Below are 70669 nucleotides of genomic sequence, written 5' to 3'. Positions count from 1 at the left end.
TTTAGACTGCTGCTGAGTTCTTTGCAAATCTCTACCACAGGACTGTTTACTGAAAGCGAAAATGTTTTGTTTTGCTTTATAGAATGAGCCCATTGTTGTGTATGATAAATTTTTGCCTAATTGAACTGTTATTATAATAATTCTTTCTTTCAGTAATGGGTTCTTCTAAGCAAGGTGCTGGAGTGAGGGAGGAGTGTACCTTTGGCTCAGCCTGATAATTTAATTTTCTGTACTCGATTTCCATGTCTATTACAACGTTTGAACTTTTTCATTTTCAGCTATTTCTGTTTTTGGAAAACCTACTTTGCAAAGCAGCATTTATCAAGGCATTTACAGTGCAAGCTACGCTACTGACGGTAATCCAAATACGTTCCAATGTACAAGTGAGTATATAACAAAAGTAACAAGACTTGTACACTATTCCTTACTTAAGTTTAACAGCGTGAGGGGATTAAAGTTATCTCACTTTTTTTCAAACATAACAACTATATGCATGGTTTATAAGCAATGTATCAAGGTACAGAATAACATAAGAATGAGATACTGCGAGAGCATAACCTTGTAAAATTACATGTCTCAAAAATGGTAAAGGGTATTGTGCGACAACATGGTAAACCTGTGTAGGCGATGTGAGTACGTGTGCATGTGCCAAGCCACCACAGAATGATATCAACACCAGTCCATGAATCCCACAGCTTTTTCAGCCTGGCTTCCATATGGTGATTTGTAACGCAGACGGTCTGCAAGGCGTCAAGACGCAAGCGTCAAGATGCTATTAATAGGGGGGAAATGGACAAAATGAGTGGTACTAAGCGAGAGAAACATCGTTGTACGTCCGTCATGCCAGTGTGCGTGTTTGTATAGGACTACTCAGCGACTCAACGCAGACAGTCGGCAAGGTTGAACTGGGCTCAACTGTTTCGATTCGTCGAAGGCTAGTTTGAGTTAAGCCTAGTTTCCATATCGAAGTGAGAAACACAGTTAACGCAATCAAGACACAAACTGCTACGCGGACAAATGGAAATATGTCAAACAGAAGCGTCGCCACCTGACGCAAACCAGCCCCAAACGTATACCCAGCAAGAAATGAGACCGAGGGGTACGCCCCCCAACATGTCCAATCCCTATACACATTCCAGTCTATTGTTACTTAACACATATCCCCCTAAGATGTCAGAAAGGAATTCCCCAGATTCCTGCGAGACAATGACCAACACAAAGCAGGGGGGGTTCTCTCCGTCTCATACCTTGCTGCATATGCCAAACGGATCTGCAAAGGTGAGCCTGGTTCAACTTTTCCGACTGTCTTCGTCGAGTCGCTGAGTAGGCCTATACAGACACGCACGCTGGCATGACGGGCGTAAAACAATGTTTCTCTTGCTTAGTACCACTCATTTTGTCAATTTTCTCTTTATTGCTAGCATATGCAGCCGCAATCGTCAACAAAATTACTGACCATTGACAAATTACATCAAACTGGAGTATCAGTTTGGCTTCAAGAGGCAACATTACCACCTAAAAAGGCATTTTTGGGCAAAAGTCTTCCGAGCTTTGGGCGCCATTTTGTTTAAGTTTTTTGGTGGAATGACGTCGCACAGTGTCTCTTCCACGACTGTCTGCATCTTGACGTCTTCCGAACCGTCTGCGTTACAAACGACTATAGGCCTATAGAAACCGGGCTTTATTGGCGATACTTCCGTTTGACACGTTTCCATATGTTTGTGTTGCAGTTTGTGTCTTGATTGTGTTGCTTTCTGCGTTTCTTACGTCGATATGGAAACCAGGCTTACTTTGCTATATTGTGATCGGTCTTAAGGCGCATAGCATAAGTTGCTGTTGTCCATTTTTAAATACAGTTTTCATCCCGCTAACCCACTATTTCACACTTGTGCGTCTACTTTTGTAAAATTGCCGTCCCTTTGCGATTTCCTACTCCACAAACCCGGGCTTGGCTAATGTTTGTCTCCGAGTCAGGGTACCAGATCGCCCTAGTTTAACGTCAAAATTTTGTTGTTGAATATCTTCGTTATTTGTGAAAGACGCCAGATCACCCTTGAATAGCACAGTGACAGTGATTCCACTGCAAACCACCAATAAACCAATTTCCTTTTTCAAAGATAATGTCCAATAGAGGGATTTTACATTAGCGCCGTCTGCGCATATCTGCATCGAAACCGAGGCTCTCTGCGTTGAACTTTGTCGCGCGCGCCCGCGGAGTCCACACAGTACATGGAGTATCCGGTTCGTAAGTGTTACGCCACTTCAGTTTAAACCACGCCCACTGTACAAGATACACGACCATCGCAGGTACGTTAGTTCGCGGTCAATTGTCGCTATTTTTCTTTGGATTTTACGTGTCGAGTGTTCCTGAAAGACTCTTCTACAAACACTTTCAACCTGAAAAGTCTGAATTTAACATACCTTCATGTATTTTGCGTCTTGACTCCTTACTTTGAAGCGTCTGATCGTATTAAGAATTGAAGCTGACACATACAGCCTCGTTTTCAAACGCGGAAGTGCGCAGATCGACGCTAAAAGCGTCGTATTGGGATCCATGCATATTCCAAGTCATAATAACAAAATTAATGCCTTGCCCAATACCAGGCCAAAGCGATCAAAATCCGTGGTGGCGATTAGACTTGCAGGCCGAATACAACGTGGGACGAATCAGAGCCACAAACAGAAATGGTGCAGGTAATTTCCGGATTTCCTTCTCCAAAATGTAGGTTTCGCCTCCGTAAATGCAGCTTGAGCTCCATAAACACAATACCCCGGAAATAGATTCTTCTCTGCTCAGTGTAGCCCCATTTTTGGTCACAGAAGCACCCACCTGTTGTGTAAGTGCACGTATGTAAAAGGCTGAAGTATAAGACCAGTGTATTAATTTGATTTCAACATTAGTAAAAATGATTACAAGGTTATGGCGAAGCTGCACAGGAGCCAATGGGAAGAGGAGATTGAGATTGTTGGGTGCACATTACTCTGGAACTGCAATTGGAAAACAAACAAACAACAAAAAAAGAAACAGTCAGCGTCTGGCGTCCCAAATTTTTGTATTCAAGGAGTGACTTTGTTGCACCAGCTTCTCATGCTTTCTTTTCAATTTCAGCTTTGTGTATCAAGGTGTTAAAACCTATACGTACTTGTTTTATATTCACTCGAGGGTTGAAGTCTAGCCCACAGGTTGTACTCCTGCTGGTCGTGTGCCCAGTGCACCCAGGAGCCCGCAGTTAACGAATACCATTCTGGAATGCACGTAAACCTCCTTTCCCGCCTTCCATTTCAGGTGGAGTTTACTTTGAAGGTACAGAAGCTCAAACAGGCCTAACCAGTGACGTCTCCTTGCACCAACCTTGCGGCTCGACGGTAGACAGCAACGATTCCTATCCAGGGGCGGTGCACGTGTTCTTGTGTGATCCACCTCGGAAGGCAAGATACGTCTCACTGGTCAAGGACGTTTCTACCTATGGATATTTTGTGAATGTTGCTGAGGTGACGGTTGACATGTTTGAACCTAGGCAACCTGTGATAAAAGAATGCAGTAAGTCCTTTGTCAGTTGCGGCAGCTAAAAGTGATTTGGGTTTCCGTAAAGACCACAGAGCTATACATGTATATAGCTATAGTGAAGACAGAAACCCTAGTATTTTAATATTTCAACTGAGCATGCTAAAAGTGCAACGTGTATCTATAGCTCTGTGGTTGTTGGTCATTCGATAATGTCAACTTACGCTTGTGCAAACTGGGCGCTTTGACCACTCGAACCACTGAGAAACGCTTCGGCATCTTCCAATGGTTGGGCTTTCCGCAACTAGGGTGCTTACAAATACTTTGCACACGGATGTATACCACTAATGATATTATGCAAGGTATATGTCAATACTGGCGTTCGCATTGTGCCATGGAACACCTGCTTGATACACCTGTTTGACATCGATGTTTCGACCAAATGAGAATCAAAGGTTAGAGTGGGTTCATTGAAATTTAAAATGGAGGTAATTAAGCAAATAATTGCTAACAGTTGTTACTCAGAAAGTAATGTTCCCCTAAATACTTTCCTTCCAAATGTGAAAAGAGAGATAGACCCCGCCTTCCAACTTTTGTGTAGCCCCTAATAAATAAAACCATGCAATAAAAAACAGAACAACACCAAACCGCAGTCCCGAAAGTTAAAAGGTGATTTCACGTGCTCAAGAACCACGCCTTGGCAAACCTTTCCAAGTATTTTTCTCCGCCCTGTATTGCCCAAACGGGCTCGGGTGTCACCTCGTGAAAACAAAAATCAGTCTCTTTCGCGTTAGTTCCAAGATGTGCGTGCGTCAGGTTTCACAAGCTGACGCCCGCTTGCCGATGAGTGTCACTGTCAGTTTGTGGTGTCGGAGATTGCAACGTGGCTTCTTAATACGGGCGATTTCATTTAAGAGCACCCTTATTAAATACTGTGGTTCTCATTTCTTTTACCACTTCAGATAAGGTCGGTCGGTCCCCCCAAAAATCCTTCAAAATATTTCATGTTGCTGGTGTATAAATGACTGAATAAACCTCAATGTTCCGTGTACAGGGTCCCTTTCGTTCTCTCTGCATTTTTGATATACATAAGTATTAAACAAAGATAAATGTATTTTAAAAAATCGAAAAAAACACGTTTTGTGTGTATACTTGCATGCAAATGGGGTATACATGTTCTTATTGTTTACTCGAAGCCACAAAACATACCTCGCTGGACTGAGGAAGTCTAATGCTGTTGGTCGGTACCATGCTGCTCACATTAAACATCTCATTCTACGAGTCCGGGTCAAGACAAGTGTAAGGCTATTCACGAACCTCAGTGGGCCACGGAAAGGTGCTGTATACCGAATGTTCACGCGAACGCCGACCGTCGCTGTTTTCCCTTCATTATTTTTCGGTTTTTTTTTGGGGGGGGCGTAGGTCTTTTCAGCAGGGTCGCCGGGGGGAAAAGCACTTTTCCCGTGATGGGGAGCCCAAAATAGGGTCGGTCGGAAATAAGAATCATAGGATATAAAAAGGATGCCCTGATGGATAATCTATGGGCCTCCAAGAGTTTGCAACGTGCTGACCAATCACAAGGCGCTAAATCTGTCAACCCTTTCCAACCGCGTATTCGGCTGACAGATTTCGCGCACTGTGATTGGTCAACGCGTTGCAAACACTTGCAGGCGCACTCTTGTGGACCAGTCGTATTGAAAGAGTAGACTTCACTCTTTTAGAGTTATTTTTCAGTCATTTGGAGTGGTTTTTATGAGAAACTCATTCTTTTCGAGAGTAATTTTTAACAATTTTTCATTTAGAAAGTACGTAGACCGTGCGCAAACTCACACGCACCGAACGTGTTCGAATTAAGGCGCCTTTCCATATGTACGTATTTTGGTGCGTTGCGTATGATGCGTTCATGCATTTCACTTTTACCGACATAAAAATGGACTCCATTAACATAGCACACGTTTGCGTTGCGTTCGTCAAAATCTCCCCGTGAGCGATTTTGACGGATATACAGCGCTTGGCGCAAGTATTGACGTACACGCGGGAAGGCACCTTTACCGTGATGTCAGGTAATCTGACGTTTCCTTTTGGAAATAGAGACCTGACTCGCACTGCTTTTCCCATGTTAATCTTTCTATATCTTTCCACAAGGGAAGATATTTTTACATCTCTGAGTATACTCTGTCGCTCTCTAATGGTTTCTTGCCGAGCGGAAAGCGGAACCGCGGAACTGTAACTGCGCGTACTTACGGATGCCGCATGTCTCTTCTATGGGTATTAGCCTTTACTCAAGGCAACCGTTTAGATCACGAGGTACGCGCACAGCTTGGCCGAAGACTAGTACGTCACTGGAAAGTGCACTTTGCCAGTGGCACAGCCGTTTTAAAGGTTAAGCCTGTTGTTGAGGTTCTCATCCAGGCAAATTGGTAGGGTCCATCCGCCAAAATCGTTGCCAGGTCGATTTTGACGGCCGAACGCAACGCACACGTTTGATAATGTTATGTAAATGGAGTCGATTTTTGTGTCCGTACAGTTGAAACGCATGCACGCATCGTGTACGCAACGCAGCAAAAAAATGTATGCAATGAAAAAGCGCCTGAAGACAAATAAGCAGACGGATAAGTAAACAGACACCCCCGTCGTGTTACTTTAGTCGGAGCCAGTTGATTCGGACATGTAGCGTGCAAATTTGACAATTAATCCCGCAGTAGGGCTAGCTATCTCGATTTCTGGATCGTAGAAATGTCAAACTTGTATCAACAATGTCCCTATTTCGGATTAATCAACTTTTCAACATGGCCTCCACTCTGAGTAGGAATCAGGCTGACTCGATTAAAATACGATAAAATTCTTCTCCAGTGGTACTCCATTATGGGCGTTGTACATTGGAGGGAGGAGACTTTCTCTTCTCACCCGCTAGACAAATTGAAATGAAAAGGGGAAATGGAAGGAGCAAAAGAAATGAAAGAAAAGAAAGGATACAAAAGGGGTGAAAGCGATTAGGCTACGCAACGCTTGGCCCAAGTATTGACGCTCATATGGAAAGGCGCCATTGATCCAAACTTCCGCCATTTTGCATACGTGAAAGTCTCTGCTAACGAGATCTCGGGTCGGCATGTTCAGTTAATTAAAACTCCACGATGCCTTACAGCAACTACCATACTTTATTTTGAAGGTTTTTCTTCCATTATTCTATCAGGACCTGCGTGGAAACCAGCCACCTTCAGACTGCTACACCAAGATGGCTTGATCTCCAACCCGAGCCAGCTCCTAGCCACCGTGGCTGCAGGAACTCCGCAGTTCTGCGCGCTCCGATGCCTCAACAAGGCCGGCTGCTTGTCCTTCGACATAGCGCCTGGAAAACAGTGCCGGCTTTACAACATTCATTCTGCGGATATCAATGCTGTACAGAACAGCGACTCCGCAGTCTATGCTTGTCTGTTTTGCGGGTGATGTGTTTTTATTTTTTAACCAGTTGTGCTTTTACATAATTTTAATATATTTACTCTATGGCAAATTTAAGATGCACGTAGTATAACGAAATCAAAAAGTTGTCTGAAGATCAAAATTGTCACAGGGGATTGTATTCATTTGTATTATTGACTTCACACTATTGGCGTTTTAAATTTTCTCTCGTATTGGGATCTATTTTTAAAGTACACAAAAAACCAATCACGGAATTGAGAATACGTGCGCAAACTGGAACGTGTAGATTTGTAGAGTTTAAATAAGGGAAACAACCAGGAAAATGCAGACGAATGGACTGAATGCACAAGTACTTAGTCGTGAATGCAGAATTCTGCAGATAAGTTCACCGTTTTTACATAAAATGTGAGGTATGAGAATAAGAATTTATGATAATGACCGAAGATTTTTGCACATTTTTTTTAATTACAAGGACTGCTCATGTTAAATCATTTACATGTCCAAGATAACATGCTTAAGAGGAGGTTAAGGATATATGTACATAAAGATTGGTTTATTGTTGTTCCTAGTATTTGAACAGTTTTTGGCGGACATGTATCAAGTATTCTTCATTCCAGCTTACAGGCTCAACTAAGTAAATAGTTGAATATTTTTATGCATAGATTATTTGGGGACTAAAGTGCAAGTGATGTTACTTTGTTAGGTTATGAAGAACATTTGCTGCACACATAAATGTTGTATTCAGTGTACCTTTTCATGTCATTCAAGTTATTGTTATTAATCTTGATCTACATGCCATTAAAAGTCATTGAGCAAAGTTTCTGTAAAACGAAAGGTTCAAAGAAAATCTTCTTTTTTCATCTCAAAGCTCTAAACCTGGTTATAAATGTAACATGGGTTATCGTGGTGGAAAACTATGCGCATTTGGCAGCGACAAATGGTAAAACCTAAAGCTTTACTGATTTGGCATCGTAAAATTAAATTATTCTACAGTTGGAAGCAAACGAAATTTATTGTTATAACAAATACTGTAAATGTATTTCCATCAATAAAATTGGGAGGTGAGTGCCGCCCGACTGTCCTACCCCTGGATCTGTTACTGTTGAATCATCAATAATACTCGTTCACTAAACACCTCACAGCTTTCATACTGAGATCACTTACAGAAGAAATGGAACACGGTTAGGATCGGTTTCATGTAGGAAATTAAGATTACAAATAAACCTAAATCAGTATCAATCCCTTAGCTCACTGTATATAAACCTAGAAAATTGCCGCAGAATTGCCACAAAAACGCAGTGTGGGGAAAATCCAAAAGTTATGTGGTGTTAACCAAGCATTCCGGTGCACGGATTCCTGAAATTCGCAAGGAATCGCATTGAGCGGCTTCCATATGGGAATCTTCCGGGGTCTCGGGGTTCCCGGCCCACCGCACTTCCTCCCTTCCCATCCTTTTGGAGCGTTTTCTCTCGATTTCTTTACTAGCATAAAATGACAGCCGAACAAGGCTGCTAAATAAATAAGATATAGTGTTGTGGATCTGATCTGTGGAGTGTGGCTCTTCAGACACATTATCCTGTGAAGAGAACCTCTTTACAACAAATTCCTTCCCTATAAGATGTGGTTGAACAAAGACTTTTCCTGTCATATCATAATTCACTTTCAACATCTTAGACCTTACATTGTCGTATTTTCATTTGTACACCTGCGGATTTAGAGGCGGGCGTGCCAGACGCGCGGCCCGCTCCCCTTATATTTTCAAAGACTGAATCTCCCCCACCAAAAAATGCACGCCATATAGAACCGTTTAACTGACGCAAAGTCTCGACTATAGTAAAAGCATGGCCTCGGAACAATCACAGTGCGGTAATTAATCTTCTCATTAGTATCAGTGGTCAAGTGTCTTTTGGTGATATATTTCAAATTATTCGTTGTCTTGATCAAATTTGGATGGGCGAATAAAATGTAGTGAGAATATTCTCAACAATAAGGAAGGAAAAGGAAAAACTATCGAATTGATAACCGCCGCTTGTGTAAATCTTTGAGCTCTCTCGTTCGCCTGACAGATATTTACCCACAATGCTCTGCCCATCATCAGCTGTGACCCCATGTGACGTATATCCCTCACTAAAATTTGTGCACGGCCATCAGTCCTTCATAGCGACTTGCTCGGACACAGGCCGCGCATCAAACCGATTAACATTGAGAGGGGTCCGGGGCCCAACGAGATTTTGCCAGGATTCTAGTTTGTAAACTAAGGCAGCCTTCATCTTTGCTGCAAACTTTGAACACTTTGACCTGGTGGCATCAGGTGCGTGTTTTAGCTATAAATTGAAGCTGTACGGATCATTGAGCATCAGTCGTCTTATTACCTTGTTGCACTTCTTGGCAGCGAGACCGCTGGACCTTGAAGAGGGAACGACTACCGCCGTAGTTACTGAGGTGCATTAAAGTACTCTTTGCAAGCCTGGGTAGACTGGTTAGCTGCCAATATGAAGCCCTGTTGAAATGGGCTGCGACAGCTTGCGACTAGTTGGAGACACAAAGTTAAGAGAAATCCGCAAATCTAGCGAAATTTTTAACTTTGACTCGCCAAAATTACACAATTTCGGCCAGAACTCAACTGTTGTTCACATACATGTCGTGCGACTCTATAGCACTACATTTGTGCGATAAAATATTTTACACTCGTGCCTGTTTGCGCCTTGATTGTCAAATTCTCATTAAGTCTTCAACCTGTCACAGTTTTGTTTCATAGAACGCCAACCGATTTGTACCCGCAAATCCTTATCATATGTACTACATGTACTTCCACCATGCAGAGTTTTAAATCTTACTTAAATTAAAGAGACTGAATGAAATCACCAAAGGAAAAACAAACTATACAAGTACATTAAGACCGAAATACGCAGAGAACCCAAAATTTCGTGTAGCATAAGACGCCTGCAGTTCAATTGCATTTCTCTCTAACTGCGGAGTACTGTTATCTTGTATATCAATGTAATACCAGAGTTTGTTTTAATTTTTGTCTACCAAACAATTAAAGTCTGAGTCGGAAAGCGGTTTCCAATTAAAACTAGTGCTTGATCAAGTTTGTGACTACACCCATCCTTTGACATGATTATGATTGTTTTTCTTTTGCAATGAAATAGTTTCAAAATAGCACATTTTCTCACAGGTACACTCAAAACTTCAAATGGGTACCGTTAACATTTCGATTTTGATCTATTGTGAAGAACTGAGTATTTCAAGGAAATAATTGTGGAAAGTGTCCCGGTCTTTGCAAAACGATTCAGAAGAGAACGCACACTTAAGTCTGGGTTTGAAGGAGTCTTCTACAAAACATTTGGACGTCCTTGCACGTGGGCATGTGAGTGTTCAAACACCCATTTTGGTGAATCCACCTAGTCAGTCAAACCATAAAACTCTAGCTTATTTCAAACTACACTTTGTCATATTTCAAAACAACTGGGGGCGGAAGGAGGCATAATCCCTAGGTTCGACTAAATCACGACGCTGTTCACGCACGCGCAAAACAAGGCTTTGACTCATCACCCTGGGGCGTTCATAGCCAACTTTAGCTGAGCATATCCGGTTTAAGGGGCCTTTCCATAATGAGATGCCTTGTGTACACGATGCTTTCGTGGGTTTCGTGAACAAAACACACGTGTGCGTTGCGTTCGGCCGTCGGAATCGCTCCAAGAGCAATTTTGACGGATATTCAACGCTTGGCGCAAGTACGTGTTGACGTACATATGGAAAAGACGCCTTTCCAGTTGTCAAGCGTAATCTAATTTTATCGAGAACAATTTAAAGTTGTTGAGCCTCCCGTACTCTTGATTAAAGGATACCTCACTCCGGCAGCAACACCGACTGCTACAAATGATGAAGATTTACATGTACAGCCTACTGGTAGTTGCAATAATGGACTCCAATTTGAAGTCCAGTAAAGAGTGTGGGAAATTAGCCGTATCTTGAATATTACGCACCCCTCTTATCCTGAAAAGATATACGTAATTTACTACCTTCGGTCTTTTTTCTTTTCTCTCCAGCATCGGGGGAAGAGTGCTTATACGTCCTTTTCACCACCCATTTCTGTTATTGCCAAAACTAGTCTTCAACCGTGAATGTTTTAAGAGGTTGTCAAAACAAAATAGCCTAATGGTGGTTGATTTTTTAATGCAATAACCAAGCTATTCGACTCGTTCATGCCCTCAGTATACGATATCGGTGCCCCAGTGTTGTCCATTTATATGAATACTTAAACTATATGGAATTGTCTTGAAAGGGAAAATACTTTCGTTGATAGAACAATCCTGCCATTTTGAAGCAAACATAGACAGGCTAGGCTTCTCATTTGACTCTGTAGAGACAATGGTGTTCCAGTGGCTACTTGCTCTCATCCTTGCACACCGATGCCACTGCGTGCTCGGCGAATTTGCTGGTAGGTTTAGACTACGGTTAAATTCTCTGTACATCTCACTACCCTACAAGACTGTTTACTGAAAGCAATAAATGAGCCCATTGTTATGCAGGATAGTAATTTTTTAATTTGCCTGAATAAACTATTATTATATTTAAAAACCTGCCGATAAAGGGTTCTTTTAAGCAAGGTGCTCGAGTGAGGGAGGAGTGTACCTTTGGCTGATAATTTAACTTTCTGTACTCGATTTCCACGTCTATTACAGCGTTTGGACATTTTCATTTTCAGCTATTTCTGTTTCTGGAAAACCTACTTTGCAAAGTAGCACTTATCAAGGCGTATACGCTGCTAGCAACGCTGTCGACGGCAATCCAAGTACGTTCCAATGTACAAGTGAGTAACAAAAGTAACCTGCCCTTGGAGCATGTTATTCTGTATCTTGGCACATTGCTTATAACAAATTGTATGTTATTGTTACGTGTGAAAAAAAGGAAGATCCCGTCACGCTATTAAAATTTGTAAGGAATAATTCACAAGAATGCGATACTGCAAGAGCATAACCTTGTAAGATTGGAACAAATGTCGTAAAGGGTATTGCGCAACAACATGGTAAACCTGTGTAGGTGATGTGACTACGTACGTGTGCATGTGCTAAGCCACCACAGAATGCTATCAACGCCAGTCGACACAGCTTGTTACTTTGCTATATTGTGATGGGTCTCAAGGCGCATAGCATAGGTTGCTGTTGTCATACTGTTTTCATCCCGATTGACCCACTATTTCACACTTGTGCGTCTGCTTTTGTAAAATCGCCGTCCCTTTGCAATCTTTAACTCAGCAAACCCTTTCTTCGCTAATGTTTGTCAGGCTCCGAGTTAAGGCACCAGAACGCCCTAATTTGACGTCAAAGTTTGTTGGCCAATCTCTTCGTTATTTGTGAAAGCCCCCAGATCCCCCTTGAATAGCAGGTAAAAAGGGAACAGCACTGTAAACCACCAAACGACCAACAAACCGAATTCCTTTTAAAAAGATAAAGTCTAAAATAGGAAGTCACTTCGAATTTCCAGCTGAGTATACAGAGACATTTTTATTCCAAGTCATAACAACAAAAAGTCTATTTTTGCCTTAATGCCTCACCCAATACCAGGCGAAAGCGATAAATATCCGTGGTGGCAACTGGACTTGCTGGCCGCCCACAACTTGGGACAAATCACCGTCACAAACAGAAATGGCGCAGGTAATTTCCGGATTCCTTCTCCAAAATACATGCATAGGGCTCGCTTTCGTAAATCCAGCTGGAGTTCCATAAACGCAGTGCTCTAGACTGCTCTTTTCTGCTCAATGTATGCTCACTTCTGTCACAGAAACATCAACATGCGTAAGCACACGCGTCCGTGAGTAAACAGCTATAAAGATGATTACAAGGTGATGGCGACGCTGCACAGGGTCAGATCAAAAGGCCGCAACACTGTGCCCAAAGGCTAAACTTAATTACTAAACTGAAACATTCCCTTGGAAAGTAACTAACAGTTGTAGATTTTCACAGTGGCTTATTGGGCCTGGAGCCAACTGAATGTCAACTGCATTTTTGTCTGGTAAATCAGCATTGTTAAGAGGTAGTGGTAGACAGACAGACTTTGGCCCACTCGTCGGTGAAGGGTGCAAACTACTCTGGGATTGCAATTCGAAGAGAAACAAACAAAAAAACATACACACCAAAAAACAAAAAAATAACGGTCAGCATCTGGCGTCCCAAAATTGTTTTTTCAAGAATTGAGTTTGTTACTCCACCTTCTCAGGCTTTCTTTCAATTTAAGCTCGGCGTTACTCTTTATGCATTGTTAATGGTGTTATCCGTACTTGTTCTATATCTACTTGAGGGGGTAAGTCTAGCCCATAAGTCGTCCTCCTGCTGCGCCCAGGAGCCTGCAGTTAACACTCTGGGAGGCACTTAAACCTCCTTTCCCGCCTTCCATTTCAGGTGGAGTTTACTTTGAAGGTACAGAAGCTCAAACAGGCCTAACCAGTGACGTCTCCTTGCACCAACCTTGCGGCTCGCCGGTAAACAGCAGCGAGTCCTATCCAGGGGCGGTGCACGTGTTCTTGTGTGACCCACCACGGAAGGCAAGATACGTCTCACTGGTCAAGGATGGTTCTACCTACGGGTATTTTGTGAATGTTGCTGAGGTGACGGTTGACATGTTTGAACCCAGACAACCTGTGATAAAATCTTGCAGTAAGTCCTTTGTCAGGTGCGAGAGCTAAAAGTGATTCGGGTTTCCGTAAAGATCACAGAGCTATATATAGCTATGGGGCAGACAGAAAATCTGGTGTTTAATATTTCAGCTGAGTATGTTGAAAGTGCAACGTGTATCTATAGCTCTGTGGTTGAAGGTCATTCGATAATGTCAACTTAAACACTTGCGCGAGCCGGGCCCTCTGACCACTCGAACCAGAATTGCTTCTGCATTAAGTGGTTGGGTTTTCGGCGACGTGGGTGCTTACAAATACTTTGCGTACGCATGCGTACCACTAATGATGCTATACAGGTATATGTCAATACTTTTGTACGTATTGTGCCATGGAACGCCTGCTCGATATGCCTGTTGATTGCTTGTTGATATGCATGTTTCGACCAAATGAAAATCGAAGGTTGGAGTGGGTTCATCGAAATTTAAAATGGAGGAAAATAAGCAAATGATTGTCTAACATTTGTTACTCAAAAAAGAGTAAATAATGTTTCCCTAAATAGATACTTTCCTCCTAAATGTGAAAAGACAGACCCCGCCTTCACATTTGCATAGCCCCTCATAAATAAAATCGTGCAATAAAAAAAAACAGAACAAAAACAGGAGTTCCGACAGTTAAAAGGTGATTTCAAGTGCTCAAGAACCACGCCTTGGCAAACCTTTCCAAGTATTTTTCTCCGCCCTGTATTGCCCCAGCAGGCTCAGGTGTCACCTCGTGAAAATAAAAACCTGTCTATTTCTCATTAGTTCCAATGTGCGCGCGCGTCAGTTTTCACAAGCTGACGCCCACTTGCCGATGAGTGTCACTGTCAGTTTGTGGTGTCGGTGATTACAACTTGGCTTCTTAATATGGGCGATTCCGTATACTGTTCTATGCGCGATTCACAAAAGTGCGCCTCCAAGAGTTTGCAACGTGCTGACCAATCACAAGGCGCTAAATCTGTCAACCCTTTTCAACCACGTATTGGGCTGACAGATTTCGCTCACTATGATCGGTCAACGCGTTGCGAATTTTTGCAGGCGCACTATTGTGGATCTACGTATTGAAAGAGTGGACTTCACTCTTGTAGAGTTATTTTTCAGTCATTTGGAGTGGCTTTTATGGGAAACTCACTCTTTTTGAGAGTGATTTTTTAACAATTTTTCATTCAGAAAGTACGTAGACCGTGCGCCAACCGAGCGCCTTTCCATATGTACGTAGGCCTATTTTGTGCGTTGCGTGTGATGCGTTCATGCGTTCCACTTTTACCGACATAAAAATGGACTCCATTAACATTTTGACGGATATGCAGCGCTTGGCGCAAGTATTGACATACACACGGAAAGTCACCTTTACCGTGATGTCAGATCCTTTTTTCTTATCTGACGTTTCCTTTTGGAAATACAGACCTAACTCGTACTGCTTTTTCCCATGTTAATCTTTCGATAACTTTCCATAAAGGAAGATACGTTTACATCTCTCGGTATACTATATCGCTCTCCAAGGATGTCCTGCCGAGCAGAACGCGGAAATGTAACTGCGCGTACTTACGGCTGCCGCATGTATCTTCTATGGATACTAGCCTTTAGTCAAGGCGACCGTTTTGATCAACAGGCGCGCGTACAGCTTGGCCGAAGACTAGCACGTCACTCGCAAGCGCACTTTGCCCAGCGGCTTAGCCGTTTTAAAGGTTAAGCGAGTTGTTGAGGCTTTCATCCAGGCAAATTGGTAAGGCCGATCCCTCCTAATCACTCCCAGATTGATTTTTACTGCCAAACGCAACGCACACGTGTGATATGTTATGTTAATTTTTGTCGATTTTTGTGTCCGTACACTTGAAACGCATGAAAGTATCGTGTGTGCAACGCAGCAAAAAAGGTACATAATTGAAAGGCGCCTTAAGATAGATAAGCAGACAGATACGCAGACAGACCAACCCCTGTACACGTGTTACTTTGTTTTACGTTGCAGCCAGTTGATTCAGACATGTACATTGTGCAAATTAGACATTTAATCCCGTAGTAGAGCTATCTCAGTTTCTGCACGTTCAAAATTATCAAATCTATATCAACAACAGAGAATGTCTCTCTTTCCGGTTAGGCCTGATCAACTTTGCAAAATGGCCTCCACTGAGTAGGAACCAGACTGACTCAACTGAAATACGATAAACGTCTTCCCCAGAGGTACATGTCGCTCCATCGTCACCCCCCCCAATGAAATGAAAGGGAAAGGGGAGAGCAAAAAAAGTGACAGAAAAAAAAGAAAGCGGTTAGGCTACGCAATGCTCGGCGCAATTGTTGACGAGCATGGAAAATTTGGTCCAAACTTCCACTATCTAGCATACATGAAGTCTCTGCTAACGAGATCTAGTGGCGGCATGTTCAGTTAATTAAAACTCCACGATGCCTTACAGCAACCACCGTACTTTATTTTGAAGGTTTTTCTTCCATTATTTTATCAGGACCTGCGTGGAAACCAGCCACCTTCAGACTGCTACACCAAGATGGCTTGATCTCCAACCCGAGCCAGCTCTTAGCCACCGTGGCTGCAGGAACTCCGCAGTTCTGCGCGCTCCAATGTCTCAACAAGGCCGGCTGCTTGTCCTTCGACATAGCGCCTGGAAAACAGTGTCGGCTTTATAACATTCATTCTGCCGACATCAATGCTGTACAGAATAGCAAGACCGCAGTGTATGCTTGTCTGTTTTGTGGGTGACTTTTTTCTTTTCTTTTTAGTTGCTGTGCTTTTACATATTTTTTAATTAATGTAATAGCCTTACGATGCACGTAGTAATAACGAGATCAAAAAGTATATTCTGAAGATCAAAATTGTCACAGGGGATTGTATTCATTTGTATTATTGACAAATAATTACTGGCTTTTTAAAAACGAAGTCGTACATTAAGTCATGCCGTCGTTGCGTCGCGTCGTGATGTCGTGTCCTGTCGTTGGGTCGTACTATCTCGCTGTGCCGTCGCGCCGTGCTTTCGACCTGTTGCATCGTGGCCTTCAGCCGTTGCGTCATGCAGTCGCGTCGTGCCCTCGCGTTGTGCTCTTCCAGTCACCTCGTAATTATTGGTGGAAATAGGGGGCGCCCTTAGAGACGGAGTTAATTCCATACCAACAGATACCATTTCAAGATCAAATCTTGGCCCCGGGCACGCACATTATTTATTCCTGGACTTGTGGCATGCGCCCTCTATTGGGCTTAGTAATCGCCAGCCATTTTTAGAAACAGTAAGGCACGACGGTACGATACGACTGACGACGAAACGACGCAATAGGCCGACACAACGGTGCAACGACACGACGCAACAGCAAGACATCAAGACGCGACAGCCTAACCCACACTGTGTAAAACCATACAATGACAGGCGACGAGACAGCACGAGGCGACGCCACGACGGCACGATGCAATGCAGCGTAAAAGTAATCAGGAAGGAGGCGACGCCACGACACGACGTAGCCGTCGTTGCGTCGAGGCAACGAGACGACGCGACGCGATTTTGGCAGCTATAATGTAGAACACCATGCGTCCGGTAAAAGTAAGGATAAACTTCGGAAGAATGCAGCGGTGGAATGTTGAAGGCTGCAAAATAAAACTTCCCCACAATCTCCCCGAATGAAGTTATCAGTATTTGTATACGTATTCTCCCCTTCCCAACTTGCAGTTTTGGCCAAGCAGGCCACTCAAGGACACCTGTGGTTTGGTGACACACGTATAGAGGCAGACTATTGCAAATTTAATCCACCAATACTCACACGGATCTTTTTGAAACGTCTCTAACAGTATCATTTGGAATAAATACACTCCCACCCATTGGCAAAATACAAAGCCAGTTGGAAAGCTAAGGCAAATTTTGTTTTTAATTTGGCAATGTATTTGATTGGGTTTTTTTCACAACTGTTGGCCTAAGGGCCAAATGTTATGTGAATTTATAACATTAAAAGGTTAAAAACATTAATTAGCAACCAGAGATCACGCACACAGATTTTTTTTTAAATTAAAGTAGAGACTGATGAAGACCCTCAAAAGACAAACACACACCTATGATAAAAATCTGTAAGTTATAACTGTTGCAGATAACCAGCTAAACTTTACTTCTGTTCAAAACTATACAAAAGGAAATGAACAAGAAAAGATCTTGTATCAAAAACAATCTTGCTGCAATATCTTTTTTATTAGCAAAAAAGATTCATGGAATAATATACATGCACGGCAAGTTAAGATACTGTCGCACTGCATTTTATTATTTTTCATGTGAACTACTGAAAATCTGTTATCACAATCATGATCAGTCAACTCTGGCTTGGGAAACCTTTAAAAAAATATCGAAGTGAAGACAGCACAACGACTGAGAACAGAATTATATGGCAGTGGTTACTGAAATTTTGAGGCTTAGGAAATACCGTGTATGATTTTCAAATGGCTTGCCTCATTTGGATTTTGTTGTAAATGTACTTTTAAATGAAGTAAAAAATTAACAAAGATCAAAAGTTTTGTCCTTTTCTGGCCGGACGCATAATGCATTAAAAGTGCCTTTCCCAACGCGCATTAGGTCGACAGCTCAGATTTCGCCTACGAGTATTGCGATTGGCCCACGCGTTCAAAACTCTTGGGGACGCATTGCTGTGAATCGACCGTATCCACAGACATAAAACCGTGTGTGACCATCATTGATCTCCATTGTATGATGGAGATCAATGGTGACCATCCTCGACTCCATGGGCTGCATGCACGTTCCTTCACTAGATCGCGCAAGGCATGGTGGGAACCAACATTGCTTTGCAAGATCGAACCCATGCAAACGAGGTTGGTGTGTGACCGTATTCAAATGCCGCATCCTTAGACACCGCACGCGAGCGCTGTATTTGAAGACGTGCGACGCGCTCTGTTCAGTGATGGAGAAGAAATGTAATTTTGTCTTTGCACGTCTCAGATAAATATATGCACAGTATGGTTTGCATTATCAGCTCAGTGTTCCTAATTCTTCAACCTTTTGACACTGAGACAGTGGCGTCCCCCTCCCAATTCCGGACGCCCCCTTGCCCCCCCCCCGAAAAAACAAAACAGTAATGGTGAATTTTTGTAACTCCAAATCCCAATATTAAACTTATGGCCGATGAGGCACGGATTAACCAATATGACAACATTAAATTCTAGTCAGATCAAAATGAAATGTAACGTGGTTTGGGGGGGGGCTGAATGGGCGATGCACCTTTTGCGGCGAGTATGGGATAAAAAAGCAAAAGTTTTACTAATTTGACATCCGTTGCATTCTCGATGTCATTTTCTTTTGTTAGAATTCCCGCAGGGATTGCTGGTGTCTTTTGAGTTGATTTGATCATTTTCGTGCATATATTTTTCGGGCAGACCTGATAGGCCAGTGATGGACCAACCAATCACAAGAACAAGCAGCAGTTGCAACGTTGGGTGACCCAAGAAGATAGGGGGCGTATTTTTTTGTGAGAATTTCTCTTTGAAAATGCCAGATTATTCTGCAGTTGAGAGCAAACGAAGTTTGTTGTCATAACAAATGAAAATGTATTTCCAACAATAAAAATAGGGAGGCGAGTGCCATCCGACTGCGCCCAACCCTGGATGTGTTACTGTTGAGTTATCGATAACAAATATTCACTATACACCTCATGCACAGGTTTCACACTGAGATCACTTAGAAGAAATGAACACAAACACGGTTGGGGTAGCTTTCATTGTCGAAAATTTAGGAAATTAAGGTTATAAATGAAAATAAATCAGCATCAATCCTTTAGCTCACTGTATTCATACCTAAAAAAAAGGTGAGGGGTATTTTTACCCAACCTTGTATGCCGAGGGATGCTGTTGGGCAAGCACAGCTGGAGGATCCCAGCATGAGTTGGATTGATAAATCTCAGGAGGAGCTGAGCAGTAGACCTCTTTGGGAAACTGTTTCAGGCACCTCGGCTGCCCACAAAACACTATGGTCCCTCTGGGACCAGTTGCAAATGCGCAATGGGGTGCTTTGCAGAAGGTGGGAGTCCGACGATGGGAAGTCAGTCACATGGCGACTGGTACTTCCGAGGAAGCTTCAAGAAGAGGTCCTTCGTGAGCTTCATGGTGGTCGGACGAGCGGTCACTTGGGTGTCACAAAGACACTGGCCAAGGTAAAAATGCGGTATTACTGGCCGGGAATGACCGCTGACGTGAGGTCTTTCATAAGACAGTGCGAACTTTGTGGGAGGAGGAAGTCTCCTGTAAAGAGGAGAGTTTCCCCCTTACAACAGTACGTGGTTGGCGAGCCCATGGAAAGAGTGGCTGTGGACTTGCTGGGGCCACTGCCCCGGAGTGACAGTGGCAATTCTTGGATCATGGTGGTCGGGGATTACTGCTCCAAGTGGATGGAGGCATATCCCCTACCCGATGCCAGGGCTGAAACCGTGGCAAATAAATTTGTCACCGAGTTTGTCTGTAGGTTTGGGATTCCATTGGAACTGCACTCGGACCAAGGGACAAACTTTGAGTCGGCTGTCTTTGCTGAGATGTGTCGGGTTTTGGGCATATCCAAAACTCGAACTACAGCGTACAACCCAAAGTCCGATGGACTGGTTGAGCGATTCAATAAGACTTTGGTCAACATGGTTGCTGTGATGATTGAACCAAAGAGGAAACAGCGTGACTGGGATGAGTGTCTGCCATATGCATGCTTTGCATATCGGTGCACTCCCCAAGAGTCGACTGGTGAGTCTCCGAATATGATGATGCTAGGAAGGGAGACCAGGTTGCCAGTGGACTTGGTAATTGAGGGTCCTACCGTGGAGGACCCGGTAAAAACAGATTTTGCACGAGGGTTGAGGCAGAAACTGCAGGAGGCTCATAGCAGAGCTAGAGAGTGCCTCAAACAAAGTGCCAGGCATCAAAAGCGGAACTACGACCGCAAGGTGCATGGAGGAGGGCTGGAGGAAGGTCAGTTTGTCTGGCTTTTCAACAAGTCCAAGAAGAAAGGGAGGTCCCCGAAGTTAGAACTTCGCTGGGATGGACCATTTCTGGTGGTCAAGAAACTCTCTGATGTGACTTACAGGATTCAACGGAAGCCTGGAAGTAAGGCTTTTGTGGTTCATGGAGACAGGCTCAAACCATACACTGGCGAGACCCTAAAACCATGGCGATATGAGCCGAAGGTGATTGAGGAACCCTTGATGCAGGAAATAGCAAGGGGTCCCCAATCTATTGGCGTAGAGCTTGTACATGATGGAGTAAGTAAGGTTCATGGAAGAAGTGAGGAGCCTCCTGAGGCTCAAACGGTTGGTCCTTCAGGATACAAGGACGAGGGGAATGGCCCGACAGAAGCTCCCAGAAGGTACCCTCAGAGGGAACACCGGCTCCCGGCACGATATAGGGAGGATTTGGGGAAACTATAACTTGTGTTAAAAGTTCCCCAGGAGGAGCAGACTGACAGAGACGAGGAAGGGAAACCAGCGAAGAGGATGAAGGTTGCAACCATAGAAGAGAAGATCTTCCGCAAAACCTTCCTCGATGGCAGGCTGATTCGAGAAGAAGTCCACCATCAGGCATACCTGGGACCTGTTGATGCTAATGAGTATCTCACAGTTGCAGAAGACAGCACTTAATTTTTATTTGCTTCTACCTTTTGTCTATGACTAGAAAGGAAAAGCACTTTGTAAATATGTTTTGCTTGTGTTGCAGGTTAAAGTTAACTTATTTCTGCAGTGTATTTTGAAGTTTGAAGTGTTGAGAATCACTAAAGGTTTTGCTACTAGTTGAAGTTTATTTTTATGTCAGAAAAAAGGACGTTTTAATTGTATAAATAGCTGGAGAAATTTGAGGTATATTATGAACTTAGTGGAGAGTACACTTGTGAATAAATTATGCTAATTGTAACGAGGTTTATTAGGTAAACCTCAGGTTTGTTTTGTATAAAGTGAAAGATTTCCACATTGTGTAAGTAATGTATATCTGTACTTATAACTGGTGTGAGGTTTATGGACCTCATGGCAGGGGTTATAACTGTATAAGGTTTATTGATCTTGGGGTTTAGGTAGACCTCATGTTGTTGTTGTAATTGTATAATAGAGCCCTGTTTCTTATAGTTTTAGATTAAGCCATTTGGCCCGGGACAGACCATGCTTAGCTGGGGCCTGTGCGACGAAACAGGGGTAGGCTTGAATGCCAGTCTAAGTCATGAATTATTAAGCATTGCGTTGTCCAATCAGGGTTGCATAGAGTACTAGGTCTGGGCGCTTGCGGCGTGCTTAGAGCGCGCACAATCAGTTTGTGGGTTTCGCTGCTGGGTCGCAGAGTGGCAGGATCGTGGAGGACGCTTTCTACCGTTCTGTGCTGTGACTGTGCGAGGTATAGTGTGGACGCTGCACCTGGGGCGCTGCGTGTAAGTGACTATAACTGGTAGGTGTGGTAGCGAACCGTATTGGGTCTAAATTACTTTAGTGATAGAGCTGAGTGTCGTGAACCTAGGCTGGGAGCTAGTGGTGTTTGCTGTTGGATTGCTTGTCGTCTGTAAGCACTGATAGTGGGGGAAGACAATCTTGTCATTGTGCTAGCTAGCCTTCAGGTTTACTTGATGTACTCAGATCGCTGTGAGGGTAATTTCCCTTTCGTTAGATCGACCCTGTTTTGCATGACACTCTGTGTTATTTGTGTGAGGGCTATCACTTTTTAGTGAGGTAACCCTTGGGTTGTAGGCTAGCTGTGTTTAAGTTAGTCGGGTGGTTAGTTAACCACGTGAGGCATATTGTATTGCCTTGTGAGGTGTATTGTGTACATAAACCTTGTGTAATTTACATACCTTATTGATTTTTATTGCAATAAATCAAATACTTGATTATTGTCCTTGGAAATCCTGTGTCACTGTGAGGTTTATTTAGGTTTCCCTGTGTTTCGTTACTGTATTGCCAGATAAATCCAGTCTTTCCTAATTGGTGGTAAACTTCCACCCAACGAACTGCCCGTAGGCTTAGTCCGCCGTTCGTTAACTGATATCCCCCCTTGCGTCAGGATAGCCGCTAATTCTTGCGTAAGGTTAATAAATATATTTGTGGGGTTGGGCCAGGTCAATTCCATCCCTGATCCGGCCAGTTACTGGGTCCACCACAAGAGGTGTCAGTTGCATTCGCCACAGAACCCATGCACCGTCTTACGATTTGAGAGCCACAAGCTTAACCACTCGGCCATTGAAGAGATACTGCTTCTCCCTTTTCATGTTAAGGAGATAACAAAGTCATTAACCTTACTGCACAGGCTGTTGCTGTGTAAAGGCCGAGTAATCGAAACGCTATTCAGTAATGCTTCAGGTAGCAAAGTATACATTAACACAAACAATGGTCATCCACATTAAATGTTCTCCCTGACAGCTTCTCTTCTCTATTTTTAAATGAACGCGCAAACGTGGGCAAGGTCCCGCACCACGTCTAGCCTGGTCTACATATCCGAACTCTTTCATTGTGTTATATGAATAACAAGCCATTTTTTCGGGGGGGGGGCTTTTTCTCTCGTTTTCTTTAATAGCATAAAAAATGACAGCCAAGAACCCGATACTTCTGCTAAATCACGTGTTGTGTTGTGGATCTGATCTGTGGTGTATAGCTCTTCAGATACATTGTCCTTTCGGAGAACCTCTCTACAGCAAATTCCTTCACTATAAATATATGGTTGAACAAGCTCTCTTCCTGTCATGTTATAATTCATTTGCAACATTGTAGACCTTAAATTGTCGTATTTTCAGTTGTGTGAAATGTTGATGTGAATACATTAGTGTGCTTCTTCGCATTAACCCTCCTCTGCTAAGATGCATTCTTGACACAGTTTTTGTCATATTAGTCAAAATCAAATTTCCCATATGTTAAAACAGAAGGGTTAATACTTCCATTTTCCCATCAGTATGGAGGACGAAAAGTGGCCATTTGCTTTTCTGCTATCAGAATGGTAGAAAAGCAGATTTTATGTTCTGATAACGTGCACTTTCGACTTTTCTACTTTTCTGCCAACTCAAGAAGCAGAACGAACATTGTTTGGTTATGCATTTTTCTATTTATCTGCTTTCCTGCTTCAAGAAAAGCAGATTTTACTTTTTCTGCTTTTCTGCTTTCGAGCAGGCAGAAATTTGGATCGAACATTTTGACAACAAACGTGAATTTAACTTTTCTACTTTCGTGATACCGGAAAAGCAGATTTTACATAGGTGGACTGAGGTTAGGTATACGTTTTAGGAGTTATATTGGAGTTAACTGCAGAATGAATTGAGATTTGGTATATGTTTTAGAAATTATATAATTAATACTTATTTCTACATATAGTGTACAGAATGATTCATAGTTTTAACTGTCTTTGTATTTTCTTGTAATTGTGCATGTAGCTGTTCTAGTACTTATTGTGGATGCGAGCATTTTAGTTACCCATGCGGGATGTAATAAACCCTCTTGATTTGACTTGACCCATGTTCATATGAAGGTGCATTCATTTCAAAACGAATTTAAATGGGCCTTGTATGAAATTGATCGTCGCTTTGCTGAAATCGGCTGAGAAAACCTGGAATTTGTTCCACTTGAGCAGCTGACACTTTAAACCCAAACTTTAGTGTAGAATAAGTCGTCTACATACAATTACATTGAAAGTGCCTTCAATTTCGGAACAATGTTACCTTGTACATCAAGTCATTCCGGAATTCTGTTTCAGGCTATCAACTAGTTGACGTCTAAATATGAAAGTGGTTTCCAATGACGTGTTTGGTCGAGTTTTCCTTCTTCCATCTGTCATATTTCACAAGCCGTAACTACACCCATCCCGTTCTTTTCTTGTACATGGCAATGCAAGAGTTTCAAAGTAGCACCTTTTTTCTGACAGGTACACTCTAAACTGCAAATGGGTCCCGTTAAGAATGTGGTCGGAGTATAGTTGACTTTTGACTGCGGGTCGGGCACTGAGTATTTGAAAAAAAATGCAGAAAATGTTCAGAGTCTTTGCAAAAGGAGTCAGGAAAGAACGCAAACTTGGCCGACCGAGTATTCTGCAAAAACATTTGAACATCCTTGCATGTGGGTGTCCTACTCATTCTGGTAACTCATCAAAACATTCAGTCAGCTAAACCACCAAACTCGGACTCATTTCAAACTGAACTGTTGTATTTCGTTAAACAGGAGGGGTTTATACAACTATCAACACCACACCAAGTGTACATCAAAAGAAACAATATTAAAAGGCCTTCTCTTGCCTGTTGCAGATGTTACTTATGGTCTTCATGCTTAGTTGCTGGTAAGTCCGTCAGCTTAATTTAAAAAAAAAGTTCTATGGCCATGCTGGGTTTTTTTGCATGAAGTGAAATAGAGCGTTTAAAGTGCACCTTAAAAGATGAAACAATATCACAAGGTCTTCTGCACCAGTTCTGGATGTTACTCAAGGTTCCCATTTAAATTCTGGCTACTTTTCTGGGCTATTTAGAGAAATCCTTTTGACATCCTTTTTTTCTCCAAAGTTAAATTCTTCAGTGTTTTAACGAGATTTCTAGATTTCGTTTGCTGAATGCTTAAAGTTCAAGTGTTTTGCACTTTTTTCCACTGTGACAGAGGCATTCAAAAGTTTCTGTGGAATTTTCAACATCTTCACACTTGAAAAAGCTGAACTTGTAGAAAGCATGTGTTACTTTCCCTATTCAGATCTGACAAATAATTACCTAGACAGTGCAGTTTCAAACAATTAGCAACATTTTATAAAGTAACAGGCGCTGGATTTTACAGGTGAACCTACAGTGGGCATAGATGCAAATTTCTAAAACATTTAATCAAATAAAATGAAAATTTAGCAGAGAACAGACTCAGGGAAAAATCATAGCTTGAAAGCCGATAACACCCTCGGAAAATGGAAATTGAACACAGATGATTAAAGATAAGCCTATGTTGTGTCTACACATAACTGTTACCTTGTCCAGCTCCCTTTTCAATGAGAAATGTTGTACAAGTGGTACACAGGACAAAAAAAAGGAAGTTAAAAAACCGTTATGAGGAGCTTTCAAAATATGTACAATAATCAAAGCTAGATGGTTATGCTATTCAAATGATGTAGTGAAGCTTATAAGTTGGAACACAAACTATGCCAGATTAGAATATCAACAAACTTAGAGTGATGCCTTTCAGATAAATATGCTTTTGCCCCTTTTTTTCCCTAACGAAATTTCAATATGCAAAAAGTCAACAAGAAGTCTATTATACAAAGATGTTTTCATAAAACATGTTCATTACTTCAGAGTGCTTCCAGATATTCTGAGTTTCAGGAAATAAGGGTAACATATCATTAACTACTTGTCGTCCATGCCTTGATTTGGCGCAGAACAAGTTGCTAATCTTGGCTGTGTAAACATTAAAAGAACCCACATCTGGGAGCTCTTGTTTTTCTTCTTGCCCCGGTTACATCAGGCTGTTGGCAAGCGCAAGCACACGTTTCATCTGTTTGGTGCTGGGGTGGCTAGGGTGCTGCTGCAGGAAGGCGGTGATGTGTTTGCAGAGATCGCCAATGACGATGGGCAAATGTTCGCTGTACTGGGTAGTGGTCTTGTCCTCATCAAGAACCAATAGTGCCTCGTCGATGTATCTAGGGGCGAACGAAAAAAGAAAATGACACTGGGCGGTGCTAGACCTTAGAAGCAACTAAGTGGCATTAGGGGGTACAGTTCAATGAGGGGATATGACAACGGGCACTCAGTAACCTTGCTGAAAGGTTCACAGGGCTTTTAGTAATGGTCAATCTGGGAGGGGGCAGACCTCCTAATCACTTCTTCCTTTTCTGTTTGGTCTTCCTAGCTGATAGGGTAGCTGTCTTGTGCCAAGTGTTTGCCGCATTAATGAACTTTTTAAGGGAGTATCAGTCTCCTAGGTGGTAGGTCCGATGAACTTCATAGAAAAATTCTAATCTAGTAAAAGTCATTGAAGCCACTGGCAGCCATCTTATCGTGCCAAATACAAAGGGAATACAAAGACATTTCACCACTGGTAAGCAAATTTCCAACATTCCGGGCTGTGCACTGATACAAATATGGGTCCTTTGAATGAGCCACTCACCGCAGCTTGAGCTTGGTGTTGGTGCCGATGTCATGGGACAGCTGTTGAATGAGTGAGAGGAGGACAGGTTGGTCCAGCGGGCACTGGCCACCAAACAGCTGGTCAGGATTGACGGCATTGCATACGAAGAGAACAGCACGTAGGTCTGAGGCACTCAGAGCCTGATGAAATATGAAGGATATGCTTAAAGGGTCATCATGCAAGATTACCCTGAATGAGGCTAAATAACCACTCTGGGTACAAGGCTTCAAAAGCAACAAGAGAGGGTACTTCAGAAAATGTGAAAGTAGGAGTTTAAATTCCTCTTAAGACAGGACAGATGTAAGTTGGGGGAAGGGGACAGCAACCAAGCACGGAATTCCAAAGAAATGCAGCACACGGGGAAAACCCATGGGAATATCGTTTCATTCTCCATCTAGAAATAATCCTTTTGTATATTAAATTAGAATTAAATCCGGTACACTGAGTTATCTGATCGCACATAAACATAAGAATTTAAATTCCTCAGACTAACGACACAGTCGCTATACTTCATGATTCGGGGCAAGCTTTTTGCGACCACCATCCCTGGAACAGACTGGTTCCTTTGTGCCCTTTGAAAACATTGTATTGGCGCAAGGCATCTCTTAAATAACTAGGAAAAAGCTTGCCCTGAATGACTAGGTGTAGCAATAGTGTTGTAAGTATGGAGAATTCAAATGGTTATGTTCGTGTGAATTTCAAGAACTCAGTGTAACACATTTTATTCAAATTTATCTCACCAAATGCTACCAAAGGCTACAGCATTTGGATGACAACAAACAGAAAGCATCCATGGCAACAAACGTAACTCGAATGTATGGTTTACGTGCTTTTGGCAAATGACAGAAAAAACTTGTGGCCCATGATAGCGTGACTAAACACTTGCCGGCAGTGTTATAGTCCAAACTCCAGCCCAGTTTATGACTGACCCAGGCCAAAACACTTGAGGACTAGGCCCCAGGCCAGCACCAAAGTCCAGTCCACCCAAAACTGACCATTTTATTATACTCAGCACCGTTTCAAGGTAAAAATAAGCAAATTATTGGGAAACTACACCTCTGAATTGTAAAAAAAAATTTAAAAAGGAAACAAAAAAGGCAAAAGAAATGAAAAAGAGAAAAGGCAATGAAAATCCCCAATTTGCATGAAAACTCCTCAATGATTTCCTCTTTCCACCACTAATGGTTCATCAGTTTGCTACTGACGTTTGCTTCCCCTGGAGCAAGTCCCATTCTCCCCCCCCCAGCAAAAAACCTGACAATGCCCATGCTTTGTATCATTTCCAACCTGTGGAAAGACTTCTTTGGGACCCTGTTTCTGTATTGTGTGTACCCAATGCATGCCATTCATTAATCATGTTGCTTTTCCTTAATGTACAAGAGAATTTGGTTTATAGAAAAGGACTCAGGCTAAGTTGTTTTGGACACGGACTCAGGAGTAGTCACTCCAAATACAACACTGTTCTCCTGCCCGTGCATGCAGGCAAGGAACTTACGCTCTGGAAGGCTTGAATGATGTGGCCCTGCTGCAGCAATTGGGTGATCTGGCTCTGGACCTGCCGGATGTCTGGGCCCTGGGGCACTGGGGTAGGAGCTTGGGAGCGCACAACGGCCGCTGTGATACTGCTCTCCACCCGGCTCTGGTGGTCGCGCAGGGCGTTCTGCAGCTCCTCTTTCAGGAGCTTGCGTACCTTGCCCAGGAGGTCCTCCTCAAGCCTGGTGAAAGACACTTCTCATTTTACATCAAAAGGTCCATTAAGGCCAAATCAATTTGGATCATGGACAGCCTGAATGTTAGACCTTCAGTAAATGCATTATGACCAATTCCCAACAGTAAAAAAAGAGAAAAACTTGAAGAATTATATTTTGGTACGTTCTTAGTCACGTTCATTCAATTGCCTTGAACTTTACATGGAACATCTTCACAAACATGCATGCTCTTAGAATGCAACTTTGTAACCCAGTATATGTCGTCCAATTTTTCCCTTTTTAATTCTTTTTTAACTTGACAAAGTGCATGGGAAGCCCAAGTATATGAACACAAGTGATGCGCATACGGAGAAGAAAATGCCACAGCACTAATGGCATCTCCCCAGATGATCCTACAGTCTCCACTCGTTTTTCTATGTCGATACATACTTCTCATTGGCCTTCTGGAGTTGTTTCTCGACCTCATCATTCACACTGCTGAGGATGCTCTCCTTGAGTGTCTGGGAGCTGGCCTTGAACTCCTCGGCGAGGGATACAAGCTCAGCCACGATGGGGTCTCGGGATTCCCGCTCCTGCTGTCTCTGCTTGTTGAGGTGTGACTCCAATTGTTGAGTGTCTGTGGGAAGAGGTTTTTCAGCACAGAATCTTTCAATTCTTTTTTGTGGGGGACCAAAATCCCTGACTCCTCCAAAATCATTCACTTGGTTTGCACTGCTACCATAGAGCAACATCATACCCCAAGGTTAAAGGACAGTGGATGAGCAGTGTCCTTCCACCGTCCTTCAATATCCTTCACAACCTCCTGTTGGATTTCAAAAGATCCAGAGAAATTAGGGACAAGACTTGGATGTTCTGGATGGTGGACACTTCTCTAGAATTCAAGCCGGTGAGGTGTTATGTTTTTGAACAGGTTTACCCCAACCCACCTAGATCTTCCATTATCCATCATGATTCTGTAAGATTTTGCAGGGTTCAGGGAAGTAGAACGAAGCCACCATTAATTTGTGCGGAAACATGGTGGCTTTCAAAAGTTCAACTCAGTGTCTCAAGTCCATTTTTAGCCGAACATGGCCTTTTTGAACTTGGATTTGATCTTGGTAAAACACACAAGGTATTAGCCAAAGTCTGGCATGAGTCCATTTGTTATCCTAAGCAACCTCCCAACTTTGAAGAGGCAAACGGTTGAAAAACAAAAACAATACCTCCGTCTTATTTTCAACCAGAGGAATTCTTTCCTAAAAGCATTCTTGCAAGGAGAACCATGACTTATGCTCTGATATGGTTATTTCTTTCAGAACACATTTCAGTTTAATGTTAATTGTATTCTTTGTAAAACAATTGGAGATTTTTTGGTAAAATGCTAGGTAAAGAAAAACTCTTTTGGTACTTTAAAACACTTAGAGTATCCGTCCTCATTCGGTAATCTTGTTCCCATTGTTTGTTCTCAAGAAAACTTGTGTTTACCAATTAATGGGACCCACCGGTAATTCTGCCAACTGTGCACCTAATCCATGACCATTCATTATTCATGAGGTCTTTTCAGTGCACAAGTACAATATTTGAAGGACTCACACTGAGTTTTTGGACTTCAACTTGGATATGAACCAGTAGGAATCAAACTCAGCAAAGGTAGATAACACTGCTTCTCAAACAAACAATGTGCCAATGATTCCCTGCAAAGCAGTAGATTCTGGAGAAATCGGGGCAGGTTTCAAGAAAAAAAAACGCCTCGGTCAAAGACACTAAAATAAATGAGTAACCTGCCTGCAGGACCACGAAAACTTGCATGCTGCAACAATAAATCAGCACACAATGAAAATTACTCAATGAATGCATTAATTTGTTTAATCATTTACAAACAACTGAAAGTAGTCATATTTTTAGGACATGTGTTCAATGACTAACTTTTAATTTGACACAAACTCATGGAAAAAGTCCATATGGCGCTTGACGTAGCTGATAGAAATCCAAAGTGCAAAATGACAGAGAGAGGAAAACCACAAGATGCCTGGTTCGCACTCACATTGTCTGGTTCCTGCTTCAAAGGCTGTGTTGACTTGCATGAAGAGGGACTGGCAGGACTGCTCAAAGGCCGGCACCACGCTTGTCCTGAAGGCTTCCCGGTATGTTGTCTGGATTGTGTTGCTCAGTGCATTGGCGGCCGACTGCCCCAGGGCCTCTGTGGTACTCTGAAACAGCATTTCCACACAAAACTAAGATCAACACTTGGAATGCATGGAACAAGAATTTCTACTGGTTTGTATTCTTGTTGTGATCAATTAACCTGTGCTGGCCAGCATGCATGGGGCATTGAACTTCAAATAACTGTAACAACAAATCGTGTGTTGAATTAAGTGGAAAACTTCACTGATACGGAGAATCTCGACATGAATGCTAGGTATTAAAAATAATCTGCTGTGGGACTGTCAAGTTCTTTGGGAATCCCTCCCCCACCCCCGGCTGTGAGATGGTCCAAAATAACCTGGCTCTTTTAGGGTGGGCCTCGCTCAGTCCAACTACACTTTGCCTAACTTCCACTACATGGACATCTTTTGTTCACAGGGTCCACACTAGAAATGTAAAGTTGGCCCCGTGGGGGTTAGAGAGAGAATTTCAAGCCTACCTTGGATCTGACTAGCTTGCCGATGTTCTCCCTCATCAGCTGGTCTGTGGCAGTGAGTTTCTGGGAGACGACAGTACTCAGCTGCTCGCTCATTGGTGCAATCAGCTTTCCTATTTCTGTGGACAAAAATCAGTGTAATTATTATTACACATTTCTGGTAACGAAAGACAGGATTCCTCAAAAATCCCCTACGCGCGCTATAGCTTGCAAGCCTGAAAAAGCTTGCAGAAGACAATGGGAAGAAGTTACAGTTTTAGAGATGGGGCAAATCCTAAAAGAACATTGTAGGTACTTGGGTAATGCAAGCAGTGGCCTGAAGCACACTGGAATGTAAAAACACAGCACTGTGATTCTAAGATGTTCCGTTATAGATAGCAGAGGCAATGAAATTATGGTATAAAAAGCTGACAAACCAACCTCTCACACTGAAGCAAATTCAAAATTGCGGTATGCTGACCCCTTATTTGCATGTACCTCTTATGAAACACACTACAGTTGAACCTCGTTAATAAGAGCACTGTTCATACAAGGTCTGGTCATAACAAGGAACTTTTTAGATCTCAATCCTATGTTTTTTGTTGCTTTTTATTCCTGATAATACAAGGTTCCTGTTATAACAAGGTCCGAAGGATCTCTTATTAATGCGGTTCGACTGTATTAAGTTTCATTTAAAAAGTTGTGCTCCAGGAAAAAACAGTCATTGGAATTTCTTGGCAATTCCTGATCCGCTTGCACCAATGGGTGGATGAAAAGCAACCAAAATGTGACCACCACCATACCTGGCACCACCTTGTTCTCAATCTCAGTGCGCACCGTCTTATCCAGACGACTGTTGACTGATTTGTTGAGATTCTGAGAGACGCACTCCAGCAGACGCTCCTGCTTCTGCTTGTCCAATGACTGCCTCTCCTGCATGGCAGTGTTTAATCTCTGACCTGCAGTGTCACAGGTTGCTAAGGAAACAACTTTGGACTTTTCTACTGTTCAGAGGCAGAGCGTTACTTGACCATGTACATCTTTATTTTAGAATGTAAAGGGACACCATTGAACAAAATGAAATTCAGGCGAGAAATCTAAGTTAAATCCTTAAATACTGTATTGATTTCGATCAAGTTTGCTTCGAGGAGTGAATTCCAAGTGTGCGCAGTTCAATCCTGTCAAAGTTATTGAGCTTTCCATCTTTTGTATTTTGGAGGACAGACCTTAACTGGCAGCTAGACTGACCACTGCATTACCACTCAAAGGATACGCTCCTGCTCCGACTGTTTGGCCATGCTGGTCTCCAGCTTGGTACACAGGCTCTTGTCCAGCTTGTCGATGCGCGACCGCATGGACTGAATGATGCTGTTGGCCGGCTGCGACTTGGCAATGTCCTGCTTCATCTGCTTCAGCTCCTGCTGCTGCGACTGCAGCAGGTTTAGCACCTGCTGCAGCGTGTTATTAATCTGTGGGGGGGAGGGGTTTACCAAATTAGAGGGGAGGCAATGTTGATAGTGTTGCGTCATGCAGTTCTGGCAATACGTGCTCCAGTTGTACATTGAAAGCTCTTTCATACTTCAGGCTTATGTGAAGGTGAAGCCAATTTTTATATCAAGAGTCTGCAGAGAGATTTGCTTGAGTTACAATGTGTGCAACGTTTGTGAATTCACACAGCAAAGGGTTGCTCCTAAACTACAAAATTCCATTTGTGTTAGTTTTCCACCAAGTATGAACAGGCCTTCAGCGCTGGCATCAATAACTGGAATTTCTGGGGGCCGGTAGCATACATGTATATCAAGCTTTAGGTTGGTAGAGCATAGTCTGATGCTGCAGTAGAAAAACTGAAATTTTTCATGGAACTGGAAGTCAAGAATGAGAGCTAAAAGAAGGACAGGGACAAAGCCAAGATGTGGAACACCTCTGTGTTCCAAGCAAGAGTTCAATGCAACAGAGGTCTGTAGCTTTGTGCTTAGTCACTTCATTCGGTGGCAGTAGTCTACGTTAGTGATCTATATTCAAGTTTTGCATGTAAATGATACCATTAGTGCTCTGTTCTGCACCTTATGATCTGTGCAGGTGGTGGGCACCAGCTCTATGCATTAGAGTACTCTTTACCAAAATGACAGAGGATCACAGCGTGTTCCACCATAATTTTCTGTACTGTAAAGGTTTGCACCTGTGCCTCGTGACACAAAGGTCTGCGTCACGTTCTCACTGTGCTATGCTCCACAGCCTATAATAAAACCAGGAAACCAGTGTTTCCTACTGGGTCTGACATCAGATAATTTCGCATTAGGCCCAACAGTCGTGACTCCTTCTACTGTTGAAGTTTGGACTGTTCAGGTTAAGGGTAACCAGAGACTGTATTTTTGGTGCTCCACTTTTCTCGCTCAATCGGTGAAATGATCTATCCTTCTCGTTATACCACCTCTTTTGTTTAGTTGTAAGTGCGTACTATTTTTGTTGAAACTACAAATTGTCAATGAACTGTGCCAATCTTGGAGTGAAGTTAGTCTGTTTCTTTCACTGAGAATACATAAATGTAAATTTTCATTTTTTAAACTTCAATTTGGTGCTCTAGATATTGGTTGGTTCTCCTTACTTACATGTACTTTTATCAACGTTTAAAGAAATGAGAAAATGTCTAAATTGAGTTGTGACCAAGACAGTTTCATTGCTAAGGTAGCGGCTTCCTAGGCAATTAATAGCATGTTACGTGGATGCAGTCCCTGGTTTCAAGTACGAACGTGCGTCATTCCAAGATTGTGAGTGTTGATAATAGAGGCAGAAATAACCTACCTCTGGCATGTCCAGCCTGGCATCCGCCTCAGTTGGCAGGGACTTCCTGGGTCGTGGGGAGGACCGGCTATACTTGTCCCGCCTCTGCTTCTTGGCTTTACTCTTGGACCCAGGGGGAGAAGTGGAGTCCGCCGGTTCCACATCAGAGCTAGCCCAATGGAAGAGACATAAGATGTGACAAGACAACGCCCAGTTAAGAACATCATGCCCAATAAAATACACATTGCCCTATCAAGAATACCCTGATAAAAATAAAAACCGCAACCACTAAAAAACACCCATGACGTATAACAGAACACATGCCCAATTACGACCACCATGGGCTTTCCACGAACTTCCACTTGGACTTTACATTTTTTTCATTCACTGCTACTGCAAGAACAGCTTAGGCCATGTTTGATCAAAGATCAGTTGTCAATCATTGGTCAATTTTTGCCTTGTACCTGGTTAAATTTCACGCACAAGGTTACCCATTTGAAGCAAGATATGGGACGGAGAGAAGCCCCCCCCAGCCTTTGTGTTGGTCATTGATTGATCGGAATCTCAGGAACTTTTACAGACTTCTAGGGGGATGTGTTAGGTAACAATAGTCTAGAGTGTGTGTAGGGATTGGTCAGGTAAGGGGGGTACCCCTCCGTCCCATATCTTGCCTGGTATAAGGTTACCGGTCAAAATTGGCAAATGGTTTACAAATGGTCGCTGACTGAACTTGGCTTAGGTTGGTAAGTTGATGCTTCCTTTACTTTCATCTTGGGTGGTTCAAATTCCACCTGTTGTGTAATAGAGAGTTTCTCCATGGCTACAATTCTCTGTGTTTTTTTTCCCTCCAAATGACAACTGATATTCCTTTCACTGGTCTAAGCCCCCAAAAAAGATCTGCATTAACATCGAAAGGCCAGTGCTTAGCCCTATTAAACCTTCCCTATATCCTCAGAATTTCACAAGGAGGTTTTGTGGGAAGACTCAAGTGAGGTTTAGCCCTGCCAGCATGACCTGTTGTGTGGCCTGTCCCAGGGGTTTTATGGGAGAGTGGAAGATTTTGGAAGATTTGGGGAGGTTCTTTGCAAAAATGCCTCTGGAGTTACGGTCCATGTACATGCACAAGATTAGACGCGAAGGCTTAATAGGGTTGTGCACTGCGATCAAGTTCTGGAGCACCTGACTGTTAATGTAAGGAACCCCTATCAAGTCATTGGCTCAGATATTTGCTGTCGACTTAACAGACAAGTACAACGACAAAATTTAAAAAGGTTCTTGTGGAGAGATTTTTTAACTTAGTTCCACGGAATGCTATTAATGCAGATGTCATGTTTATGCCTACAGGTTAATATCTACAAGCGTTTTGGGTAAGACAGAACTGCAAATTCCACAACATGTTGAAACAATTTTATCCTGTTTTTCTTTGAATTCTGGGGTAAGATCTCCTTTGTGGGTACTAGCATACACAATACATGTGGCTGAAATGGTGACAAGTCCCTGTTCTACCCATGCATGCACACCACAGCAGCTTTCACCTGTGCTCACTGCGCGACTCCTGCTCTTGAACCTCCAGGAGCTGCTGAGGCACTGGGGCCATGGCTCCTCCAACTTGCTGCTCCCTGCTCTCGTCCCCTGACTGTGGGGTCTCAGCTGTCTCCCCCTCTTCCCCCTGGGTCGGGGTGGGTATTCCCTCACCACCTGGGGCCTCCTCGGAGGCTGTGACTCTGCAGCAAGGCATTGGAACAAATTACATGAAAGGATCTCAACGTCGCAGTCAGGGGTGGCAACAGGGAATGAAAACAAAATCCACAAAACAAACAAAAGGGGGGGTGTGTCAAAACGACAGTAATAAAATACTCAATTCTCAAGGTTTTAAAACAGCAAACAAGAAGGCAGCAGTTCTAGAATTACGCGAAATTTCACTTGGCTTTGTGTACACAGAGCAAATAAGTAGCAAATCCTGAATGATTAATTCTACAACAAAAATCCAGAACTTTCTGGAAACAAAAATTCCTAAAATCTGGACAATTCCTTCAGAAAACGGGCAAATCAGTCGCACAAATCACAGGGTTACATGTAGATGCAAGACGACAGCAGTGCAAAATCACCTTCCTTTCTACAGCTGGATATGTTCACTTCAAGAGTTACATGTACGTTTGGAGGAGTTTGGGGAAGAAACTAGGAAATAAAGTTAACCAGACTCAGTAAAAAATGGTTGAGGTATGAAAGGAACAATCCAATCTTATGGGAGACTCACCCCAGCTTTTCTTGCTTGGGGCTGATGACAATCACCTCCCTCCCTTGGGTCACTCCACTGGCATCCTCTCCATGCATCTCAATCAGGCTGCTGGGAGGTTGAGTCACCTGCACTGGGTCAACCAACTGTTTCACTGCATCTGCAAATGCGATGGAATCCACAGTGACGGGGATAGCCTTGGACTCCACATCATCGTCTTCTTTCTCATCTTCTTCGTCTTCTCTCCCCTGGTCGTCTTCCACTTCTGCCTCCTGATCTCCGTCTTGCCCTAGATGCCCTTGGAGGATATGCGCCACCTCCGCACTTGAGTCCGAGATCCGCTTCTCCTTCATCCGTGCATTCTCCAGGAGTTCCACCAAGTCATCCGTGCTGGCCGCGGACCGAGCAATCAGCTCGGGGGAAGCCAGTTCAGTTGGGGTCGGGGGAGGGGATTTGGGTCCTTCGTCGTCCTCCGCTGAACCGTCTTCATCCTTCTCCCGGGCAAGAGCAGCATCTACTTGGGGTGGAGTGGCTGAGCGGTCGGGCCTCTGAGGCGACTTAGGTGTGGCCGGGAGGCTAGAGACTGGGGTGAGGGTCCTGGGGGTCGGAGTGCTGTTCTCCCCAGAGTGGTGGGAGCCTGTCAGGAGGTCGTCGGCCGAGGCATTCAGGGCCGAGACCTGGGTGAAGCTGCTGGCACTAGAGTTGCTCTCCCGCAGGTGTTCGGCCAAGGTCTTGGCACTGCTAGATTTAATGGCTTCAGGTGTCATTAGGTAGGGCTGGCCTGGCGAGGTTGATGGATTGGTGGACTCGGACGTGAAGGAGCTGGTCAAGGACCCGCCGGGGGTCAGTGAGCTGGCCTGGCGGACAGCCGAGACCCTATCCACATCTGTCCCAGCTGAGCGGTCGGTGTCGTTCATGCTCATGTCTGACAGACCATCCTGCAGGGCTGTATATATATAAACTCACAATTCAGTCTCACTGCTCAAGAATTAATCTCTCTGCTCAAGAATTAATCTTAGAACCTCATGCAAGTGTGCTTTTAAAATACAATGTCAAAAGGGGCATTGGTATCACTTTTTGGGGTTTGAAAAATCTTAGTCCTTGCAACTTCAGCATTTCGAAGTTTTAACAAATTGTTGACGACAAGTACTTTAATTTTACAGTGCCAGACAAAAACAACAATGATGATGGTAACAGGTCAACATGGATGGCGTGTCTTTCACGTAAGGTCAGAATGAATTAGAGAACTTCAATCAATGTTGTGGCGACAGTAATGGAAGTTGTAATGGGACTTCCAAACTCTGTAGTTTCAGCATTGTTCAAGAATCTCTGCTAATCAATACAAGGTTTCCACTGACGTCTTTGGGCAGTTCAGATCCTGGGGCAGCTAATTTGATAAGTACATGTTTTCACGCTGCTCATTAAGCATGCGAACCTAGATTTGAGCTCTGTTCTCAACTTATTTTCCATTTTTTTCCCCATTTTTGAAAATCAAATCCTACAGTTACTTTCCTGAGATATTTTTCCCCTTTTTTGGTAGATTCATATCCCTAGACGATTTTCATTAACATACATGTAGAGTTCAAGTTCCATTTGTTACAGACTGGTCTGGTTCCTGTTTCCCCTGGTACACTTTTGGAAGACAGCAACCAGTCTGAAGTGTCGTAACTATCCCAATGACATTAAAAAAGGTTTTCTGAAAAGCTGCTTTCCAAGGTAAGCATCATATTCGGAACCAACCATAGTCATCCTGCGAGGCTGAACTGACTGAGCCGGCCATGTTGCCATGTTCCACGGAAGAGTTGGGCTGAAAGCGAACCTGTAGATCTTGCACCGATCTGTGGGGGGGAGGGGGAAGGGAAACAACAAATTCCACCAGAAACTGGAACCATCAAGGAGTTTGTGTGCAAAGTGGGAAGCAAGTATTAACCCTAACACTCCTCAATCCTTCACCTGTTGGAGGACTGAGGAGTGTTAGGGTTAAAGGTGGCATTCTCTTTGGCAAAACCCCAAGTTCAGTCACAAATGTATGCAACGCATTCCTTGTTGACAGCAGTCCATGCATGTTCCGATTGACATTTTATGATCATTAACTCTAAGACGGCTTCATCCTGCGATTTTAGGCAGCCTTGGGAAAAAGGGTTGATGCATGAAACCTGTACAATGCAAATACTTTCAAGACTCTCACAGATGAACCTTCGACAGCCAAACTTGCCAAAAGATATGAATGTCATCTTTTATAGAGCAGAGTCAAAGATTTGATCGATCAGTTTACCAATTACGGGTACAAGACATGGAACAGTTTTGGTATCGTTTGAAGTACATGAATGCTGAATGTTGCCATGTTCATAGGCAGGGATGTGTGTTACTGATGAAAAAAAAAAGCGGCACTATGGTTACTGGTTCATGTGTCGTATGACGGTCCCTTTGAATTGAGATCTCTACTTGCCAATATCTAGAGAGCTCCTGGTTCCGGCCATAACAGACTGAAGGTTACCATGTGTATGGGCAGGTAAGTGTTATTAGAAAGGATAACATACGTTGAATTGATGCAGAACATCTTGACGAGCACACCGCTGTTTGGAAAATGACTGGGTTCCATGTCCCCCTGCAACATCTCCAGCATCTCACCTGAATGGTGGGCATGGAACGTTAAGAAACACTACTAAATACAACAGAGGAAGTAACTCTCTCTTTCATGCATTTTGGTGCCAAAGATGTTGCCAACCACAAATGAACACTATGCACACTCTGGCTGCTTATGCAAAATTGCAATCGGCATTTTTGAGCACTGAAAATTGTGCACATCCTCAAAATACACTGAGACAGGTCTGTTCAAAAAGTATTTCTTCATGAGACGGCCATACTGAATTACAAGTGAGGTAAAACTTGTCATTTTTGGAACCTGAGCAATAAACAATTCATCACATATTAATGCCAGTTTATGGGGGCAAATAATTCAAGATTTGTGATGAATTGTATCCAAATGTTTCAAGTCACGTTTAAAGAAAAAAAAGAGGCTTGGAATCCAAACTAGTCTGGTATCACCCCATTGAATGGATTCAGGGCTCAAATTCACCACTACAGTGCAAGCTGCCTCGAGTCAAGCTTGCTTTTAATTGCGAAATTGATACAAAAGTAAGTGTACAGTCTGTCTACCGTTCAAATTGAGTGTGCATTGCACGGAGCAGCATTTCTTACACAATGTCTACACATTGCTGATATCATTTTACGCATTTTGCTTTTTAGATGATTTGTTTTTGGTTTTACGTTGTCAATTATCACAAAACGTTCTCCACCCAAGCACACAATTCCGCTTTGTTTCCATAGAATTAAGCCACCAGCATCCCAAACTGAATCCGCAGCCCCTTTGTCTGATGTCGGGGGGTTGAATTCGTATTCAGAACGTGGACAAACATGGACTTGAACAGCGGGGACAAAATAGCACAAGTTCAATTTTGTTGGTGCAAGTTGTTTGAAATGCAACTTCCGCAGGGAGCGAGTATATTTGGGGGCATTGTGAAGCCTCAGATTGCACTGACTAAAATGGCTTCCAGTGAGTTAAGGTCCGATGAAACATCCAGAGCCAGTCCCCAATTGGGAATGGTCCAACCCTTCTCAGTCGGGTAATGTATCTCTCTCTCTGTCGACCAGAACACCACACCCACCTGAGTTGAGCTCCTCCCCCTCTTCCCCCTCCTCAAGGAGTGGCTTCAGGCGGCATTTGCCCGCGTCCACGATGGCGAAGCTGAGGGTGGGCTGGGTCAGCAGAAACTCGGTGATGGAACTCATGTGGGCGTGGCCTTCACTGTGGTCCTGGTGTACCTGAAGGACATACAGGACCTGTTGGGAGGAGTAGAGATAAGCAGCTGGTGGGTGTCACCGAAAAAAGAAGAGTTTTAAAACGCGTGCAAAATATCTTGGAATCTAGCCTGAGGATTGCACCTAAATTTGGAGATTTTCAATTCTGTTGGTTGTGTTTTCCTTGGAAAATGAAATCCTCATTTCAAACATGCATGGTAGTGTCCTTTACAAAGTTGTTGAAAGAAGACAAGTGTTTAAATTCATCACTGTCATCCAGTTTTCCTCATATTTTACACTTCCAAGCTAATTCAAGTGAGAGGGCAAGTTTTGAACATGCTCTGTTACAAGATTGGGGGCATGAATACGCAGTTGACTTAGACAAAGCTTACATGTAGCTGTCACTTTATGATATGAAAGAATTTGAAAACTTGGCACAAGACATCTGGCCCAGAGCATCAGTTTAAAAAAGCTACATGACAATAATATGAGTCCGCCTTTGAGATCTTCCAAACAAATTCCAACCTGCCCTTAGATTACAAATACTTATCCAAGTTCTGCAAGTAACATCAACAACACGCTACATAACCATGACCAGGCGATTCCTCTCCAGGAGATTGGATAGAATTGATGAGCAAACTGCCCCCAACATGGCCTTGAAACTCTGACCTTTCTAGTGATGTCTGTCGCGATCAGGAAGCTGGCCGACAGGTCCAGCTTGATCTTCAGGAAGGGTTCGGGGAGGAGGCCGGGCCGGGTGAAGCTGATCTTCTGCAGGCAGGTCCAGGTGACGGTGCACCACATCATCAGCTCACGATTGGCGCAGGCCCCCGTGATCAGGAACCTCCAGAAGGGGAGGCTGTGCGGTAGGGAATATAACAAAATTGAAGCAAAGCCAGAGATGTTTCTTTGAGGTAGATTTTTTCCAATGGAAGACTCATGAAAACAAGCACCTGATCGCCTGTCACTTTCAAAGAAAACTGTGCAACAAGTGTGCACAGGTTAATTGATAGCAAGCTACATTATCTATGCATAATGATAAACAAGGTATGTGATTGCCAGCTGTAGTTACTGTAGTTATAGCTTGACCAATTTCACTTGAACAACTGATGTTCGGACTAGCTAGTCTACCATTTTGGAATTTTTTTTTTGCCTGTTTGTATTGAAGTTAGTGTAAAGTGAATCTTGACCTGAAAATAAATGCACAAGATGACAGAAACTGTGAATGCTGGGAGAGTGTCGACCACAAGCAAGACATGAGTGGTGGTAGGATTTACAAAAATGATGACGCAGGTGGTTCTAGCATGCTCAACAGTTAAAATGAGAGTGCTCAAGAGAAATTTCGTTACAAACTGATAGTTGTCCATTCTGATGCACACTGTGAAAATTGCAATTAAGCATGCCTTTGAATATTTTAAGCCACATTTAAAAAGAAAAAGATAGAGCAGCTTAGTATGCACTCCATGAAATAGCCTGGCACAAATCCATTCAATAGTATTTAAAACAGATATAGGGGCCATGATCTAAAATGGCGTCCCCATGGCGTCCCCATGGACGAGGTCCGTGAAATGAAAGGCTTCCATGACTCACTCTGGGTCCTGGTACTTGTGGTTGTCACAGAAGATCAATGAGGACAGTGGCCGGCCATCGTGGGGGGAGAATCGGTGCAGACGTGCAGGAGCCTGGTCCGGGGCAGCCATGTCCATCTGCCAGAACTTCACCGTGCCATCCTCACTGGCCGTGGCAAGGACCTGCCCGTCAGGGGCTACAGACAGATCGGTGATGGGCTGTAGGTACCACATACGGCATTCACCATATGTCAGTGCTTTTAGAAATGTGAAGCTGTTTGTCTAAAGCGTAGTTATGACCCACCAATGAGCCCCAAGCCGGACCAAAAAGAGGGCATACTTTTCCAGGCAACACTTGCTAGTTCACAAATGACTACGAAATGTACGCGTCATGGTCCCATCACTACCATCAAAATGAGCACTCCCCAGCAACATGGCTCTTGTCAGTGACCGCTTCTGTTCTAGGTGGATTACAGCATGTTCCCTACATACTGCAGCTTAAAAAAATGTCATTTTAAATCTAGATGTGACAGCATACCACACTTGTGGGGGCGCATTCTTCAATCTGACACATGTGCACTTAGCAAGTCATGAAATCCTACTGATTGATGAGACAACCAACACGTGCACACCACCTGCTCACACACAGTGCCACATTAATGCCAACTAATGGCTTCCATTCCAAGTCACCGAATTAATCCCTACCTTTGTGTGTCCACTGCAAATTCGAATGACACCATCCGTTACGCTGTCTGCATTCACAACGTTGCCAAACAGTTCTATCACAACATCCAAATCCCAAAACTCAGCCTGAGAACAAAGAGCAAGATGTGTTGAGTTTCTGATTCTCCATGAGGAGAAAGAAAATCCATGGAGCAAAGTTATCTGTGCACAACATGCAGAATTTCATTATCCCTGCACAATGCAATTGTGGCATATATAATGCACCGATCGGCAGGACCTTAACTACATCGACAGTCATCAACGGCACGGCCTGCCAATTTTGAGACCTACAAGAGCTGGTTTCATTGAACATTGCTTGTGCTGGAATGTTTTGGTGGATGACAGGATAAGTCTGCATTATACAGGCAAATTTGCATACCCTGCTAGTCAGATCCAAGTGTGGTAAAGAGCCTTTCCCAGTGATCTGCATTTTATGACCAATGAAAGAAAATAACATTTCCCATGCCCCTCCCCTTCCACTTTTTTTCTCTCACCCTCTCTTCGTGGGTGACAGCCAGTAGACGGCTGTTCTCGTCGCTGATGGAGCTGCTGTCACTAGCGGTGGGGTCGTCAGGCAGGTAGGGGCACCAGACTAGCCGGTGGTAGTCAGTGGGGTGTGTGCCAGGCGGTCGCATCACCTTTAGCTTTGAATTGGGCCTGCAAGGTTCGGTTAAGGAATTCTTTCAGCGTCGTAAACGAGTCACCCAAAAGTCTTTGCAGTCAATAAAAAAAGGCCATCTCTTAACAGACAAGACCGTGTCACTCAGAGCTTTTAGGAAGGCAACTAATTGCACCTTGCATGACAGCCAGAACGACAAATGAAACTCACATCAGTTCAGAATCTATGACCGCTAAGTCATCGTTACAGACAAGTACTGTACACTAAAGTGTTGCCTACCATGACAAAGAAAGCATCGAAGCAGTGATTTCAAAACATAGGGTGAGGCTGGAGGATCTTTACTCTCCCATAATAAATTATGCAATACAAACACACTATGGTTGTGCTGCTTAAGGTAATAAAATACTCTAAATCTGACCTATCCACATTAACCCCTTTGCACCGGAACCGTTGACAGGCGTGGCTTTGCATGAGGATTAGTGCATACCACACATACAGTCTATTCACCATGCAGCTGCTGGTTCAATGGGCCTGCCGATGGACAAAGCCCTCCATTCAGGGCATACCACAGCCCAGCAGTCACGGTCAAAAGAATTACCGGCGCGAAGGGGTTAAACATGTAACTACATGGCTCGGCATAAACACATCAATTTATCCATGAATTTTGGTACCAGCCACTGCTCAAGCAGCATTAGATAACATTTAACTAAAAAATGGCTGTTTAATGTACGAATGGGTTCAAAGGGTTCACGTAAACTCTGTGACATATAGAACTTCGCATGGAAAGTTGGTATGACTTATAAGGATACGCGATTTTGCCGTCCACATCGAGAATTTGCCAGACAGTCATGTTCCCCAGCCTGTCGATACAGCCCAGAACATTGGACTGGTGGTGGGCAAAGGCGACATCTGTGATGATGTCCTCAAAGCCTTTCAACAGCGCCCTCACAGAGGTGCGCCTGTCCAGTATGCGCAATCCATACCCACTCTGAACTGAAAAGAAAATAGCTGACAAAAGTTATTTGCCTGATTAATGTGGCAAAGCCAATATCTGGAAGAGGGGTTTTAGGATGTGATGTCAGAATTTCTTTGCATTGGAGAAGAATTCTGCTTCCTTAAGCTATCACTAATGTGTTGAAACTTTTCTGATTTCCAGGTTTTGGGGATTTACTGGTAAATTCTGTATTTCCTCATACTGTGTGATCGGTCTGAATCCAGTTCATGTCTGGGTAATAACCCCCTTTTATGTTTGTGACACTCATGAGTGATGGAAATACTGATTCATGTTCATTCTGTAATTCTCCTATCAGATTAATAGTAATCTTTTCTGACAGATTTGAAAAAGTTTTCTGACTTACTTTTCAGAACGTACACCAGATAGATTTGGTTGACTGCCACAAGGTTGCCCACGTAGTATTTGTGTTCCCAGTCATATTTCACCACTGGTGTGATTTTAACCTGTGAAAAGAATTTTGCTCCTTTAAAAGTAAACAAACCAGGTGTAGAAAAACTTTTTTGTTTCGCTTACTAATTCCGAAACCGTGATCACAGATAATGAAGAGATTTTGATTATTATAGTTGTAATCACAATGGCACTCTTGGAGTCCAGTTGTTGTTCTTATGAGTATAGCAAATGGTATGGTTGTATTTACAGTGGCTGTGAAGTGTATGGTAGTAATTGAGAAACATGTAATAGTCAGCACAGTTTGGGAACGTTTCATAATTACAGAAGGCGGTAATTACTGCGGTACTGCTGTATTTTTGCAGTACCAGCATTAAGCCCTTTCGGGTAACTAGTGCGGTGCCGCTAAAAAAAACGGTACCGCAGCAAATACCGCCTTCAACAATTATGAAACGCTCCTTTATGATTGTAATATCTGTGGTTGTCTGTACAAGCTCTGCATGCCAGTACATCTGACTGGAGACACTGAGAGGGTGGACTGACATGTGAATACCACTTCTGGCTATACCAAGTTACCCTTGATGCCTGCGCAAGGACAATCTTTCAAACAAAAGTCTGCAAGATCTCCTACACTGCATTGCATCCCATGTACAGTATTGGTGGCCGGGCTCTACGGACCTTCTGGTTGGGCTTCTGTAGGATCTGGGAGGGTTTAGAGAGGTTGAATAACCATTGCCCAACTCACTTTGCTACTCCCTGGTGCTCGGCTGTCCCTCTTGGAGGCTTCGCTGGGAATGACACTGACCTCACGGCCATACACTGGCACCGACCCACTCTGGTCATTTCCAACCAGCTCACTGGAAATGAAGAACTAACTGGCTAAGAACTACATACTTCCATATGTTTTTGACATACCCAAGGTGTTAAGGTTAAATATACTGAAGCAATAAAGCAAATCTTTGTTGACATTTTAAAGTGGGTAAAAACTTTTAACGTATTTGAGGGTTAACCCTAAAAGCACCAGGTTATTTTGGCCATCTCCCATGTGGAAGGGGGGGAGGTTCGACCACCTCCAAGAATCGGCTGTGCCTCACTCAATGGTACGTTTGATTTTCCCCAAATTGGTGTCAAACTGACTTCAGAAAGTGTTACTCTAAAAAGTCCCAAAGACTCAACTCCGGAAAAGCAGTGCACTGCGGCAATGTCAGAAAAAATATCAGTCCCCCCCACGGTTCTTTAATTTAAGGGTTAAGGTTAAAGGATTCTACTGGGGTAGCAATAAGCCATTTGCAAGATAAATTTGAATAAAATCTGGTGCACTGAGTTATCTGACTGCACATAAACATTACGATTTGAATTCCCCAGACTAAAGACACTGTTGCTATACCTCATGATTCAGGGCAAGCTTGAGCGTAGCCACCACCATCTCTGGAATAGACTGATGCTTTGTGCCCTTCTTATCCATTGAGAACAGTGTCTTGTTGCAAGGCATCTCTTATGTAACCAAGCAAAAGCTTGCCCCGATTCACAACGTATAGCAACAGTGGTTTTAGTAAGGAGAATTCAAGTTGTTTTGTTCACATGAATTTAAACAACCAGATTTAGGTCAAAGTTAATTTGCAAAAAGCTTATGAAATTTTCTCACACATGCATTTTGCAGATATTTACACTCTTCTTCCTTGTATCAGGAATATTTTAAATCCCTTTTGGAATGCGTGTATTGAAAAGTGCACTTTTTTAAACACTTAAAAACTGTCCACACTTTTTTCCAACACATTGGACAACTGAGGGCCCTGTTGCTGTCTTTCTTTATGCCTTTTTGTTTTAAAATTATGAAACCAAAATTGAAAACATTTCCGAGAAAGCACTGCACATTACTGGATTGCCAAATTTACACAATAATCAGTCACCATAGATAATTTAGGCCAGCAAAATACAGATACACCTATGTATACAAAATTCCAATTTTTCATTCACAAAGCGTAACACTGAGGTGTTCCTTCTGGGATGAGATCATAGGTTAGCTCCCGAATATGGAAACACTCATCGGAATAAAACCAAAAGGGGACCACAATACCCTAGAAAATAGCAAAACAAAACTGAAGTAAGGCTGAGACACATTATTACGCATCTTCAAGAATTGTAGAAATAAATGCATTGGATGGACCCTTCAAGGCTGCAGAACTCCATTCTTGGTATTCTGTTTACATAGTCTCTGTCACTAGATTTGAATAGCAAAGGTTTCCCTTGGTGAAGGCATGGTGCGCATATGTACAGGTAAGCTATTGGAAGAATGAAGACGGTTTAAGATTAAGGATATTTATAATACTTGAGAGAGTGCTTATGAACCTACACATGTGTACACTGTACGTATTTAGGGGGCGGGGAAGGGATTTAGCAGGATGATGTTAACATTTGATAAGAGATGGGAAAGAGGAGAGAATAAGATGATGAAGGGGGCGGTCCCCACTGCTTCAGTACTTACATGGTTTGCCGGACAGTGTCTCTTAAATTCAAGGGAGCTGCAGAGTCACCTCCTGCCTGGATAAAATCCTGGATAACGGAATAAAATGCAATACAAGGTTGTTAGAAATACATGCTGTACATGAAGGAACCACTGATTAGCATATTCCATGCACACAAATGTAATGCACGATTTTGTAGCGCTTTAATTTCAGATTCAGTGATTCATATGGAGCACACTTAACACTGTAATGCCAAGCTGTGCTGTTTCAGAAACAGAAGAACATTGCGCGTGTTTACTAAATGGCGTTGGATTTGAAATTTTGTGACAGCTTCCCGGCAAAAGAAACCCAAAGTAAGAGACTGAAGTTGTCATGGACACAGAGCGAGAAGAAACAAGCACAGGCATGGTTCGCCTTAAAAAAAAGGAAAGAGGGGATCCATTCTGGACAAGAAAGGGAGTAATCTGATCACTTTCTTCCTTCTCTGACGGTTTCGGCATGATATCACTGTCCAATCAAAAATGAGCACTAAAAAGCAATACTTCAACGGATCAAATCTTTTATCAACACTACATGTACATGTATCAATTCAGACTGAAATTGGCAATCCAGGATTGCAAAGAAATTTCCTTCAGTACATGTACAGTGTAATTCAGAATTATCTCCGATTTCACACACAAGATAATAGGGTTTATAGGATTAGCTATCACTGGACTATCAACAAATTTACAAAAACAATGAAGTGCATGCATCATTGGGCTAGCACACATGGGCCTCGTATCATAATACTGCCACTATTCTGCAGGGTACAGAAAAAAGAATGAATAATCAACTGCGATATCACTTTAAGGCTGAACAAGTTGCATACCTTGGATATTGCATCCTGTGGATCTGGATTACTGAGATAAAAGAGAAAAAAATACAGTAAAACTACAATGCACACTACACAGCGTCTCTGTAAATGATTTCCTTTCCAATCAGTTTGTTTTTTCTTTCTTTGGCACTATTCTAAAGACAACAAAATCAAACAATTACATGTAGGCCTCCATGTACATATGAGAGACAATGCTGACTGCAACTTACAGTACACACAGTGTACAGTACACTGTATGTATTGTATTTTGCTGTGTATCGACTGAATGCTGGTTCTGGTTACTGTACATGCAGAACTATATATGGCATGTACATGTACCCATACACCATACCCTGGTACAGCACACAATAAGCACCATCAGATTCCACTGCATTTTGCAGCAAGTTTATTCTAAATATTACCATTTTTTATCAATTTGTACTTACTTTTCAGCATTCCCGTCCATGCTGCTGGTTGAACTGTAAGCTGTACAAATGACCAAATCCAAAAAACATCAAGGTACATGTAAGGTGCGTGACATTTTACCACTGATGAAAAAATTGTTCAATATTCTAGGACCGCACACACACAGAATGTTCTAACCACACAATTCTGCCAGAAAAATTTGAACTTTAACCCTAACCCTCCTAAATCCTTCACCTGCTGGAGGACTGAGGAGCGTTAGGGTTAATAATGTGGTTAGAGCCTGATCCTACCAAACTCTTTCTCCAGTGCAAATACTGAGAGTGAAACAAGTCTTGAGTAAAATGTCAAGCAAACATGTAAGACACAATCGAGAAAATAGTCCAACACCTTCTATCGCTACATGTACATTGCACATGTACCCATTTGAGAAATCTTTAAATGTAAACACTAAGCCATTTTGGTAATCTTAGTTATTAGAAAATGAAAGGATTGTCTTTTTGAGAGTAGATTAAAGAGTTTACCATGAGCATCCTTTTTATTTGTTAAATTTACATGCTGTTTATATCTAACCCTTTCATTGTCTTAGCCTAATGTACATGTACATGTGCACTACCTAGACTCACACCCTACATTAAACCTTGGGGGGCACTGTACTAACTGCAATGTGTACATGTACATGGTGTACATGTCCATGTTCTCGCCAGCCTACGTGGGAAAAAAGTTTGACAAGTTAATTGCCCCCCCCAAAATACAGATTTTTGATCACTTGGAATGTTCCTTTTGGAACAATCTTTGCGCTGAATTTTCTCAAACGGAACGTTCCATTTCTGGCAACACTGATATCCGGGAAAGCGTGTGTTCCTTGTCGGAAGCCTGTTCATGACTGCTGAGCAAACAAGTTTGGTTTCTTTATTAGTCATAAATGTTAGAGCCATCGCACAAACATACAGTATTCTCTGTAAGTAAACTTACACAGCATCCTTGTTAATATCTGAAGCGAGGCATTTGTCCTCATACCATATTAATTATGATTCAGTAAATCTGGGACATTATCTGCACACATTTTCAAACATACATGTACGTGTATGTATGTAAATCTCCAGAACTGAACAAAAGCAAAAGCAGTGCAGTACATGTACAGCACACAATACACTAGGCTGTGTAATGGGGAAGGTGGCATTATTACTACGCAAGGCTTCCTTGTTTTCAGACTTGACAATTACTCGTTGATGCGATACTTAAATGTAGAATGTTCCCCAAGATTATGTCCCAAAAGAAAAACAGCACAAAACCTAATAATAGAAATAATACTGCTTTGGCATTCAGCACCGTAGTAAACATCACACTTAAGTTAACACTACAGGCATGATAGGGCCTTCATCCAAAGACACTACAGAAATCATCATGGTGGAGCGCATGGAGAACACAACAGGAACACCTCCTGACCACTGTTCCCTAGAACCATATGCCTATGCTTGACGCTAGAATGCATGTTTCCATTCATGAATGATATGAAATAATAAGATCAGCATCTGAGCACATTCCCACTGAGCAGTAGTCCAGTAAACCCCACCCCAAGGCCAATGAGGCAGAAATGGAACTCGGGAAAGCCCTTTACTTCACCATGCACGCTCTCCGGTCCCCATTCAGCATGTACAGGATTACAAATAGGGCTAGCCTTGGTATTGAAATACAACAAACGACACATGTGGGCCTAACGTTCTATTCAGCGTTACTTCACCTTGATGCATAGGTTTCCCCACGTTAAGGAGCTCTTTTAATATCTGAGAAGCATTGGCGTGATCACTGTGGTGACTGCCGCTCAGTGAGCCACTAGAGCTAGTATTGAAAGAGTTATCCATTTATTTCCCGACGTTTGGGTAAACGATTTGTAACGCACGGGCTAACACGACTTCTTTGCCTACAGGAACTTAAAGAGCAGAGACGTAGGCGCGTAAAGTATCTCGAGAAAGAATTGAACTGCGCATGCACTGTGTCACCAAAAATCTAACGATTAAACTTCACAAAGAAAACTTGACAAAGGAAAAAAAAGGACACCCTAAAGTTTTAGAGTCCTTACCGTGTTTAGTTGCGCATTCCGTTTTCTATTCTACATGTACTGTACATTCCGGAAAATTATGTGTTGCAACTTTAGCCTCGGGGAATTCCACTGGTGGCGCATTTCCCATGATGCTTCACATTCAAAATGGCCGCGCCCATGTGTAGATGTCATGGATGTGTGAGTCCGGAACTTGGAACTTAAGAACAGAACTCGTAGGCCGACCATACAAGTTGGAGACAGTCATTCTTGTGTAGGAAACAAAGTTCCTCTGTGTTTTCTGTGTTATGATTAATAAGGGTAACTGGTCCGCCCTAATTGTCAAACATGCGTTTTTACCTACAGCATGGAGGTAGAATCTACCTCCATGCCTACAGTAACAAGTCATCAACATTCACAGATTAATAAAAAAAATATTAAGAACGGGGGGGGCTATAGGCCCTAGGCCTAGACATGGTCTAAAACTAGGCCAGAGAACCTGCACTGAGTGCCCAAAACATGTCCTAAAGGACATAGATTTAGTGACCCGCTTGACAATCATGACAACGAATGCAATCTAACATGTCTGTTTGACAGTGTTTGACGTCATGCGCAGGGGGTCTATTGTACCATCAGAACTATGGGGTCTGCGCTGCCCCGTTCGTTGGACCCCACAGTCATGACAGTTCTGGGGGTTGGTCTATTGCTGGACACGACATTTTATTCATTTTGACACAGTCATTTCAGTGATAGAGAAATGAGATTGACATTGTGTTGAGAATCATTTTTTCTATTACAAGGTATGGCAGACATTTTATTGTTTTCACAGCAAGGTTAAAAGATCATCAACACACACCGTAACTGGTATTCTGTAATACCTCATATACATTTTTGTTCTTTCAGAGGGGTTGTTTTTCAATATTTTCCCCCCCTAAAATATATAAAGCAAACTTGCTTCTTCACCAACTACATGTACATGTAGCTACAGTTAATGAGAAATTTCCACTTACATGTACTCTCACCCATGATACCAAAACAGAACACATTGGTACCTCTTGGTTGGAGTGGGATTATGTACATGTAAGGGCCATGGGTAAAATGGAAATTCTGGTTGTTTTTGTTTCTTAAATAGCATGCAGATTTTATATTTATGAGTTACTATAAGCATGTAGAAATATCTCGCTATCCTCAAGCAGTAGAAACTGATCATCAATCTGTCTCACTGAGCCACAATGTTGTTTCTGCCACTTGTCTTATAAAAGGTGTTACATCCATTATGCAAATTGTCATGCCTAGTACACCATTTGTATGAAAACTAGAAGTGGTAAGGAATACTGGCTGCTACACATGTAAGGAGATTTCAGTAACTTCATACAAAGTTCATTGTTGGCTATGGAAACGTGTAGCCAAAAATGTACCAGACATGATTCTTCTGATGTTAAAGAAATCACAATGGCTCAAAAATTGATGAATAACATAAAAATCCATTGTGACTTTTCATTGATATATACACTGAACTACTGTTTAAAAGTTGAATGAGACCTCTAGGACATTTTTGGCCTTCTTTGGAGATGGTAAGAATAAACTCTTCAAAAACAGCCATGTTTCTGTATTATTACTTTACATTTTACAGTATTTTCACTAGTGTAAAAAATACCAAATGTTATCATTATGATTTGTAAATGAAAATTTACACATTACTTTTTAGGAATATTTAAGTGCAAATTGAAACATTATTTTTTCACTGAAGTGAACATTTTTTAATGGAATTTCCCATCTGAATAAACTGCCAGATCTAAATAAACTGTTGCAGGGAAGCAGTGGGCCTACATGTACATGTATGCATGTACTAGTCTGACAGTGGGAGCCAGAACTATTTTGTCAAAATTCAATGGCTGACACGTTCATGACATTGTTGGTGCTGCTGAAGTAGTATTGAGCAGATTTGATCCTTGCTGCATTTTCTAGTCAAAAGTAGAGTTGAACATTGAGCATGGTGTTTTTGTTTTTAAGTTTGAAACTAAACAAGGCCTATAGTACATTAAATCAAAAGAATCCTCTGTAACATAGTTACTAACACGTAATGTCACTTCTTCCTTTTCCAAATAATTTAGATGAAGATTGTGGTTAAAGCAGATCTGTCTGGAGACTGTGGCAGAACATTTCCGAAATTGTTGCAGCATGTTTGCTGAATCTTACTTTATGGGAATCCTAAACTTTGGAAAGGGGAATCAATAGCAATCTGTGATTCCATAATAATGATATTTGGACCCCAACGCTTTGTTTGAAATATAAAATGGGAGTTGAGAGTCTCGCTTGGTCACAGTCAGACATTTTCCCCTCCTGGCATCTTCCAAATAATCCGTGTGCATGCACAAGCAGGATTTCAAGTAGGATTGAAAATAGGGTTGCATATAGGGTTGTTATTTTCCAGGCAATGTTAAAAATGTCTGTTCACTCAAAGCGAGGTTTGTGAAACTCATTTTGATGCTATACTTCAGTTGTGCTTGATAGTTAGGATTGACATGTAAAAGGTTTACACAGCGGTGTGACTTGGATTTTTGAAACACTTGATCTGGCCACCTGTCCTTTGGTCAAATAGCTAGATCACACAGTGTCTATATGAAAGTGATCTCAGAAGCCAGTTAATACGGTACATGGGTGGGAAAGACTGCAAGTAAGTTAGAGAATAAATATGACTTAACTAACAGGCATTTGTCAAATTTGTTTTCAGCCACCAATAAAGAGCACAATTCTACCCATACATGCAGTCATTGAGCTGTTGAGCTTACCAATTCCGGCATGCTGAACAAGATGAGGCATGTGACAGCACAGCCCCTGTCTGATCAAGGCTGGGGGCGTTGCCAGGCAGAGTTTCAGGGTGTGGACTGGGGCACGGAAGAGAGGACAAGGGTGAAGTACCAGAAGAGGAAACGATCCAAGAAGATGGGCTTGGAATCAGTTGCAGTTGGTAAGATTTTAAGAAATCTGAAATTCATGTATATCATTTTTATTGATCATGTTAGAAAGTGGCCTTCTTAAAAAAATCCCTGCTTTAGCACATTATTTTAATGCATACGTTGTGATGTGCATTTTGCAATTACACTTAACCCCAAAAAGATATCATTTAGTTTTTGCACATACATTGAAGAGAATTGAAGCAAGGCTCAAAAATTAAGACTTGCCCAGAAAGTGCATATAAGAGCATGGAATGGCCTGGTAACCTATGAAAGACTCTTTTACCTTCTGTTATTGCATTAAGTAAAAACAAAAAAGGTATGCTCTTCTATTCATTTCTCTTCTTGAATGTCTTCATTTCCTTTTGATTGTGTCGTAGATGAGCAAGGATCATTAGATATTGACTGGAGCTCCAGCAGCGACAATCTTTCTGATGCGGAGCCCCTTCCCCATCAGGAGGCATCCCGAAGTGGCCCAAGGAAGCATCTCAAAAGGAAGAAGAGCTATGGGTCTTCGAGACGTCAGGTCAACCAAGGGCCTATGAGGTGCAGGGGGTTGTTAGAGGGTGAAGATGTAGACATCATGGATGAAGAGGAGGAGAATTTGGGGGGAAGTGTACTCGGAAGCTGGATGATGAAATCTTCTTCATCCTCTAAAAATAAAGATGAGGCCTCCTCATCAGAAGACAGAAAGGTATTGTCAAAGCAACTCGGGTATCTTAAAGATGAAAATTCAATCTTGATGCTTGGAGCCCAGCCTTATAGTTTCATCGTGCATGCTACAGTAGTTTTTTTGGCTGCTGACATGACATCTGATCAGGTTGGCAATGTACATGTAGTTCTTACCTCACCTTTCTGCTGTGTTGCTTGGGTTAAATTCCCGGCTCAGTCCACTTTGATTTGGTTTTCAGTCATTACCTGATTCTGTGCATCTTACTCCGAATTAAATTGTTACTGCTGCTTGTCGTTTCTCTGCAGTTTTGAGGCTTATCAGAAATGCTTAATAAAAATTCATTACCTTCTGAATCATGCCTCTGCAGGTTTTTTCATTGAGCAAAGTGCTTAGCCTAGACACAACTCAAGTGCATTTTGCACAGTGCTGTATTTGAGCATAAGGAGGCCTGACTATAATTCCCTCTGAATCAGCCAGCGCTTGTGCAGAGTACAAATGGGGCAAAAAAGCCAATGAAAGAAGGATGAATTAAGACAATTTTCTACTCAAAGCACACATGAGTACACTCAAAACATATCATTTTCAGTCCACCCAGATTGTCATTTCTGACTATGATTCGCCATCAGAGGAGCAAGGCACTGCCGCGTCTAGTTCTCAGCAGGTATGAGAATCCATTTCCCTTTGGAATTTCTTAACAGGTTCATCCTGTCAAAAATCTTTCTGTCCTTTGGATCTAGCTGATGACCAGAGATTTCTAATATTTTAAAGAGAAAATCGGATTTCAGTCTCTTTTGAAGATTGTAAACACATCAAGTTAAAAACAAATTCCAGTTTCTTGTTTCTGTGAATGGAGATTCTACATATCATTCCTTTGTCATTTGCCGTAGATTAATTGAATCGTGGATTTTAATTTTTTTGGTTTGGAACTGTGAAATGCCGAGTTTGTTAAATTGAATGTTGAATTGTTTGTGTCACGCTAATGCTGCCTTGAACATTATTTGTGTCATGTGTAGAGTGTATCATGTGATGACAAAGCATCTTTTCAACCTTGTAAAAGGCACCTGTTTGTTTGTCTCATACCTGTTTGAGGCAAACAAGTGTTGTTGGTTTCCTTCACCTCTAATAGGTCCCTCTCAGCTCAAAATGAAGATCCGATGATACCTTGATTCATTTCTAAAATCAAATGAAAAAGGCATTGCCATCTTCCATGTTGGTGAAAACCCCATTCATCATGTATAACTTTTCAAGTGTCATTGAACCCTGATTTCCCATGGTCTGTTCAGTGGAACACGCAAGAAGATAATGCTGAGATAAAACATGTACAGTGTGTGTTGTATGTATGTTCATGGAGGTCAAAACAAAAAACATGTATTTTTCACCAACGTCCTGTGAAAGTCAGCACGGACTAAAAAGTGTCCACACTTTTGTTGGATTGTTTCCAGCCTCTGTTCGTAGGTCACAATTTCAAGTTCACTCCAGTTTTGTACTACTGATTGTTGCTTTCAAGGCGTCCAGTTCCCTGCACATCTCCGACCAGTCCCCTACCCCTCAGCCGTCGCCCTGCCAGAGTCCCGACAAGGAGAGCCCTCGGACCGGCACGGAACTGTTGAAGAAGCTCAAACTCCCTGCCAGGACTCCAGACAAAGAGGCTGGGGTGGGAGGGCCGAGTGGGGGCGGCGACTCGACCAAGAAGAAGAGAAGGTTTGTGAGGTGAGGATCGGAGGACCAACAGTATTGTAGATGGGGCTCTGGACTGGAAGTTTTGGATACTATAACAAATAGTGACTGTGTTATATTGTGGTGCAGTAAAACTCTCCTCCCTCAGTGCTCTATGAAGCATGCTATTATTTCATCCCCAGGCTTTGCTTCATGTATCACCGAGGGAGAGTAGTTTTACTGCGCAATGATATAAACTAGTCAATATTTTCTCTATAAAACCTCTCCCTTCGATTCTGCTTGATTGAAGTAATAATATAATTGAGATGTTTGTATTTTGGAATACCAAATTGGTTGAAACCTTGTTGGCACTTTTCCGATATACCTGTTCATAAAAATGTGTTAACCTAGCTCCGTATTACTGGCACTTGGGAATATAATAATAACACTGGTTGTATTATAAGGATGTTAATTAACTAGGGTTATAATACTTTGTTAGCTATGGGATACGTACAATACATGTACGTTTGTCCATGCACAGCAAGATAGTAAAAAAGTGAATGCCATGTAATTAGCTCTTGGCCACTAAAGACACAGAATCTGTGAATAAGGTGTTACAATGCTTGTATATTAATTTCTGTCATACATGTACCAATAATCCGTGAAGTCAGTTTTGTAGCAGGTGGTACAGGCACACATCCATCCTCTGTCTTTGCATGTACTCATTTATACTCCTGGGTGGAGAGAGACAAGTTCTGTACAGGGGGGGATGCACACCATTGAAGCAGTTGCTGGGATTGAACTCCAAACCATATTACCAGGAGGCAAAAGCCATGAAACAGCAGGTCACATTGGAGAAGGGGACCAGTGATTCAAGATGGGATTTTCAGGAAAAAAGTTGTCAAAACCTGGGAAGAAAATCACAGACCTGTTGTGAAGCTTTGTAGGCATTGCTACAAAATGTATTTTTTCTTCCCGGGGGTGGATGGTTTGGGAATCTCCAGAAATTCACTGCTGTCTCGTGTTCCTGTAGAGAGTCCATTGTTTCCAGAGCCGGCGACATCCTGTGAAGTAAAAAATTGCAGGAACCAATAAAAATAGAGTCGCAGTTTTTGTTTTCGTTTATGTATAATATCATTTTTCATCAGAATGTAGAAGAACTTGCAGGATGGAGAAAGAAAGAAACTCGAGCTTGAGCATAGGATCAGAATTAATCCCTATCCACATGGAACATTGTAAATCACATGGAATCTGCTTGCGTTAGATTAATTAAAACATGTACCTCGGTCTTGGACAACCACCGCTTTTTTCCTTGTAGGGGTGGACTAGCCGAAGGGTTACAGAGGGTCATCAACAGGGAGAAATCGGCCATGGCTTTTTGGGCTCACCGCACAGTGGACACCGCAACATCTCGTAAGAACTTGGAATGTCATGGAATCTATGTGCTGTATGACATTCATATATATCTCAGACAGTCTCCCTATTCATCAACGTGCAACTTGACATTAACATTTGGTAATGCTTGCTGAGAAGTGATAACGCCCGCTGCGTAAATCACGCACTGGGGCCTGGGTACAAGATAGTTGAATTGATTCTGATTGGTCAAGAGTCTGTGTGCACGCGGCTCGCCATGCTCGTGCCAATTGGACAATTTGCACAAGGAATATTCCATACAATGGACGGGAAAAGGAAAGTAAAATTCCAGATCAAAATCATGGGAAATCCATTATCAGATTATATATTGACTTCTTCTGACTATCTGACTTAAAAGGTATTTTTGAATGCTCTTGGAGAGCTACTGCTAGATGTATTAGATATAATAATAGTGAATAGCGACTTTCAGGAGACTGGACATTGATAATACCATTGCCTACAGCTTGGGCAGTTGTCCATTCTCCTGAGCCGGTCTTAAACGTACGTTTCAGTATGTGTTTATTCCCTTACATGTACTAATAACTTTGGAAATCCTTTAAATGTTCGCAGTGGCCATGTTATGGTAGCCATATTATAACTTTCATATTCTCATTATATCTAATTCATATGGAGATAGCAGCCCATGGAATGTAGTCAATCCCTTTTAACACTTCAACGTTTTCAATGTGAAAAATTTGAAAAGTGTGCCATCAAGTGTTCGCTTCCAGCAGATCACTTTTCCACTTAAGGTTTCACCGTGACCAAGTTAGCAGTGTTTCTACCAGAATTTGTGACTGGATCCCACAAAATTTGTCTTGAAATTCCTCTTTCAGTCATTATGTCTTAATTTCTGCTCTTCTTTTATTTGTCATGCAGTTTGGCATCATGAAAAATGAATATAATGGGTGTGCAAAATGTTGAGATCCCTGTTAATATTACAAGACTTATTAAAGATGTTCAAATCAAAGCGGCTCTGGTGACTTGGGACCCATGTTGTCAGGTTGTGTCACAATTACACGTTGCAATGACACATACTGAAGCTGTTTACCCTAGCCCTGTTGGGTTGAATGTAAAATCATAATGTAACATAGATCGTCATATTATTTTCTTCTCATTCAGAGAGTTTGATGCTGGATTTGCTCGTCCTCTCGGTTGAGGAGGCCAGAGGATTATATGTGACCAGATGCCGGATGTGCCCTTTCACCTCAGAGGCACCCGATGATGATGACATGCTTGTTTTGTTTGCCCAAGACAATGGAAGGCAGCTTAAGCTTGGCGTGGGGTCAAGGATCAGAGTTTATCCACCATGGTAAGAGTCATTGTATGGCACAGACTTCATATTAAAAATCTTGGGCCATTATTATGCCCTTAATAAGCTCACAGAGGTCATTGAAGCCGCTGGCTGCCATCTTACCATGCCGATTAGAAAAATAGTACAAAGGCTTGCTCACCATTGTTAACCAAATTCATTCACGGTCTCAATAGTTACAATGACAAGCATGCCAACCATTGCCTTTGTATTATCAGCATAGTTGCCTGTTGCTTCACTTGGTACAAAGGCAATGCAAGTCCACAATTTTTTACATGTACGTGTCGTCCAGTAGATATTCGTAATCACGCATCTTCAAAATGAATTGGTTTCTCTCGGCTTCACTTTGAACACATTTTCATTGCAGAACATGCGAGAACTAATTGTTTTTTGATTTCAGAAATGTACATTTGAATTCTTTTAGACCTTATCCTAGACTCTATTTTAACCATTAATCAGTGTTATAAACCATTTCATAGTGTTTGTCTGTTTGATGCAGGGTGGGGGTATTTAACCTTAACCCCCTGGGTGTATGTAATCATACTGAAATTGGAAGATTTGAGATAATTGTCTTTTTGTCATATGCAGTTGAATCTGCCTCAAACCCCAAAGTCCATTTCAAAATGAGGTTTCTGTTTAGTGGATCTATTTTCTGTTCCAAAAGAAGTTCAGTTAGTGCTGTAACCAAAGTAATTTTGCAAGGAATTTATTTTCTTAAAAGACTTTCCTCAAACCTTCAACATCCAAGCAGAATTTAAATGATCTTTGAAGTCACAAGGTTTGCAGTTGAATAACTTTCATTGGGCAGTATTTTGCCCTCTTTTAGAGGAGACACATTCACATAACATCTGTTTGGGGCCTTTTTGCAGGCAGAAGTTGACGTTGCCTAACTACAAGGAAACTGTGATTCTGTGTACATATTTCTGCCATCCTGTGGACACAGCAGACGAAACACCCCCTGATGTTGCAACGACTCAGTCTTTGTTCCCAAACAAGACAGCCGGGATGTCTCTAGAAAAGGTAAATCTCCAATGGAATTTTAAACTATCAAGTTTTTTCGAATCAAATTTCAGTGATATGTTAACCGATCAATTGTTTTCAAACACGAGGCACCTGTGTATGGGAATCCACAAGAAGAGGTATTTCAACCACAGTTGGCTATTTTGTCTTACTTTGCACATGCATACACTCAGTGTTTAAAAACAGAGAGGCTTGTAATGCAGATTCTGTCATGTGTTTTGGTTGTCCATTGTCTCATCATTTGCACTGTCGTTAGTTTAGCAGCTAGTGGCAACCACTGGCAAAAAACTGTGTCACTGAAGAAAGATCTGCATGATGCCTTTGGTCTTTGGTTTCAACTTCTGATGAGCCTTGAATAAAACAGTCCTGCTGTTTAAATCCTTCTTCAAAATTTGTACGGCTGAAGCATTACATTGATTGTTAGAGCAGTGCATTGCTTTGTGTACAACATGTGAATACAAATATTAAAGTATTGATACAAATGATAACTATTCTGGAATGCATGACACAAGATGTGTCATGACACGGGTGTGTCGTTTCAGCCCTAGAAATCTGTGATTACTGCTTTTTAACAAACCGCTTTTGTGGAAATAACTTGGTCAACACCTCTCGGGAAAAAACACAACAAGTTTGTAATGGGTCTGGTTACAGGCTTGGCCAGGAAATGCCAACGTGAAAAAATAGGGGTTGGGAAATCATGGGAAAGTACAGTCAGTGAAATTTGAGCCATGATGGGAGATGGCTTGAAATATGAGGAGATACTCATTATTATTGGTTTTTGTTATTTGGTCGAATTTTTCTTTTCATGCCCAAGTTAATGTCATTTGTGCCAGTCATATAAAGTCATGACACACTTCAAATTAATTTTGTCTTTATTTCAGACTAGAGGTTTAAGCTTGGAGAGTCCATTTGGTGTGAAATCTTGTGATACATTTGCCCTAGAATGTTCGATTGTTAGTGTGAAAAATAAGCCGTAGTGGGCACCGTTTCCATTAGAGCAATCAGCAGGTCCATTTTGGGCACCTGTCTCTGATCATTTCAAGCTCAGCTGACGCATGCTTTGAGATAGGAACTGGAAAGTTGAAGCTTGTGTTTCAGTATATGTCAGTGGATCAAAAGGTTCCTTTACCCTAACTCCCCAGAGTGATTTACTAGGAACCATACCCATTCACACAAATTCCAACACCATATGGTAAACTGTGCACAAAAACTGTTGGACTCTGTTTATTTTGGGTATGCCTGAACCCATGTTAAAGCACAAGCAGTTTAGGGGTACAGTACCCAGTGCCACAAATTCACACGCTTTACTGGTGTTCAATTCTGTGCGGTTAGAGAAGGTTAGGGTTGAAAGCAGTAAGCTGAATTCACCCACATCAAGGACAACATGTACATGTACATGTATGTGGCATTGGGTGGGGGACTGGCAGACAATACATGGAGATCAAAGTCTGCTACATGTATGTGTTAGGTGCTACTAAGATATAAGTTTCTTCTATGAGATAGAGAGAGGTCAGTGCTGACTTTGACCTCCATTCCTCTCCTCAGGAGCTGAAACCTGTTCGACTCTTCCAGCCCCTCCTAAAACAAACGACATCAGCAGATTCAACACTGCAGTTGGTTCTGCCGAATGTAAAGGAGGCTCCCGCTGACCATGTGTCAGACTCCTTCCTGGACAGCATTGCACAGAGCGGGGGCTACACGACAGCAGGCATGTGCGTGCGAGCTAGGATTCACAGGGTGCACTGCCGAGGCAGTAATGCTGAGCCTGTGTCAATGAATAGGTAACCACACATGGCTGATCAGATAGTTTTGTAATTAGTTGCTTGCAATGAAAGCATGAAGACAGAACTATTCCAGCATACCTGTAGTGTGAGGTAATACGGGAATTAGGATTAATGTAGTTTCATAATGACAAAGTGAACCTTGTTCCTCAGAACTTTGGCAATTTTCAACCCTGTTCCGTTGTAATTGTTAACTGTTAACTGTATTCATCAGAGTAAAAGCTAACAATTTGTCAGAAAATTTAAATTTATTCCTTCACTGATGCCCTCAAGTTGACAAATGAAAGGTTAACAGTGCTTTCAATTTCACCACAGCCAACTCACAAATAAGGCTCATTGTACATATTTTCTCACCCACTTCACCCCAGAAGACGTGTAAGCACTGGGATTATATTCACAGGTGTAGCTAAAGACAAGCTTAAAATAGCCATCAAGGTTATTACCCCGATTTGGCAGTGTACGTAAGGCTTGAGTGGCTCCCATTGTTTTTGTACACGTACACATCATCTGGCTAGCCATGGAAGTGGACCATGTGTTGTACATGTGGCTTGGCCAGTCTCTCACCTCGTAAGTGTGATGTCACCTCAGTTTAAACCACTCCCACTGCACATGCACTGCACATAGAGTTACATGCATTGATCGTCGTTTACGCGGAACCGGAAGTTAACGCACGCAACTTATCGATCGTCCAATGGGAGCCTGCAAATCGTGGCACGTCTGCGTGTTTGACAAAGTCACAACTTGGCCCTAGAATGTTGTTCAGCGCACAGTTATTGGGAGAGATGTTCCGAAAGATGAAATGATTTGTGTTATTAAAAGAAATCAATTTTTGATCCAAATTGATACTGGTTACACTTGCAAGTGTCAACTTACCAACTGAAATTTAACCTAGTTAAATTTAAAAAGTTTTACGCTGAAGTTTAGTACCACTTGTATCAGAAGAGGAAAAGAAAAAAAATGAATGAAAAATGCTAGACATTTGATTGAGACTGCGTGGTTCTAAATTGCCGGGGTCATACTGGCTTTGCAGGAAGCAACAAGGTTTCAGCAAACCCACCCATGAGTCATCCGTTGGGGCAACTCATTGGGCGCTCATCTTGCAGGACAACCACGGAGTCTTCTGCGAACTCCAGGTGACTGTTGGTTACACTGGGGAGGAGGAGGAGGAGATTTGGAGGCGGAGTCTAAGAGGGGGAGAGGGGAAGACGATGGTGTTTGCCGGTCTGAAGGTCATGAGACGAGTGAATCGAACAAGGTAATACTGGACAGTTGGAACACCTATCAACTAATTGGTGGATTGCTGCAAGAATGATTCATCACAAACTCATGGCACATTCCACACTTCAAAGGCGGTGTATAAAACAAACAGTACTTTGGGCTTTGAATTCCCTGTTTGTGTGGTTGCTTTGTTGATGTTGCTATAATGCAGATCCTTGCACAGAATGGTCAATGCTCTCAATGAACATGAAGAGCTGCCCCTTCTTCTGACTTGAAACCTTCTGAAAATTCTGATAAGTGATGCTGACACTGCAGATACAGTAGTGAGCGAGTGAGGAGTGAAACTGGCTGGTACATGTAGTCCTGCATAGGAAGAAGTTGCCAGTTACATTAATTACAAAGATTTTTTCAAGCTTCATTTGAACCAAGTAATGAATATCAACATGTAATGGGAAGCATAATTTCATTCATTTTCTGTTCAGCTGGAAGGACATCTGGGTCCTGTAATTCTTTCACAGAACCCACAAATTCATAATCTAGTCTCCATATTTCACTCTTTCAGGTTCCCAGGTCTTTTCTCCCTGATTGACTCCCTGTGGTCCCCGTGCGACACTCCCATCAGCCAGTCAGAGGCAGAGTCTCAGGTGAGATTTGACTTCAAGGTTTGACAGGTGGAATGCTCCATTTTATGACACAAAGCCAAGTGGCATAGAACATTCCATCTGTCATTCCACTTTGCAAATTGGAAACATGAAATTTTTGTTGTATACAGTACCCGAGTTAATCCGCTTTGTGCATAACTCGCTATTTTCCTTTCGCGGTCCGGCAGAAACCTGCCACAAGAAGTTGTCAAGTCCCAAATGAGTTACAGCTTTAAGAAATGTCCTTGTGTTCCTTTGCATATTTCTCTATCAGCATATTCAATACATTTCTGTGCATTGGCAGCTGGGCATTGCATATAAGCGGCATATGCATTCAGAAATTCCTTTGTCAGGAGAGTGTTCCTGTCTTCTATTGTCGATTTTGTGTGGAGAGTCAAGTTATAATGCCTCCAACAGAATGTCAATCGATCCATATACCGTTACTTATTAATGAAGTAGTCTAACCAGTTTTTTGTAACGCATGATCAACAATCAGTTGCAGGGATTTATTCAAGCATTGTACTCTACACAACAGTTTAACCCTAACACAATACAGAGATGTTCAACAGTGCACATTCAACTATTGGGGTACTTATTTCTTGAACTGTTCAATTTCCAGTCGCAGGGACTTGTGTCACCACAGAGCTTCTGCTACATCCTTGGAGTGCAGATGCTGAGGAACACCATCAGGGAAGAAGTGTCAGACAGGGTGAGAATACCCTACCGAGAACCAGTGATACACACACTGCGAGAGGTTCAGCAGGTATACGTGAGTCATTGGAGGACGCAAAGTACAAATGAATTATTTGTGTTACTCTTAGTCATGAAGTACTAATGACAGGTCTTACCATCCATACCTGAGACATGCATGTATGAAAAAGATTGAGCATGCCCCACATTGTTTTATAACATTGCACCATGCTGTAAAAGTATATTCTCCATGCATGCTTAAAATTAGCATTGCTGTGCTTAATGTAATCCTGATAATCTGCAAGTTTGATGCGTGTTGAAAATAGTTAAAGTTTCATTCTTCACTGCTCGTAAACTTAAGAAAAGCGAACCAAAGTTGCTACCTGTATTTTGTTCTGAAAGAGACAAGTGCGACTTAAACTACATACATGTACAGTTCACACTTGAATGACCATTGCGAATGTATTAACACACGGCACCATTTTATCTCCTCCAACCTGCAGAAGATATCTTCTACTAATAAAGCAGCCATTTGGAAATGTCCCCCCGCCACATAAATGGAAATGCTTCTGAGGTCATTGGGCTTGAATACTGTAGAGTGTTGAATCTTAGATGCATTTACACTCTATCTACAGTGGGCCTAATTTTGTAAAGCAGAAAATGTGCTTGTCAGTCCTTATTTGCACAGTGCCCTAGGGCACAGTGGTTTACTATGTACAGCTGCAACTTGAGATTTACTCCTGGGATCAGTGAGACATGTTTTGGCTGCGTATGCTTCTTCGAAAATTAAGGAGGCCTTAGTGGCATTTTCCTCTCTGCTGGGATTAAAACTAACACAGGCGATTCACAATACAGTGTGCCACCATGAGGTTGTCATGGAGAGGCCATTTTCAATATTACGGTTGACAACAAATCTGCCGACTTGATGCGATCTGCATTTGAGGGAACATGAGTAGATACTTTCAGGAAATGTGTGATTGATCTTGGCATTCTTTACCTCACAAAAGACTATCATTTCATATTAATGAACAGGGATACTCTAAACACTTTCAATCTGAAACCCAGACAAAAACAGTGGAACAACTCAAGTTCTCCGTGCACAGCACAGCCAGTGTAAGAAAGCTTTCTTGGACTGTTTTCCCACAGTGCACTGCGAAAGTGGCCACTCTTAGGCAACCTTTTGGTAGTGCATGGCATTGTGAATTGCCCCATATTGGAAAGCGTTTCGATGCTGCATTGCGTGTGCTGTGTTAATTTGTACACATTACCATCATTAGAGTACGTCATGCCCAGTGTTCTTTTGTTACATATTAAGTGGAAAGGTCGCATGACCATTTTTGCAATGTGCTATATGGGCAGTTTATCATTTCTTTATCATCTGGCAATCAAGTCCTGGGCCCGCGTTGCAGCTTGGACTAACTTCTGCCATTTTTAGCTAGATGTTAGTCACTTCCAGCATATAATAATCATGTGACAATTTCAGCATGTAAAGAGATAATAATTTTAAAATCTTCTACAATTGATAGTTTCACAAGTACCAGTGGAACTTCTAGGAGATTTATAATCCAAGTCATTCTTAAGGGTGATTAGTAATGTTTTGGAGGGGGATTTATAGATCAAATGCCGCTGGTAGTGATATTGTTGTGTTAAACCATGCCAATAAATGAATTTCTCTTTTTAAGCTGTCTGATGAAACATCTACTCAACGAGTGACGTTCTTTGCCAAAGTGGTCCACGCTCACTCAGAAGTTGGGGCTGACAATATGCAGTCTACGCAGCAACTGGGCAGTAGCTCAGTAAGGCACCTCTTTCTGACAGACCACACTCTCTGTAGTGACTTTACAGCAGATGAAGAAGACGAGTCTGGCACTGTGACGGGAATGCTTGGACGTAGTATTCCAGTAGGTGGAGCTGGTTTCAGTGCACATCAGTGTCAAGATACAAGACTTGTTTACGTTCACGTGAGAGTCTCCTGTCATTTAACGGAGTGTGTTCAGGAGAGTCTAGCAAATCCTGGTAGTCTGATGCTGTTCCGAGATGTGTGCTTGGATCAAGGTAAAGCAAGTGTTAAATATCAGTGAACCGAATTGGGGGAAAAAATTAAAAATCTAGTACTGAAAGGTAATCGAACACTCTGTATGTACATGGATAGGAAACATTTCCATGTGTCAATGGACAAGGTCCAACTTGTTAAGCAAAGAGTTCATCATAGAATCTTAGGAGACTGTTTTTAAATGTCCCACTGTTTGTCACATTCTGTCACACTTTAGACAAAATTTACATTGGCAATTTGGCAGAATTTCACCATATTCGTTACTTTTTCCAAAGTACAAATTTTTCCCGCAAGAAAAGATATGATTCTTGAATGATGAGATAGAACAGCGTGCAGTCAATATGAACAGCGTGCAGTCAATATGAACATAATACTTCAACCAGAAAGAGGAAGTATGAGTTGGCCATTTCTTGCAATAATTGCCATCAGGATGTTCTCTGCACGCTGACACCTACACTGCGATACAAAGCATTGCGAGGAAAACTGGACAGTGTGGTGAGTCGGATACATTCAGCCCCAAGGACGACATCATCAGCAGTTTGTCACATGCTCCCGTTCCACCAATCCCAACGCTCGATCTTCACAATGAAGAGAACACTCTCGTTTCTGTAGCAGGTATACGTGATCACTTTTATACATATAAACATATATGCAAGGTCAAAACGTGGAGCAGGGGGAAATACATGGAATCAAATAACTCCATTTCTTCCAATTTTCAAATGAATCACCCTTTTTTTTGGGTTGAAATACCCCAATAATTAAGTACCATCCCCATTTTCTGTTCACTTGTATGCATTACATGTAGCAGAATACTCGGTCCCTATGGAGCCGGTGTTATCTTTGACTTCAGCTGGAAAAGGGAATCAATGTTCTTAATTTTTGAAGAGATTTTTTTTAATTTAAGAAATAAAGAAAATTGATGTATGATATACACCTTGTGGTCATTAAATTATGTTTGATCAGTTTGATTGGCAATGTACATGTACTCGGCAAAATATGTAATAGTCTGTTTCAACTGACATTAACTACACGACATATAACAAACATGAAGGTTAATAGACAATTAAGGATCAGCATCTAAGAAAAATTTGTCATTTCATAACTTTGCTGTAAGGAGATCATCATGGTTCAGATGTTGTTGGCCTTTCTGTCACAAATCTTTGCTTTTGCGTACTTTCTTTGTAGGGGTTTGTTTTAACTGAAGTTGTCAATTTTTTGATTTGCTGTTGATTTTTATTCATTCATTCATTTTTTGCCTGTCAAGGAGTGGTGACTGGAGTAGATGAGACAACTGCATACAGCTGGCCGGCATGCAACACTTGTGGCAATAACAGACTGGAAGCAGAGACTACCAGGTACCTGATGGGCTGTAGCTAGCTGTATGCTAGGGAGCAGCCTTGATCAGTACAAAGTAAAGAGATTAACACAAGAAATTGTGCAATGCATTTTGGTATACTCACTTCTCAAGCAGTCATGCCACCACTTCAGAGTGGGAACAGATTGTCAGTAGAACGACTCACAAGCATTTGATTGATGAATTGAGCATTTGTGACAGAGTGTGCATAAATCCAAATCATGTTCTTGTGGCTACTGAAAACAGTGCACAAAAGATACCAGGGTGTCATCTTAGGAAATGTTTTTCACCATGGAGGACCTGTGTATACATATGGAGCCCATAGATGATCATCTTTAGCCTGTGCAGAGAGGTACATGCATTATGTGACTAAATTGTGAAGCCTGACAATCAGGTGTAACAACAGCATTTGAAACACTGATCCCCTTATTAAATATACTGGCAATCTGTATCAAAACAAGGGCTAATTCATGATTTATGGTCTTTGATTCCAATCCACTTTTGTGTTGGAGAACAGAGCAAGAAATAAAATCGGGTTTGGGGAAAGTAAATCAAATAGACTCTGCGGTCACTATTGTCCCCCTTGAAGAACCACAACTCCCCCCCCCCGATCAGCAACAAGAGTCAGGCTGGTGGGAAGCGTATCAATATATTTTTTGCGCACAGATGAAGACCACAAATGCGCACAAACCTGTGTCGGTATCCAGTGAGTTTCTACCAAAGGAAATGATCATCATCTCAGTCTTGTGTTGGTGCACGGAGCAAATGTTTATCTTGGGACTCTGTGACCTTTGCCCTGTTCAGTCACAGACAAAAGTAAAGTTCGAGTAGCAATGGATAAACTTGTACAACTTTCATTCTGACTAGTGGTTCTCAGTTGCACTGTGGGACGTGTCAAAAGGTGGTGACCTCACCTGTGACCCGTATGCATCTGGAGTTGTTCCTCCGTTGTCCATCGTTGAAAAGCGAGGACTCCGTGGTCAAAGTGCGGGTGAGTTGACTGTAATTGTGTATTTCTCTGATTTGCATTGAAATTTATTCTGAAATATTTCTTTGTCCAGCTGTTGTATGAAATGAAAAAAATGACCAAATGTGACTTAATTTGATAAAAGGAAGGGAATTAATCTTATCATCTTAATCTTATAAATACAAAATGCCTCAATCCTCCTTTGAATGGGGTTTCACTTCCAGTTACTGCAGCCTAGCATTGAGCACATCTTGCCCCCACTCAACAGCCAGGAAGAAGGGTACGACCTCCAGTGCATCATGGGAGTTAGCATCGGCCCAGTCAGCTGCTTCCTAAGAAGTGTTGGCAGGCAACCTGGTGAGCCATTAACCTTTGACCTGGAGGAAGTGTCTCTTTGAGACAAGATTTGACGCATTCGTCGAGAATCAGTAGGGCTGTGCAAATTATTCCAAGGTTTGGGTATGCACTTTCTTACTTCTTGTAAAAATGTGTACATTCATTTTTCTCAAGATGTAGAGGGAATTTGATTGAATGGAAGTATAAATATGTAATTATTCAGTTATTCAAAGTTTCTCAGCCTTAAGAATCAGGAGAGTTTAGAATGTACTTTTTAACCAGTGTGGCATTCTGCCCGGTTTAAATTTTACTGCTGTTTCCAACACTTTGAGTTTCTGTAAACTTTTGTTGGCTGTAAAAAGATACTGTTTACAATATAATATATAATAAATTAGATTCAATGAAGTGAATGCTTACTGGCTTGTTCCCAAATTCTCCTTTTTAGGAGGACTGAAGCAAACAACATTTCCATCAAATTGGCCTCTCAAAGTATTTTGCCAGTTTGTGGTTTTTTTTTTAATCGTAATCAACAAGAAGACCAGTGTTCTCAGTTGTTGCTATATACAGAAAAGTTGTCTGAAACCAAAAATAGAAGTGCCCTGGTGAAATGGCACTTTCATTATAACGCAGTGTTTGTTTAAGGCACGGCCGGTGTTGTTTTGAAACTGGATGCGTAATAGCATACATTTGCACTTTCGGCCTGTTTGTCCTAGTTTCGAGCATTACATAACCGATGTCAATAAAGCTTGCAGGGAAACCGATGATGTTCCAGTGGGTGCTTTCCCTACAAATCCGCCACCTAAACAGGTCACAGCTGGTGGTGATCATTCATTTGTGAACTTAATGTAACAAGTACTCACCATGAACAACTTTCTATCTATGCATGAAATCAAAAGCTACATATCCCTTTTTTTTCATTTTGATTCTGTGCTGAACAAGCCTTTATATTTGGGAGGGGGGGTTAAACTACAAAATTAGATTTATTCTGGTTTTTTGCCACATATTGATCAGTGTTTAAGCTTTTTTTAAGAAAAAAAGGTTTATATTAATGTAGAGGCCATATATTTGGGAAGTTGGACTCAAAGTCATTATATTCAATTTCATAAGGACCATGAATCATTTGAGTGATAGCTAAAGCCTTTCCTGTACTGTTTGTAGTTACAAGAGAGGTTTACGGGTTATTTGTAAGTTTTGGTTTGAGAAGTTTTGAGTAGCGGAGCATCTCTTACTCAGCAAGGTGACCGTCTTTGAGGGCCGTGCCCTTTTTATGAGACTGCAGTATTGTTCATTGAACTTCAGTCATTGTCTGCTATGTGGATCTATAAACTTTTCTGAATTCAGGTTATAAAACCGTTAACTTTGACGTTTTATTTTTTTCTATTCTGTATACTGCTTTAAGGGTTGATGCTAAGAATGTACCAGTCTCATGTATCGGGAATTTGCACAATATTGCCTTGCACAGAAAATTGTGGCCAAGCAGAAACTGGTTGCTAGCCACTGGTGCTAGGGATTGAAATGCTCTAGCATTTTAGAAATGGTACTGCCATCGCGGGGGGGGTGTAAATTTTAAAAAAATCGAGCAGTCATTGTTTGGAAAACAGTTCCATTCCCCCCCTCATCCAATACTGTCACCATCCCACCTGATGAGTATTAATTAAGACCTGTCTGGATTTGTTCTTTTCATGCACAAATGTTTAACCAACATTTTCTTGTTTAACAACCCCCTAGGCCCTTTTTGAATTCATATTTAAAGAAAATTAGGTGTTATTGTTCTAAGTCCATGTTAAAACTATTTATTGGCTTATAGGTAAAGCCCATGAAGCCTGTCACAGTTTAGTTTTTCTTAACATTGTCCTACTTTATCTCTAGCTTTTAGCGTTACTCAAGCCTAGGCATTTTTCCATTATTGCAAACTTGAGACCATTGTTTTCCAAATCAGATTTTATAATTAGTTCAGTTCGATTCGAGACAAAACATCGGTTGCAGATATCAGAAATATGTTATTTCCAGGAACAGGTTCTGGTTTAATCTCCATGGACTGAAAGTTAAATTGTTCCTTCAAAGTTTGGAATTTTGAACAAGTAAAATTTGGATGGTGTGCTCACAATATAGGGGTCTTTGAAAAAGAGCCACATTTTTTCTGCTTTTTCGAAAGCAGGCATGTGGTCAATATTTGAATGGACTTTCATTTCATTTGGTGATGTTGCCTTCCTCGTCGCGCGCACATTTTCGTGAACATCTCTTCTGTTTGTTTCCATTTATCCCCGTCTCGGTTACAGTAACGTGTCTGTTTTTGGTTAATCTTCAAAAGTTGACGCGCAGTTTTCCTTCCACCGACGAAGCTTTTGTTTGATATTTCTCAACAAGACGAGTAAGGCGTCAATTAATGACGATCATGAAAACCGAAATTCTCGCGGCACACCGAAGTGAGAGAGTTGGCAGTCTATTCTTGTTGGACTTCGACGTCGTCCTCTCCCCTACGTCCAACCACACCATGACGTAACTGGCTCATGCTTCCTGCACCGGTTTCCGTATTTGCTTTCACCGATACAGGAAACATTGTCACTTTCACCTTCTATTTTAACAAGCACCCACCATTTTACTGTGTGCTCTATTAAAGTCCAAACGAGAATGGGGCTGGAGTGTGATGTACAGTGCAGGGTGCAAAGTTTCGGTCGTACGCACCGCACGCGCGCCTAATTGGATCTCGTTAATAAAC

General features: G+C 42.1%; 4 protein-coding genes and 1 long non-coding RNA gene across 8 annotated transcripts in view; 3 read left to right on the top strand and 2 right to left on the bottom strand.

Moving 5' to 3' along the window:
- Positions 1 to 7992, top strand: part of LOC110990522 (fucolectin-like) — an 8126-nt gene extending 134 nt beyond the window's left edge. Inside the window, exons 2-5 of the mRNA XM_022255568.2 lie at positions 279 to 383; positions 2605 to 2694; positions 3287 to 3541; positions 6699 to 7992. Of these exons, the coding sequence (XP_022111260.2) occupies positions 279 to 383; positions 2605 to 2694; positions 3287 to 3541; positions 6699 to 6952 (704 nt within the window). The 3' untranslated portion in view covers positions 6953 to 7992. The remainder of the gene's footprint in view (positions 1 to 278; positions 384 to 2604; positions 2695 to 3286; positions 3542 to 6698) is intronic.
- On the bottom strand, positions 1395 to 3806 carry LOC147798839 (uncharacterized). Its single transcript, XR_015425755.1, has 3 exons — positions 3730 to 3806; positions 3144 to 3523; positions 1395 to 2988 (listed from the first exon to the last, which is right to left on the bottom strand). It is a non-coding gene; the product is annotated as an uncharacterized LOC147798839 (long non-coding RNA).
- A 4484-nt stretch (positions 7993 to 12476) lies between the features above and the next one.
- LOC147798838 (uncharacterized) lies at positions 12477 to 16312 on the top strand. Its single transcript, XM_087137814.1, has 3 exons — positions 12477 to 12585; positions 13330 to 13584; positions 16039 to 16312. Exons 1-3 carry the CDS (start codon positions 12477 to 12479, stop codon positions 16290 to 16292), a joined length of 618 nt encoding a protein of 205 aa, XP_086993940.1. The 3' UTR covers positions 16293 to 16312.
- An 8379-nt stretch (positions 16313 to 24691) lies between these two features.
- On the bottom strand, positions 24692 to 50031 carry edc4 (enhancer of mRNA decapping 4). 2 transcript variants are annotated; one of them, XM_022255566.2, is made up of 25 exons: positions 49925 to 50031; positions 47865 to 47904; positions 47434 to 47464; positions 46586 to 46653; positions 44846 to 44957; positions 44057 to 44156; positions 43508 to 43691; positions 42574 to 42736; positions 42062 to 42166; positions 41379 to 41575; positions 40458 to 40647; positions 39656 to 39830; positions 38528 to 38618; positions 37728 to 37825; positions 36009 to 36933; positions 35287 to 35475; positions 33773 to 33920; positions 32244 to 32439; positions 31774 to 31929; positions 30995 to 31110; positions 30395 to 30560; positions 28801 to 28987; positions 28158 to 28377; positions 26642 to 26802; positions 24692 to 26174 (listed from the first exon to the last, which is right to left on the bottom strand). In XM_022255566.2, the coding sequence occupies exons 2-25, from the start codon at positions 47882 to 47884 to the stop codon at positions 25991 to 25993; spliced, it is 4182 nt and encodes a 1393-aa protein (XP_022111258.2). In that variant the 5' UTR covers positions 47885 to 47904; positions 49925 to 50031; the 3' UTR covers positions 24692 to 25990. The 2 variants fall into 2 exon arrangements, with proteins under 2 accessions (XP_022111258.2, XP_022111257.2); XM_022255565.2 differs by lacking the exon at positions 49925 to 50031 and adding an exon at positions 49586 to 49813.
- On the top strand, positions 50026 to 70059 carry LOC110990521 (DNA repair-scaffolding protein-like). Of its 3 annotated transcripts, none has more exons than XM_022255567.2 (17): positions 50026 to 50156; positions 52617 to 52853; positions 53220 to 53533; positions 54099 to 54173; positions 55020 to 55222; positions 56487 to 56581; positions 57701 to 57890; positions 58760 to 58910; positions 60456 to 60691; positions 61722 to 61946; positions 62472 to 62553; positions 63170 to 63313; positions 64923 to 65295; positions 65723 to 65908; positions 66558 to 66648; positions 67515 to 67638; positions 67839 to 70059. In XM_022255567.2, the coding sequence occupies exons 2-17, from the start codon at positions 52685 to 52687 to the stop codon at positions 68010 to 68012; spliced, it is 2832 nt and encodes a 943-aa protein (XP_022111259.2). In that variant the 5' UTR covers positions 50026 to 50156; positions 52617 to 52684; the 3' UTR covers positions 68013 to 70059. The 3 variants fall into 3 exon arrangements, with proteins under 3 accessions (XP_022111259.2, XP_086994077.1, XP_086994078.1); XM_087137951.1 differs by having other exon boundaries at positions 63170 to 63319; XM_087137952.1 differs by having other exon boundaries at positions 50030 to 50083; positions 63170 to 63319.
- The last annotated feature ends 610 nt before the right edge of the window (positions 70060 to 70669 follow it).

Source organism: Acanthaster planci, linkage group LG06 (genome assembly GCF_054643075.1).
Source record: "Acanthaster planci isolate LZ-2023a linkage group LG06, COTS_SCS, whole genome shotgun sequence".
NCBI classification, from domain to species: Eukaryota; Metazoa; Echinodermata; class Asteroidea; order Valvatida; family Acanthasteridae; genus Acanthaster; species Acanthaster planci.
This window is presented reverse-complemented; position numbering and strand designations above follow the sequence as displayed.

What these genes read in the sequence shown, in the direction of transcription:
- LOC110990521 (XM_087137951.1), top strand. Translation starts at nt 52,685, where the DNA reads ATGCTGAACAAGATGAGGCATGTGACAGCACAGCCCCTGTCTGATCAA. An exon ending in CCGGGATGTCTCTAGAAAAG is followed by an intron (nt 58,911 to 60,455) that starts GTAAATCTCCAA and finishes TCCTCTCCTCAG; the next exon opens with GAGCTGAAACCTGTTCGACT. An exon ending in ACTCCGTGGTCAAAGTGCGG is followed by an intron (nt 67,639 to 67,838) that starts GTGAGTTGACTG and finishes TTTCACTTCCAG; the next exon opens with TTACTGCAGCCTAGCATTGA.
- edc4 (XM_022255565.2), bottom strand. Translation starts at nt 49,706, where the DNA reads ATGGATAACTCTTTCAATACTAGCTCTAGTGGCTCACTGAGCGGCAGT. An exon ending in CACAGGATGCAATATCCAAG is followed by an intron (nt 46,654 to 47,433) that starts GTATGCAACTTG and finishes TCCGTTATCCAG; the next exon opens with GATTTTATCCAGGCAGGAGG. An exon ending in CTGTCACCCACGAAGAGAGG is followed by an intron (nt 42,167 to 42,573) that starts GTGAGAGAAAAA and finishes CTTTGTTCTCAG; the next exon opens with GCTGAGTTTTGGGATTTGGA.
- LOC147798838 (XM_087137814.1), top strand. Translation starts at nt 12,477, where the DNA reads ATGCCTCACCCAATACCAGGCGAAAGCGATAAATATCCGTGGTGGCAA. An exon ending in CACAAACAGAAATGGCGCAG is followed by an intron (nt 12,586 to 13,329) that starts GTAATTTCCGGA and finishes CTTCCATTTCAG; the next exon opens with GTGGAGTTTACTTTGAAGGT. An exon ending in ACCTGTGATAAAATCTTGCA is followed by an intron (nt 13,585 to 16,038) that starts GTAAGTCCTTTG and finishes TTATTTTATCAG; the next exon opens with GACCTGCGTGGAAACCAGCC.